This window comes from Eptatretus burgeri, chromosome 3 (genome assembly GCF_056783735.1).
Source record: "Eptatretus burgeri isolate ZD-2024b chromosome 3, Ebu_testis_v1, whole genome shotgun sequence".
NCBI lineage: Eukaryota > Metazoa > Chordata > Myxini > Myxiniformes > Myxinidae > Eptatretus > Eptatretus burgeri.
In genome coordinates, this window is record NC_140963.1 from 60,825,143 (window position 1) to 60,893,084 (window position 67,942).

General features: G+C 44.2%; 1 protein-coding gene and 1 pseudogene across 5 annotated transcripts; one reads left to right on the forward strand and one right to left on the reverse strand.

Moving 5' to 3' along the window:
• Positions 1-28,421: 28,421 nt before the first annotated feature.
• Positions 28,422-60,003, forward strand: LOC147030020 (GLIPR1-like protein 1). Of its 5 annotated transcripts, none has more exons than XM_085873681.1 (7): positions 28,422-28,844; positions 39,528-39,688; positions 39,779-40,018; positions 47,450-47,559; positions 48,942-49,024; positions 56,389-56,415; positions 59,255-60,003. In XM_085873681.1, the coding sequence occupies exons 1-7, from the start codon at positions 28,424-28,426 to the stop codon at positions 59,362-59,364; spliced, it is 1,152 nt and encodes a 383-aa protein (XP_085729807.1). In that variant the 5' UTR covers positions 28,422-28,423; the 3' UTR covers positions 59,365-60,003. The 5 variants fall into 5 exon arrangements, with proteins under 5 accessions (XP_085729807.1, XP_085729808.1, XP_085729809.1 ...); XM_085873682.1 differs by having other exon boundaries at positions 59,588-60,003; XM_085873683.1 differs by lacking the exon at positions 28,422-28,844 and adding an exon at positions 28,857-29,045.
• LOC147030021 (signal recognition particle RNA) lies at positions 38,308-38,448 on the reverse strand (annotated as a pseudogene).
• Positions 60,004-67,942: the final 7,939 nt, after the last annotated feature.

Consider the following 67,942-nt stretch of genomic DNA (forward strand, 5'->3'; position numbering starts at 1 on the left):
AAGTTCGCCATGCTCCGTCCCTCGGAGTGTGTCCTGGCCGGTTCAAGCGGTACACACAGTGTATGTATATGTACGATACATCAAAAGGTGAAACTCATGCTGTTTGGTTCCAAAATGCCACAGATAGCCGAACTTCCTTGCTATCATCATGTGATGGCACGCATAGTTTGTAACCCAGCACAACTGGCATGGTATTTCAGAACTTGTGAAAGTTGCCCATCAATTGAAGACTTCAAAACCGAGATACTGAGTGCTTATGAACTGGAGGATATTGATGAAATTCAGTTTAAACGGTGTACATCACCGACAGATCTGAACTGAGCTCCATGGTCCTGCCTTTGGAAGAATTCATTAATCAATTCTGTGAACGCACGGTGAAATTAGTGAGACACGACTTCATTGCCAAGACCCAATCTCAGTTTCTGAAAAATAAGAAAGACGAAATCGGTGAAGGAGACTTCTCAGAGAACTATTCGTTTGTCGTACAGAATGCGGCCCAAGGATTCCATTGGAACTGCTCTCAAGCGACAATTCACCCCTGGGTTTACTATTTCAAATCGGACGATGGCAAATTAAACCACGATTCGTTCACGATTATATCAGAATGCAATACTCACGAAGTTGTCTCAGTCCATCTCTTCCAAAGAATGCTCATTGAACACTTGAAATCTAGCTTTGGAAATGTAAAGAAACTTTACTATTTCTCAGACGGTTGCGCTGGCCAATATAAGAATTGCAAAGCCTTCATAAACCTATGTCATCAAAAATCAGAGTATGGTATTGATGCAAAATGGCATTTTTTTGCCACAAGTCATGGCAAGGGCCCTTCGGATGGCGTGGGAGGTACAGTCAAACGAGAAGCAACACGTGAGAGCCTGCGTGGACCTTACGACAGTCAAATTATTTCTCCAAAAGATCTTTTCGCCTTTGCTGATAATTAATGGTTTGAATGAAATGAAGTTCGGTTACGGGATCCAAGAGGCGTATGACGAGGAAGAACGAAATCTGGAAGAAAGGTTAAAAACTGCCAAAACCATAGCTGGAACTCAAAAACTTCATGCTTTCATCCCTATTTCTGAAACTACTCTTCAAGTACGTGAATTCAGCCTTAGCGAGGATCACCATATCGAGTCAGCTATTTCAAAATCTACACCAACTTTTAACGAGAAACTCAGGTTATGTCACAGTACACTATGATGGAAAATGGTGGCTTGCCTGCATCATGGAAGCCTTTCAGGACACTCATGAAGTGAAAGTGAATTTTCTTCATCCAAACGGACCCAAAAATAGTTTCTTTTTTCCTGACATTGAAGATCACTACATTTTAGACATTTCTGATATACTTCTTTCCGTAAAACCAAAAACTGCTACAGGTAGAACCTAGACAATCAGTAAAAAAGAAACACAGCTGTCAAATAAAACATTGGTTGGCAAAAAATATTGACTATAATATGCTGGGAAAATGCTTACTCATACTAGTATCGCTTCCAGTTCCTGCATGTGCATGTGGAAAACGTATGTACAATATACTGATATAGTGTATTGGAAATCTTGTGTTCAAATATTGTGCTATGTATTGTGGCGTATTGTGTGTCCAGCACCCGAGTCCCCGAACAATAAAACCATCATCACACTTGAACCCATTGAGATCCCATTTTCATTTATGCTGAGGTGTTGGAGTATATGAAGGGGTATTCTCACACGAAAAAAATCGGGACCATCGGTTTGGCTGGAGAGCGGGGGCCCATGGTCAAAGAGCGCCCCAAACTATAACTTGTTGAATTACTTTTTTGGAGTGATTTTACTTTACGCGATTCGAAAGATCTCGCTTTTACGAGCATTTTGATACCAAGCTCAGCCAAATCGGACCACTACAACCTGTGATATGGCCTCTGGAAGATTGTGGGTCAACCGGGGGCGCCCAAATTTGGGGGGCCCCTAAAATGGGCCCCGATGGGCCAACGGGTCTAAAAGTTGGTATTTTGAGTTTTTTCACCCAAGCGAATAAATGACCAACATATGGGGAGAAAATGAGGTATTAGTGTCAGGAGGGTGTGTACACTTGACATGGAATGCCCCTATTGCTCACCATGGAAGTGAGCTTCTTGGACATTTAACAAGTTTGCTCTTGAAGTGGGGTTTCCCCTAACTAACACGATTTTGCATCATGTCATATTTCAACTTTGTCCAGTTTCTTGTCTCAGAAAGCTGTAAAACTGTACCGATACAAAAAATAAGGTATCAGAAGAAGAAGTGTCATCTCTGGTTCATTTTCTATCCCCAGACTGCCTGGTATTCACAATATAATAGGATTGATAAGGTTATTTGTGACTTATACCCCAATTTTGTGAATGACACTCTTGAAAAATGTGTATTAGCTACTTTTCTATTTGCCTAGAATGCATATATTCAACATAAATAGTGATTATGATGTCATAATGAACTCAAATCTTTCAGCTGTAAACATTTGACACCATCCATATGTTTGTATGACATCCAGGGAGCAAGATGCAGAACTTTTTACTGATGGGAGGCATCCACTGCGAGACCAAACATGACCAGATTCACTTTGTGGATTAAAACCCTCAGACCTTTTCATTCATAAAAGTCATGAAATCAAGAATATATAAAAGTAAGCCTGAGGGAAGATATGGCCAGTATGTACCTGTATGCAAATTCAAAGTTTATGACAATAACTATATATTTTATATATATATATATATATATATATATATATATATATATATATATATATGTCATGGCCAAAAATATTGGCACCTTTGCACTTTTTTCAAATAATGCACCATTTCTTCCAAAAAATTGTTGAAATTAAAAAATATTTTGGTGTCCACAAATGTATTTCTTTGTTTTGCAGTGAAACAAAAGAAAAAAAAGCTGAAAAAATTACTAAATCTTTGCTTATTCCACAGAGAAATCTGAAAAAGGCCCGGACAATATTACTGGCACCTTTTAGATGCTGTTCGAAAGAATTAGATTTCAAGCAGGTGAGTCTCCTTCACTTTGGAATTGAACTCACTTGTGGTGAGTTGCAGTTCCCCCTAACATAAAAAAAAAATCACTCATTCAACCAGTTTGAATGGAGGAAAGGAATCATTCTGCTGTTTTGTTTTACTATGTGTACAGCAATGAGCATGGAGAAAAGAAAGAAAACCAGAGAATTGTCTGAGGAGGTCAGACACAAGATTGGAGCCAAGCATGGACAATGTCAATGCGACAAGTCCATCTCCAGAGACCTTGATGTTCATGTGTTTCAACGTCTGCCATTTTATCAGGAAGTGTAAGGCCCATGGCACTGTAGCCAACCTCTCTGGACATGGCTGCAAGAGGAAACTTGATCAAAGATTGCAGTGAAGGTTCGTTCGAATGGTGGAGAAAGCACCTCGATAAACTTCAAACGTATTCAAGCTGACATTCAGACACAAGGTGAGACAGTTTCAACTCACACCATCCGTCGCCAACTCAATAAAAGTGGGTTTTGTGGTAGGAGACCCAGGAGGAGCCCACTGCTGAGAGAGAAACATATGAAAGCCCGATTGGAGTTTTCCAAAACACACCTGAACAAGCCAAAATCCTTCTGGGAGAACATCCTATGGACAGATGAGACCAAATTAGAGCTTTTTGGTAAAGCACATCATCTCTATGTTTATGGAAAACAAAATGAAGCCTTCAAAGAAAAGAACACCTTCCCTACAGTTCAACATGGAGGAGGTTCAGTGATGTTTTGGGGGTTGCTGTGCTGCCTCTGGCACTGGGTGCCTTGAATGTGTGCATGGCATCATGAAATCAGGAGATTACCAAGGCATTTTGAAGCGCAATGTTCAACCCAGTGTCAGTAAGCTGGGTCTCCATCGAAGGTCATCGGTCTTGCAGCAAGACAATGACCCAAAACACACTTCAAAAAGCACCCAGGAATGGTTCAACACAAAACGCTGGACTGTTCTGAAGTGGTCAGCAATGAGTCCAGATCTAAATCGCATTGAACACCTGTGTAGCGATCTTAAAACAGCAGTTGGGAGAAGGCACCCTTCAAATCTGGGAGAACTGGAGCAGTTTGCACAAGAAGAGTGGGCCAAACTACCAGTCGAGAGGTGTAGGAAGCTCATTCATGGCTGTAGGAAGTGCTTGACTGCAGTTATTTTGTCCAAAAGCTGTGCTACCAAATCTTAAATCTCGGGTGTCAATAATTTTGTCAATGCCATTTCTTTTTATTTTCTGATTTAAAAGGATATATTAAGTTCTGCATAAAAAAACAATGGTTCTGTAATATTAACAGTGAAATAAATAATTGTGGAGACCAAATACTTTCATCAATTTCAACTTATTTTTAGAGAAAATTGTAAGTTATTTGAAAAAAAGTGCAAGGGTGCCAATATTTTTGGCCACAATACCAACCACACAGCATTGTTATCAAAAGGTTGTTAGAGTAGCAACGTATTCTGGTGCCGCATTACAAAGTGCGAATGTACTCACAACTCCCACTTATCATCCGATTCATCCGAAGCATGCAGTGCCTGTCCATGTGCCATTTCTTCATCCTCCTCCCCTTCCATGCATGTCGATTTGGTATCTTTCCCAGAACCTGGCATATACTCTCAGGTATCTGGTCACCATCAAACCATTTGATCTGGCGGTGGCCATCCATGAGAATCCAACCACGTCTTTCAGGTAGCATGACGACGCATGTGTTTGGTAGTGATGCATGCTTCCGTAGAGATACCACATAGTTAGTTCTCAGTATCTTGGGTTTTTTCAGAAAATCTCTACATGGGGACATGCCACTGGGATTCACACCTTAAATTTTCTCTGGTGGTTCATCATTCCTTTCAGGAGTGTAGTGCTGCTGGAAGCATGCATGTTGTATATCATCAACATTGCTATATGCCTGGTGTTGGCTTGATGGTTAGGGTGATTGGCTTGATGGTTAGGGTGGTGGGCTTGGGATTCTAGGATGCTGAGTTCAAATCCCACGTGGTTGTTGAATCAATACCAGGTGGGGTTGACTCTGCCTGTCATCCTTCTGAGGTTGGCAAAATGACTGCCAGCTTGCTGGTAGCCTGTGTTGGGATGGTGACCCATCCAGGATTGTGCCCAATAGCCAAGGAGACTGCTTTGGCAGCACCAATGCTCTGCATGAAGTATGGTCCCGATGGATGGATGGATGGATCAACATTGCTGATGTGACCCTTTTCATCGAGTGCACAGCCAAACCTTTCCAGACCAGTGATGAGATTCTGTGAGATAACAGTGCTCTCCCCCAAAAGAGAGAACACTTCAGCATGGGCATCATTCTTTTCCAGTATCTGAAGTAGACTGCACTTCCCATTATTCATGAATGCTGGTGTGACATCAGATCCAGTGAATGCATGAAGTCCATTGAGTGCATCAATCGCAAACATACAGTGCCTTCAAAACGTATTCACACCCCTTGACTTTTGTCACATTTTGTTGTGTTACAGCCTGAATTTAAAATGGATAAAATTTAAATTTTGTATCACCGATCGACATAAAATACCCCATAATGACAAATCGAAAAGATGTTTTCAGAAATCTTCATAAAATTAATAAAAATGAAAAGCTTAAATGCCTTGCGTCAATCAGTATTCAACCCCCTGAGTCAATACTTTGTGGAAGTGCCTTTGGCAGCAATTAAAGGTTTAAATCTTCTTGGGTATGTCTGTATCAGCTTTGCACATCTGGATTTGGGGATTTTCTCCCATTCTTCCTTGCAGATTTTCTCAACATCTGTTAAGTTGGGTGAGGAGCGTTAGTGAACTGCAATCTTCAAGTCTTTCCACGGATTCTCAATGGTATTCAAGTCTAGGCTTTGGCTGGGCCACTCAAGGACTTTCACGCTCTTGTTCTGAAGCCATCCCAGTGCTGCTTTGGCTATATGCTTGGGGTTTTTTTGGCCTGTTGGAACATAAATCTTCACCGCAGTCCAAGGTCTTTTGCACTCTGAAGCAGGTTCTCCTCAAGGATTTATCTGTATTTGGCTCCATTCATTGTTCCCTCTATCCTTGCAAGTCTCCCAGTCCCTGCTGCTGAAAAGCATCGCCATAGCATGCTGCTGCCACCACCGTGTCTCATGTTAGGGATGGTATTAGATGGGTGACGAGGTGTGCTCGGTTTCTGCCAGACGTAGCACTTTGCATTCAAGCCAAATAATTGAATTTTCATCTCATCAGACCACAGAATCTTTTGCCTCATGCTCTCAAAGTCTTTCACGTGCCGTTCTGCAAACTCCAAGCATACTGTCATGTGCCTTTTTCTCACGAGTGGCTTCCATCTGGCCACTCTCCCATAAAGCCTTGATTTGTGAAGTGCTGCAGAAATTGTTGTCCTTCTGGCAGGTTCTCCCATCTCAGCCAAGGATCTCTGTAGTTCTGTAAGAGTGATCATTGGGTTATTGGTCACCACCCTGACCAAGGTCATTCTTGCCCAGTTGCTCAGTTTGGTCAGATGGCCAGCTCCAGGAAGAGTCTGGTGGTTCAATATTATTTCCATTTCCTCACGATGGAGCTCACTGTGCTCTTGGAAACTTTCAACACTGGAAATTATTTTATACCCTTCTCCAGATCTATGCCTCCTCACAGTTCTATGTTTGAGTATTATGCACAGTTCCTTGGACTTCATGATAGAGTTTCTGCTCTGACGTGCACCGTCAACTGTGGGACCTGATATAGAAAGGTGCGTTTCTTTCTAAATCATGGCCAATCAATTGAAATGGCCACAGGTGTAATTCAATCAAGTTGTAGAGGCATCTCAAGGATGATCAAAGGAAATTGGATGCACCTGAGCTCAATTTGGAGTGTCATTGCAAAGGGGTTGAATACTTATTGACACAAGACATTTCAGCTTCTAATTTAAATTTTTTTTTTTTTTTTTAATTCCTCATGATTTAATTTTTTTTACTAATTGTGTTTCAAAAATTCATTTAGTAATTACGTTTTAGTAATTGAGTTTCTCAAATCAGAATTATCATATTTGAAGGTGTTTGAATGAAAATAGACACGAGTGAGACGAGCAACACCTTGCCATCAAAGCAGCTGCGTACGGATTGCCTCATCCATTGAGTGACCAGGAAGCAGACTCAAAGCCGGTATCCCCTCCGAGTTTAGCCTCGTGGAACACTTTGCTGAGTGCAGCCGAATCAGAAAATGTCCTCCAATGTTGGACCTGGTGAATGACTTATCTGATCAAGAAATCCCACCAATTTACTTTCATGGAAAACACCACAATATTCTTAATGATGAAGAGACTTATTAATGCCATCAACACAAAACAGGAAAAGCCCGATGAGTCTGAAAATAATTCCAGTTCTAGGAAATCATTTTGGCAAGAATCAACATTGACATCGAGAGTTTATGAGGCAGAATGCATCGTTTGTCAGAAAAAGTCACCAAGTTTCTTCGTGGACAGAAAACAAGAAAATCCCTTGTGCAATGCTGAGAGCTGTGAGCAGATGCCAGCATCGGAAATGCAGCTATGAAGAAAATGGATAGTAGATTGCTTACTATTGTCAGCAGAGACCTCATAGCGGCAGAAGGGCACACTCATAGGTTGTGCTGCAGATCCTACACAAGGGAGGAAAAGGTTGCCAGCAGTGCCACACGTGATGAAGAACACAATGCTGGAGCTCAGTGTAAGACGGCTCTAAGTCGCTCATACAATGAGGTGTTCCTGTTTATCAGGAAAGATCTTTTCACCCAACCCCTGGGTGATAGCGATGGTCGATCTCACATTTAAACTGGTCACATTGATGAAATCTCTTGTCATTGAACAGGTGAAGGACTCCTTTAAAAAGCACTTCCACCGAAAGCAAGAAAGTGAGTTTGGTGAAGCCCTAGACATCTTCGCCAATGAGTCAGGGGAACTTATTATGCTCTATCCTGACAAGTTGTCAATAACTGAACTTGCCAAGGCCTAACAGATGCTGAAAGCAGAGCTGCAGACCCTGAAATCTCTCACTGCAGAATATGTTATCGTAAAGGCAGCTCTTCAGGTGAGAGCAGACATCAAAAAGCAAGATTTCCCCCAGGCCTGACCACCACTGGTAGTGGAAGCAAAGTAGTGTGGACCCATCGTCCTAGAGTCTGTCTAGATATTTGCTGACAGGTACCAAGGACAATGGCCATGCATCCCAAAGTGTTCAATGGCTTGTAAGCTCATTTGGTCACAACTTCATGTGCTGTCACTCATGGCAAGACAAAGCCACTCAAACACATCATTCTGCCATTTACAGTAAAGTCTCTGGGAATGTAGAGCTCATACAGACACTCAAACAACTTGGCCACAGTGTAGCCTACTCCCAGATGGAAGAGATTGACACAGCCCTGTCTCCAGAAGCTTTCAGTGCCAAAATATTTATTTATTTAGTTACTGCCTCAGTGTCTGTGGCTGCTTGGCTGCATCATTTTCTGGGGGTGCTGCTGTGCCGCTGATGCAATGCCCCCTCTTAGCAGTAAGCTGGTACTCATTTTGCCGACCTCGAAGGATAACAGGCTGAGTCAACCCACCTGGTGTCAGGAATGGCATGACAGGGACTTGAATTCAAGACTCTAGGATCTTAAACTAGCCACCTTAACTGTAAAGCCAACACCAGGCTTCTGTCAAAATATGATGATGCCCTTTCAGCAAACACCCATCCTGGAGATTTCACTTCCCGAGCCTGGGACAACATTAACTGACTTGAGGAGACCAGCAGTGGTGAGCGGACATCCCACAGAGTCAACAGAATCGCTATCCAACCCATGGCAGTTGATGTGCAGGCAGCTAAAACCTTGCCTCCTATTGACAAGACAAAGAAGAGAAGCATCAGCACTTCACCACTGATGCTGCCCACATACAATGTTGGGCAAAGAGAGGGGGTCATCCCAAACTGAAAGCGTAGATGTTGACTCAGCCATTTTCCTACCTGTGAGATTATGGCCGACATATCAGAGGAAGAAGACCAATCAATCATCAACTGGACTGCTTCAATATCCTGACTTGAGGTGACATCACAGTCCTCGATCAGGCCAACATTGGCTATCGACCCACCATCAATGCTCCTGAAACACAAATGTCGACTGTCAACAAAGTGCTGAATCACTTACTCACCAGAATGCAATGCTTAGAGCTGTCTAAAATCAGATGTGTCTTGGACCAGGCACTATGTGCAAAGGCTGCCGAGATAATAAGGAAACATTCTGAGAACTAAATGTCTCATAGGGGTGGGTACATTAAACAGCTGATTACCACCACTAAGCTAACTCTCAGCAATGGTTATCACACCAATATATATATATATGCTATAGATATAGACTAATTAAAAATCATAGTTAGACTTTGCCCCTCACGATGGTACCAAAAAGTGAAATTTCTGGTCCTGACCCCATATGGACTATTAGTGTAACACATGAAGCAACCATCATAACCTGATATAAATCAACAAAAATGTCTGTAATTAATGTCAAAGTACACTGAATTCTCCCAATATGTTTGTCTTGCATGTGATTAATGTACAAGCACATTGTTTCAGATCACTGCATAAAATATAAAATAAAAACAATAAAAATAGAGATAAAAGGCCAACTTTGCAGTGAGAGAGAAATGTAAACTTTTGAAAGTTCTGTCTGTTTTAGATTCAGATTTATTTGACAGATTATAAACGGGTTTTACCAGTATAATCAACCTATGGCAACCTTGGACACACCAAACCTGTTGTACCAGGGAGTTGATAATTGGCTGTTTGCCAATGACAATGTTTTAAAAAATTATTATTTAATTTTCATTCCTCAACATTAAAAAAATTCTACTTTTGGGAACCATAACCATAAATGTCTTTCCCAAAGGTTGATCTTCCATCTTGGCTTGAACATTTTTGTTCAGGGTTACATGTCATTGGGGTTCATGAAATTTGAAGTCAAACCCAATGAATGAAACTTACTTCTCTGACTTAGAGTGACCTATGTTCACGGAGGAACCTGCATTTACAATACACCATGCATGTGACATTAGGAGACATAATTGCACTGACTGTACAGTTATTGTGCAGGAACATGAATGGAGGCTAATCAAATGGCTTCATGATAAGGCCCACAATGAGCACGTCATTGGCCAAAGCAATAGCCTCTAACATTTTATGCACAGTTTCCCAAACATTTTCTCATAAACATCAAAAAACAATGTTAGTTTCGGCAATGTCAACTCAATTCCAACTGTAAATTGGGCACTTGCTGAAGATACCTGGACAACTGAAGTGTTCAGAGAGGTGTGGAAGCAATGGACAATGGCCGCGAATGCCGTGTAAATTTGGGATTTTACACGAATGGAAGAAAAGTTCTTCTTTTTTTTATTTCTTTTTAGTAGTGGGGCTCAGGGAAGAGCAAGAACATCCACATTTATACTTCAATCATCAGTGCACAATGAAAGCCTGGTGTTGGCTTAGTGGTTAGGGTGGCGGCTTGGGATCCCAGGGTCCTGAGTTCAAGCCCCGTTGGCTGCTGAATTAACACCAGGGGGTTGACTCAGCCTGTCATCCTTCCGAGGTCGGTGAATGAGTACCAGTGTACTGGTCCCGGTGTATGCCCCGGTTAGAATAGGTGTACCATATCCCTGTGTGTCATAAGAGGCGACCAGGGTTGGCATCAGGAAGGGCATCCGGCCATAAAACATTGCCTCAAGAAAAAGCCCAACCCCTGCACAGCAGGGAAAAATGGCTGTAAAACGGTCATCATCAGTGCACAATGAATGAGTTCAGCAGAAAAATGAAATATTGTTCATTTTTCAATTATAATTACATAAATAAGTTCACTTGCAGTTCAAACTATTCAGGGTTTAATTTTCCGACAATGAGTCTGCGAGTTAACAATGCTTAATTTGATTTTCAGTTGTATAGTTCTCTGAACGTTTTGTACCAAAGGATATCCTGGAGGTGACTAAAACGTTCAGGCTTGTTTTTATTTAAATTTTTTTAAACTAGCGGATATACCCACCAAGGACGAGTGATTTGGGAAACAATGGAATGGGATGGCCATAGGACAAGCACAGCAATGCTGTGGCAAACAGAATTTAGACAACACCAATCCCAAAGTTCTAATCCCCTTCCCCTTTGGAACCCAACCCATACTTGCTCTAGAAGAGGATTGCCTCATGGTATTTTGTGTCTCGGTGTTAGTGTGGATCCTCTCTTGTCTTGGCTCTAACTAACCTCTCAGACTTGCAGAGGATGAACATGTCATGATGGATTCTGCACCAGCATATGATTAATTTTAGATCCCCTTATCAAAACGAAGAAGAGAGGAAGGGGTCGGTGTAAAAGAAGCGATGAGTAGGTGACAGTTGGTAGTCGTATGGCAGCTTAGCTGCCGGGGTAGCTATCATTCTGTCATTTCTTGAAGCACGACTGTGTCGCTGATGCAGTGTGCTCCTCTACCAGTACACACACTGGAACTGGTACTCATTTCGCCGACCTCGGAAGGATGACAGGCTGAGTCAACCCCCTGGTGTATTAATTCAGCAGCCAACGGGACTTGAACTCAGGACCCTAGGATCCCAAGCCACCACCCTACCAACTGAGCCAACACCAGGCTAACAGATAACAGTTAAAACAGTGGTGGGGGGTTTTTCATCAAGATCAACAATCAGGAAAGTATTTCATTGTTGTTTTTGACATTGAAAAGAGAAGAATTTGAGACATCACTTTGTTGTGACATCACCTGTGGAGAACAACCAATTACTTCGTAAAGATACTTCACAATGAAGGTCTGTAAAAGGTCTTTCATCTTCCCTTTCTTGATAGTTCTTGAGTTAGTGTTGGAAAACTTCGTATTCGAAAATTGCAGAATTACACCAAAAACTCATCACTTATTTGCTGACTAACATTGAACAAGACATTTCAAGGAGCACATGAAAAAGTCAAAAATATCTTTCAAAGTGAATACAGTGAGATTTATATATATATATTTTTTTGAGATTGTAGGGGATAGAAATATGTACTGTTCTTGTTTTCTCCTTACAAAAAATATTACTTTTCGTTTTGCAAACGAATACATATTGATTGTACCATGATTAAACAAGAGCTCAAGTGAGCACAATGTACGCCCGAACAAGAAGGTATATACAGAATTGTGCTACGACATGGAAAACAGCATCTTGGTTGCCATGGCAACCACTTTAGATGACGAACGGATGTCGCGACACACCGTCTCCACAGTCTGTACCGATGTACCAAATATGAAACGTGAAAGTTGAAAACTTTGGGAGTTAGAGTGCGGACAGGAATCGGACGGACTACAGACAGACAGACGGACGACCGGTATCACATAATACGCCCCGATACATATATCGGGCGTATAAAAATGATTACCGTTTGCGGTTTTCCTTTTGGTGAAAAGTTTTTGTTGGGGTGTGTGAATATTGGCATCACCAAAAATGACAAAAAAGACGAGTAAAAGGAAGATTTGCCATGGCAAGGCCAGATTGGCCAGGTGTGAACTGCAGGAGTGATTCCCAGTTGAACTGACAAGTCGCAAAATGATTGCGATCCTCAGGCATGGGCGTCGAACGCTGTTGGGCGGGTTGGGCATGCAAGCGCATAGTGCACAAGCAATATGGAGTGGGGTCCGGGACCAAATTAAGGGCCGTGAGAAATTTGGAATTATACATGCTCTGTTGTGCATATGGCTTCTTGTGCTATACTTTCTGGAGATAATATTTCATAATGGCTATAAAAAAATGGAAAAAAAGGGAATGGATGAGTGGGGGTGAGCAGTGATTCTGGAATTCTGGAAATTCTGGAATTCTGGAAATTCTGGAAACACAATTCTGGAAACCTAGGGTTGGGGGTTGACAGAGCACAGCAAGAGCAGAGGATGCAAGACCAGAAAGGAGGCAGAAGACAGAGAGACCACTGACCTGTCTGCTTTGTGAAAGTGATGGGCACATAGGCTCAGCTTCCTCATAGCAAATTCCAATGATCTTGAAGGTCAAGCTGACCAATGTGTGAGGCAGGGACGCCAGCCCAGAGAGGAGAGTACTCCATCAAGTTACGGATAAAGGCCTTGGAGGTGGATTAAAGTTCAGGGTGCCAAGGAAGGACTTTGCACAACGGAGGATGCCAAGTCAGCAACTGGCTTTGAAGGTCAATTTAGAAGTGTTGTTTGTCAAAGAATGATCATGGATGATAGTGAGCCCTGAGAGGTTGAACGAGTGAACTTCTACCAAGAGGATCATTTTGTATACATGACTGAGCATCCTGGAAGAGCAAGAGCAGAATGGAAGGGAACAAAATGGAAAGGGAGAGACACCAACAGCAGAGTGGAAGTGAGAGTGCGAGTGAGATCAAGGAGATGTGAAGGAGGAAACATGGGGGTGAACAAGCTGCACTCAAGTTGAATGAAACACAGCAAGAAGAGGAAAGGGGAAACGGGGATGATTCAGAAAATAACAAACCAACTGACAACAACAACCAAAAAGAGGTGAGGGAGAGGGGGGGGGAATAACAATAATATGGAAAAAGGGAGTACTTTGGAATGGGTCATTTTGGGTGGAAGAGATCGTGGGTATGGCTCGGAGATGACCCGAGGTAGTGAACAGTGGTCTTGAAACATTGGAGGGAAGAATGGGACTGAACAGAGTGGGGAAGTTGGTTCCACAGGCAAGAGTTAAGAGGACCAAATGAGTAGAGATGAGCATGCAGTGATGCTGGATTTTGGGAGGTGAACAAGAAAAGGATTACTGGCAGACCATGTGTGCTCTGCAGAAACTTGGAAGGGACATATCCAAGAGACGGCAGAGTGTGAAAGACCAAAAATGAGGCGGTAGAATACAAAGAGGTCACCAAACTGTCCGTGATGTGAAAGTAACAGGTCTAGACATTCAGCTTTGTCATGGACGATCCCAATGATTTTGAGGGCATTGCTTTCCATGGTATCAGGAAGGGCAAGACCTAAGGAAGGACTTCACATGACGAAGGATGCCCAGTCGGCGGCTGTATTTGGAGGCAATCTTGGAAATATGTTCTGCCAATAAAGATGATGGATGATGGTGGGGCCCAAAGGTTTGAGTGACTTCACCGATTAAAGTGGTTCATTTAGGAAGAGGCTGAGAGGTTTTGCCAGACGTTCTTTTTGGAGAGATAGGATTAGTGTATGAGATTTGTCAGGATTTAAAGACATATTCCAAGTATTGGACCAGCTTCTGGGTAGCCTTGAATGCCATAGGCAGAGAGTTTGGAAATCAAGGCGGGGTGCCAGACTGTATGAAATGCTCGATACAGTGCCGATAGAAAATCCACACCCCCTTTCAAAATTTTCACCTTTTGTTGCCTTTTAGCCTTGAATTAAGAGGCCAAGAGGGGACAGGGCAAGAGGAGAAGCTGATAGGGCATGGGCCGAGGGTGAAGATGGAAGAGGGTAGGGCGAGGGGGGAGATGGGAGGTGGCAGGGTGAAGGAAAAGCTTTGAGGGAGTGTGGTGAGTGGAAATTCAGAAACGAGGGACATGAAGTGTAAGGATGCAGAGAGGGAGACACAGAGAAGGGGAGGGGTTGGAAGGATGCAGGCATGTAGGAGATGATGTGGGGGAGGGTACTGACATGGAGGGGTTTGACACTGTTAATGGACATGAAAGAGAATTGATGGTCATGTGCAAACAACCTTTGCAAACTCTCAACTTTTCCAAGTTGGTTATATGGAGACAGACATCATGGGAGGGGTGAAATGAATGGTCATTGATGGCACGGAGGAAAATAGTGCTGTAGGTTCAGAGGGACAGTTGATGGACCAAGCATTATGAGCAAGATAAGTTTTGGAAATAAGCCTTTTGAAGACGAAGAATAGTAGATCGTGATGTGGGTGTTTCTGATCGAGAAATAAGGAAAGTGAGGCATTTAAAATTGTTATTAAAAGCAATTCATTCCATCACTATTTAGTTTGTCAGTATTGAGAAATGGAAGGAATAGAGAATGATGAAGGAAGGAAATACAGGCAGAAGCCGTTTGATTTTTTTTGGCGTAACAAAATAAATTGGTTTTTTTTGGGGGGGAGGGTGAGTAGGGGGAATAAAATGAAGTTAAGGAGGTGATAGGACAACACCTGGAAGAAAGAAAGCGGAACGAGGCATGTGGTGCCAGGGTAGAGACAGGATATGCAGCATGCCGACTACAATGTAAGGCCTGGGTGAATTGTCCCGACGATTACAGGGACACAAATTTGACAGTACCCCATGACAAGGTATGGTTAAACACGGAAAATTGGATGAACACACCAACAATAACTCAGTGACGAAAATATAACAGAAATATAAGGGCACTCGGTAGAGCGCGTACCTCCGCCACGCAATGCCTGATCCACGAGAACTTATTGGGCCCATTACATTTTTGAAATGGTGAAGAATCACTTTTAAAATTCTAGTAGTTGGATCCGGATCCTGATCTTCACAAAAATCTAATCAGTTTGTCCTTGTCGCACGCTGAACCTGCCCACAAAATTTCATCCGGATTCGTCCACAACTTTTTGAGATATCCTGCACACAAACAGCGACAGACAGACAGACAGAAGGGGGTGAAAACATAACCTCCTTCACCTTCAGTTGCGGAGGTAATAACACGACGGATCGGTGCATGTAGCAAACCACCAGGTGGTTTAGCCATTGTGATGTCATGCTGCACAGCCACGCGTTTAATCGATTCATATTCCACTCTCTGTACAAGTAACTAATAACTAATTTTCCTTTTCACGAATTATATTTCAATAAATTGCAAGGAAAACTGCTTTGTAATCCTTTGTGAGTACAATATGTACAATGTTGGCGTTAATGACCAAAAAAGTGGGAGTGGGATGGGATAATATATTTGCTGTCCCCTCTCTTTAGAAAGTGGGTGGGACATGTCTCGTGCCCCTGTCTCCCACTGATCGACGCCCATATCCTCAGGCCTCGAGTTGATGCCATGTAGCCTGTCAGGGATGTATGCGTGCAGGACCTAAATTATTCATTCACAGTCTGCCTGATGTTATAGCCTGGATCTCAAAAGTGTAGATATCAAAACAACCACACTTTGGACGTCCTTGGTTAAGTGTGGTTACATGAGCATGGTGATTTGTTCAATATTTTTAAAAGTTATTTTCAATGCCTGTGTTAAGCCTGATGTTGACTTAGTGGTTAGGGTGGCTGGCTTAGGATCTTTGAGTCCGGAGGTTAAGCCCTGTTGGTTGGGGAATTAATACCAGGTGGGGTTGACTCAGCCTGGCATCCTTCTGAGGTTGGTGAAATGAGCACCAGTATACTGGTGGAGGAGCACAGCATCAGTGGCACAGCTGTGCTTCCAAGAAATGATAGCTACCCTGAAAGCCAAGTTGCCATATGCAAGAACAGAATGCCTGTGTGAATGTGGCTGAAGGTGATGTGTGTTTTTTTTTTTTCTTCTTCCTTCTTTCCCTTTTATAGTGCTTGTGTGAAAGCTAATCATTGAATCCATTTAAAAGTTGGCAATTCTGTTCTTCACGAATCAAACATTCACATGTTAGTGAATAAAAAGCTTACGGTACATTCCGCATGATGTGGACAGCATTTCGAGGATAAAGCACAGATAAGCCCCAAGGGTTGCCATACCATTTCAGATCTCTCCTTAATTGCCTCACTGAGTGCAAAGAAAAATGTCGCCTTCACAAAATGGTGCTGCCATTACCCAGAGGACCATGCTGGAAAGTTACATCACCTTTGCCAGGGTCACTGTGTTTTTCTGAAGTTAATTCCAGTGTTGGCTAATGTATCTATCGGCATGTAGCAGCTCCACCATGAGCCTTATAACCTGTAAAAAAGAGATAAAAGCAAAGCTTTCTCACATTTATTTATGGATTCATTTGCAGCTTGTGGCTGCTGGCTGCATCGTTTTCTGGGGGCACAGACGAGCGACTGATGCAATGCCCCTTGCCACCAATAAGCAGATACTCTAAATTTTGTTGACCTCCGAAGAACGACAGGCTGAGTCAACTCACTTGGTGTTAATTATCTTAACACATTAACCATTCAGCCAACCCCAAGTCGTTTTAAAAAATATTATCTGAAAGCGATTTCTCTCTACCAAACATTTGATGTGGATGACTGGCAGGGTAACCCAGAGGTGACAGCTCAGAGGCCCACTAACATCTGAGCCATGTGGTCTGGGTTGAATCTTGACACAACTATCCTCGGTGTTGGCAGGACAATATATCATTGAGTGCGTGCGTGGTCCACCGGATGGATGTTAAACCGGGTGTCTGTCTGCTAGCATTAATTGCTGGAAGTTAAAGATCTCTTGGTGTTCTTTGGAAAGAGTAGGCGAGCTATCGTCAGCATCTTGGGTGAATTCCAAATTTCTGCTTTAACCTACATGGGGCATTGCATTAGCAGCATGGCCGCACTCCTGGCAGTGATGCAAAGCAGCAGCTACATGCCGCACACAAAATAATTGAATTAACGTGGAAATGCAAGACATTTTAATGAGCTGAAGTGAAGCATTACCTTTGCAGACTAGCAAGAATACCTTTACCTATTTTCTGCTTATTAAATGTATCACAGAATTGCAGCTCATTCAATAAAAGTACTCAAAGCATCAACTTAGATTTTTGGGAAGGATCAACTATCAAATTGGTTTCACACTCTGCAGATCTTTTTCAGAATGTAAAAAAAATCAATAAACTTCTGTGTAGTTTACTCCATAAAACATCCATACCTGCGAATATCCTGGCCAATCAACATAAATAACACGTGGAGTAGCTTCCAGGAAAGGTCTCAATGGCACAAAGATGCTCAGGCCCAACGTTCCAGTTGTATGATGGCCTGGATGAAGGACAATATGCCAGTACGCATACTTCAGGTAACAACATTCCTCACCCAAGGTATGGAATGGCGAAGAACTTGAAAATCACATCCCACATCACCAATGAAACACACCGGAAGAGGCTGTTTGGACTCCACACAGTTAGAGGGTCTTTCCATTCATATATTCCTGAATGCAAGCTCAGCTCAGGCAGACGATTTTAAGCACTATACTGTGCTGATGAGCTCTGATAAGGGTGAAACTTATCTCCGGCTATGCTATTTTCTCTGCCTCTGGCTTTTTTAAAACCATTGCCTGTAAGGCTTGGTGTTCACTGCAAGATGCCCCCTTGAGGTCACGGTGACGTCATGTTGGTTGCTGTAGGTGACGCACGGTGACGGTGACGTCATTGCTGTAGGTTGGAGAGCTGATTATAATCATCCTCATTCCCAAATGTAAGACTGTGTCCTAATGGTGTTATAGTAAGGCAATCGACTATGCGCTCGTGTGGCAGATGACCATGATGCTTGTTGGTCACAAATTGTGCAGCAATGGCTGAGATGAGACACGATTTGTCTCTACCTTACTATGACTGCCCCACAATAAGGTAGGATTAATTGGGACCCATTAAAGAGGCAACAGCATAGAGTTTGTACTTTAATTTAATTTTGACATTTTTCCATCCACCCCTAAGATTAAAAAAACACAATTAAATGCTGGGAAACTCATACCTCAATCAAAGTGTACAACTTCAACGTACATGACACATGGAGGCAGCCATATTGCAACGAATATGTTTGTTGTGATGTTTTTCTCCTCCAATTAGGACTTGTGTTTAAGTGTCGAGATAGAAAAATCTAATAACATCACCAATTCTAGAGAGTTCAGAGAACATGAAGCCTTGTGTTGGCTTAACCACGAAGGTAGCTGGCGTAAGATCTCAACGGTTAAGGTGGCTGGCTTAATTAATTATTCATGCTTGTTGTTTGTGTCCTTTGTGAGGTCCCTAAAAACAGCAACTTTCCAGTTTGGAATGATTTTCAATTTGGTTTGACTGACAGATAAACAGACTAAAACGAGAAGATTTCGTACATTTTGCCAAATCAGAGTGTTTTGTGCTTTTCATTCATTCCACTTGTTAGGGTATATCTGTTGTCATGGCGTCGGCCCAAAGTCCTGACATTGCAAGACGTGATCTTTCACATTCACACAAATGCCAAGAGGAAAGCTGGCTTATAATGCTGCTTCATGCAGCACTCCCTGCTGGCACTCCTTCAGACTTGCAGATGGATTTGACACGTACAAGAATCGGAGCAAACTCTGGACGGTCGAAAGACAGACACCTTCAAAATGAGCCCATACCATCATCGTGCTTGTAAAGTGGGTCTTATCGGATGATTGTAAGCACTGGACTTCTTTCTCTGCTGAATTTGTATCGAACAAGCTCGAAAAGCAATGGCAGTCCCACTTGCCTTCTCTGTTATTAGTCACTTCCAATGAGCTTTGAACGCCCCCTGTTGATTGAAGGACTACAGTACAGCGATGACCCAGGGAGAACGAAAGCAGAGCCACAAATCTGGAGAAAATACAGTGGATGAGACATAAATGAGAGGTGATCATCCATGAACAATGCAAATATAAACATAGACAGTGAGTGTGGACATAGACAGCAGAGAAAGAAGGTCGAGAAGGTAACTGCAAACAAAGACTCGAGCAGCAGCAACAGCAACTCGGTCGAATATGTTGGGGTTTGCTCGTTGGTGTTCCCCTGCAAACCCCGAGCTCATGATGCAAGGGACCCAAGTTCAAATCCCATCTACAACAAGTCTTTGTCTACGAATGTCCATGTATTTCATGTGAAAGTACAATCACTAGTCCACTACTACGACGACTTAAACAGGCTAAAATATTCCAACCTTCTTGTGGGGTAAGACAGGGAAAGTTTTTGTCCCAAAGCTTTCATGAACTGGCTGGTCAGGTTTGGCGTTCGATTGAAGGTGGCAGGAAGTTGTAAATAATGTAACTCGCCTAGTCTACGTGAAAGACACCATGGAATCATTTACTTTACGAACCAAAGGAAGCGGCATGAGGGCATAAAGAGGTGGCCAACAAAAAGGCATGAGACATGTTTGCATTGGTGGGGCATGTGCTCAGGTGGGTCTTTGATGTGGATGCAGTTAGCAGGAGAAGCCTTGTATTGGCTTCATGGTTAAGGTGGCTGGCTTAAGATCTTAGGGTCTTGAGTTTGAGCCCCTGTTGGGCCATTGAAGAAACACCAGGTGGGTTGACTCTTTCCTGTCATCTTTCCGAGGTAGGCAAAATGAGTACCAGTTTACTGGTAACAGGGGCACTGCATCAGCGACACAGCTGTGCTTCCAGAAAATGATTCAGCCAGCAGCCATATGCTGCTGACAAACAAACAACCAACAACTCTAATAGGAATGCATCCAAATCAAATTAAAGCAAACACACAAACACTTCTTGACTTAAAGTATACAGTCTACTGTATATAGGCGGATCCAGGATTTTTTTGAAATGGGGGGGGGGCGGGTGGAGGGGTCCAGAAATTAAGAGAATGGGTATATGGGATATTTTCACAAAAGCGGGTCAGGTAACGGTAAAGACTGTCCAAGAATTTTTATCAAGCATATATTGCCCAGTCAGTGCAGAGGCCTTATGGTGATCCTGCGTTGCTGACATCATCTGAACATTTTTCTAGGCCTTATAAGGGGTTCAAGCACTATTTCGAGAATATCAAAGAAAGTTGATTTTTGAGTTTGTTCTTTACCGTTCGTTACCTGACCCGCTTTTGTGAAAATGTCCCATATACTCTCTCAGATGCTATAAGCATGAAGCCACCAAGTGTGTGGTCCAGGACCCACTTCAGGACTCCGGAAGCTTTGGGATTGTAGATGCTCTCGGGTGGACTCTGAGCATCTACTAATCACAATGACTACTTGGTGGGAGGTCAAAACAAATAATTAGCTTCCATTGTAAAATAAATTTAATTTGCCTTTTTGTTGTTAATTTTGACATGATTGAGTTGGAACCTGTAGCTTTGTCAACTTAAACTCTTAAAGGGACACCAGTTACTCAACAATCCTCTTCAACAATTACTCTGAATGATGTTTTTGTATCTTGAGTGCTTACCTGGAAGTGGTATGGCACAAAATCAAGAGTGATATGTAAATATGGGACTCACCCAATCAGTGAACCTTTTAACCCTGATTTACCCCAATGGCTCATCCTCCCTTCTGGACTTGGTCATGACGAATTTTCCTACAAATGTGATCCATGAGTCTCCTGTTCCTCTTCTGCCCTTATAGGTTCATCTGAACATGTGCTTATGAGAGTGAACATCTCTCTGGCGAGTCAGAGCGCCGTATAGTCTGGCAGTTCACCAAAGCTGACGGGCAGTGACTGCAAGCTGCCCTCTCATGTCAAGACTGGTCCTTCAGTTCCACCTCTCCGATATTAACATTGCCTGAGAATCATACCACACAAGCTTGCTTTCCATTAAGTACATATTTATACCATCTCGTCTGCAGTTATCACATCTATCCTCTCGCCCATGGTACGCAGAATATTGTGGTGATGCAGATGCCTTCAACGATCGAGCCTTCTCTTCCTGGAAGGCAATCCAACCAAAGTTAACCTCAGATCATTCCACAAAGCACGGAACAAGTGTGTCCACCAAGGAGAGCCAGAAAAAAAAACATCTGGCCAACCTCAAGATTTAACGTTCAAATTCGTCTCCCTCCTCTAATACCTGGGGTACCTTGTTCAGTCTGTCTCTGAAGTATGCTCCCTTTCCATCCTTTCCCTCACTTCAAAAATGCCACCACAGCCGACTCCACTCATGAGAAGGCTCAATGCCTCAATTCTGTGTTTGCTTCCAAATCTCGTGTCCCCAACCCATCACTCTCAGTACCCATCCTTCCCTGTCATACCCAACTCCTCCTAGACTCCATATTTTGCACCTGAGAAGGTAGAGAAGGTTCTTTCAATCCGTCCACTCTGATTCTACAAATGGACCAGAAGGCATCAGCTCATTTGTCCATAAAACCTGCTCTTCTGCTCTTGCACATCCTCTCTCTGCCGTTTTCACCCTATCATTTGCCCTCGGACATCTTCCATCTGCTTGGAAATCCGCCAACATCACTGCACTAAACATAAAAGGACGAAAGGACGAAAGTCAAAATCATCAGGTCCTTGGTGCTTCCAATATTACTCTACGGATGTGAGACTTGGACTCTGACCAGGCATCTGAGATGGAGACTTAATTCCTTTGGTACCAGGTCTCTTCGGAGGATTCTTGGCTATCGCTGGTCGGACTTTGTGTTCAATGAGCAGTTGCTGAGAGAGACTCAAATGAGATTTGTTACCTGCACAGGCTGTGAGCATCAGCTGCGGCTGTATGGACATGTGATCCGTTTTCCTGACACTGATCCTGCTCACCAGATTCTCTCAGTGAGGGAGCCTTGTGAGTGGAGGAGGCCAATGGGCTGACCACATGCCTCCTGGTTGCACCAGGTTGATCAGCAGTTCAAGGAGATGGGCGGGTTCAGGCATCTACCTGGGGGATGGCCAGACGGAGGCCTCTGGAATACCGGCGGAAAGTGGACGCAGCAACGTGCTGCTCCAGCGCATGCTCCAATACCTAACCTGACCACCCTCTACCGTAACATCCCTCATCCTTCAAACAGGCAGGCCGCAGCCTCTTCCCTCTCTTCAGACGTGGATAAAATCACAATCTGGTTCACACTTGGAACATGTCCTTCAATGCTGACAAATCTCATACTCCCACTATGTCTCTCCGAAAGGAACATTTGACACCCTCACCCCTCTCCCCCATCTACATTCTTAACAATCCTCGAAAGCCCTGTTCTTCATTGCGCGGTCCGGAAGCCACTGGTGACGCCTGGTGGCCTAAGGTACGGCCCCTAATGCATGGTGGATAATACACAAATGGGAAAACACCTTATCATAATCTGCCATAAATGCTATGAAATTAACCCAATGATTTCATATCAGTGTTCCAATGTGAAGCATAAAAGTAACATCACTACATCAGTGGATGGCAGTATGCAAACAATTTTGCTTTCAGCTCAGTAACAACGAGGAAAAAAAAATTAAAAGAGTAGGTGGAGGCAGGGCCTAATAGCAGCCATTTTGGAGTCCTGCAGGTGGTGTGGCGGCTCTCACACTGATGTCTTATCGGCAAAAGTGGCCGCCTTATAAAAAAAATAGTGAACACTGCTCAAGAGAATCCTCGAGAAAATTTAGTCATTCAAACTCCTTGTTCTCACTTGTCAGCCACGATATTTCTTGGGCAAACCACATTTCAAAGTTGGCCTCCAAAGCCGCCTACTGGGCATCCTCCGTTATAGGAAGTCCTTCTCTGGCCAATCTAGACTTTTGACAACCTTCATTCACAGCATAATGCAGGGAACTGCTCTCCCCTTTGGGCCTTGCCTTCCATCTTGCCATTCTTGATATCATGGAACGCAAGGCCCTCAAAATCGCTGCAATCTCCCATGACTTTGCTGAGCGTCGAAGCCTGTTGCTTTCACATCGCAGACAGGTCAGTGGTCTTTTTGTATTACACCGCCTCATTTTTGGTCTTGCACCCTCTGCCCTCTTTTGAATTTGTCCCTCCAAATCCAGGCTCACTGCTCACCTCCACTCATTTGTTCCTCTTTTCTCTCACCTGTGGAACCAACTTCCCCAGTTTCTTCAGTCCCATCCTTCCCTCCAAGGTTTCAACACACCTGTTCATCCGCTGTCCATGCTCGTTATATCTCTTTCAATGTCGTGTTTATTGGTTCACGAGCGCCAGCCAGAGTGACCACTATATTCGTTATGTTTGTGTGTCTGTCTGTCTGTCTGTCTGACTGTCTGTCCAGAGCATAACTCCGTGGACTTTGATCCGATTTTGATGAAACTTGGTTATGTGTTCGATATTAATGTCTAGTTGTGTTTTCCTGGATAAGGGTGTGCTGCACCCATTGTGGGCGGAGCCACGCCCAAAAAATAGCCATTTTTAGGGGGTAGTCGGATTAAAAATCTATCTTCTCCGAGGGAATTGACTGAATGGAATGGGTTCTTCGGTATTTGAATTGCAAAATGAATTATATAAAACTTGTTGTTGTCCGATTTTTCATTTTCGTCCCAAGGTCAAGGTCACAAGGTCAAAAACTTAGAAAATTGCAAATTTTGACATAAAAATAATATGACCGCCCAAACTTTGAGAGCTCGGATGACAATATTTTTTATGTATAATCTTGAGGTCATTCCCCACCTAAAGTCTTGAAACCGTTTTGCTCTATCTCGAACACCTTGCCCGTGGCGCCCCCTTCAAGTTTGTTTTTACGCCGATTTCATCAAAGTATGGATAATCCGAGGAGTGCGAAATGCCATATCGCCTATATGACGTTATATTGTTCCTGGGATGTTCCAGAAGAAGTTTTGCATCAAAGGTCATCATCCTTGACCTTTGACCTTTAAAGGCCACAAAGGTCAAATTTTCAAAGTTGTGGGAATCGAACCGGGTTTTCGACCTTCTTCGACGAACTAACTCCAATAAGCTATAGCACGTATCCTGTTTCCTTATTTTAATGTCCACAACATTGTTTTGTGACCTTTAAAGGTTATGCAAAGGTCAAATTTTGAAAGTTGTTGAACGAAACCGGGTTTTCGATATTTTGCAGCTAATAAATGTCACCTGTACCACATCATGTTGATCATTCTATCTATAATTCCAGCAATCTCTGTGTGTGTGTGTCTGTCTGTCTGTCTGTCTGTCTGTCTGTGTGTGTCTGCGACCGCCGTTTCTCAACGACCACTGGTCCAATCCAATTTAAACTTTCCAGGAATATTGCTGGGGACCTGTGGATGTGCCTTTTCAAGGTTTGATATTAATTGGACAAGCGGTTCCCAAGTTACGGCCACTTATTTGCCAACCAATGACAGGACACGGTGCTATGACATCACGATTGACGGCACAATTCTTCTTCTTTTTTTCTTTTTGCACGATTGACGTCACAATTCTTCTTCTTCGTTTGATATGATGTCACAATTGACACTGGGGACCTGAGTATGTGCCTTTTCAAGGTTTGATATCGTTCTTAGACTACTCGCACGTACGGGCACGCACCTACGGGACAAGTGGTTCCCAAGTTATGGCCATTTATTGACTAAACCAATGACAGGTCACGGTCCTATAACGTCACAAATCATCTTTTTTTTGCACGTACGGGCACGCACGTACGGGCCCGCACCTACGGGCACCCACGTATGGGCCCGCACCTACGGTTTGCCTCAAAAATTATCACATTGTCTCATCCTTGACCTCTGAAACAATCTACATCGTCAAATACCGCTCATGAACCCTCGTCGTCTTCAGACTTGTCACACTTTATGCCTATAATCCTCAAAGGTCACAAGACTCGTCTTGGTTTCAAAATCGTGTAATTCACGTAAAAACTGAAAAGGTAAAATACAGCCATTCAGTACATGTTGTTACTTATGGTGGCATAACGAACTTGCTATATATGCTTTACACAAAACCTACTATGATAAGTTTTGAATCCAAACAAAACAATAATTTGCCTCAAGTTACTTCAAGAGATTCAACAATAAATTGAGATTTAGCTTACCTTCATCCCAGGGTCGGGTATCAAAGAGAAAACATCGAAAATGGAGCCGATCAGTTCTTTCATTCGCCGAGGGCAACACAGTATGTCGGGAAGAAAGCAGAAGTGCAAGAATGTGAATATGGCGCCCAAACGCTACAGGAAGTTACAACACAACTTGTATAAACAACAGCTACAGTTACCCCCCCTTCCTCCCCCCAAAAAAGACTCCATTCACAAACACTCCCTTTTCGAGATATTTCGTATGCAAAAGGATTAAGTGGAGCTCGACGAAACCATGACAATCACGGGAAATGGCGGGCCAGGAACTACTTTATTCCACACTGCATATCAATACGCAAGGCTGTAAAAACACCACACGAGGTTATTATTATTATGATTTCCCCCCTCTCCCTCACCTCTTTTGGTTTGTTAGCTGTTGGATGGTCTGTTTCTTTTCTGGTTCATCCCTATGTTTCCCTTTCTCTTCTTGCTTTGCTTCATTACCGGTGGATGGAGGTTGTTTTCACCCCTGTCTGTTTGTCTGTCTGTGAGCACTTAATCTCAAAATCTTGTGGACGGATTCGGATGAAATTTGGTGGACGAGTTGGTTCAGTGACAAGAACAAGTCGATTAGATTGTGGTTCAGTTCCGGATCCAGATCGGCCTATCAGTGGGATACAAAACGTAACTTGTTCACCTGTTGGACTCAGACGTGTACACTCTACCTTGTGCCATTCCAGTTCAACTTATTCAACCCCTGTGGCCATATCCTGCTCCTTTTAATCTGACTCACTTCTCTTCTGCTGCTAATGTTTTCCCCTTGCCGTTTTGTTCCCTTCCATTCATCTCGAGCTCTTCTATAAGCCTCGATCATATAGCCTATATATACTATATATACTATATATATATATATATATATATATATATATATATATATATATATATATATATATATATATATATAAAATAGGACTGGGCAGACCCACAGGACCCCTCGAAATCTGCCAACGTAGTGTTGTGGTTGAGGAAATTCGCAAACCAGCATTCAGGTCCCATAGGTGAGATATCTCTGTAAGTATATGTGTAGTTAGCCCAAACCCGTTGTTTAGAGGGAATAAATGTGATTCATTCGGGCTGCGACCCTTCAAGATAGCCGTTTTTCTGTTCTATCTTTATTTTGAGCCAACCACGTCTCAACAGCCATCACACAACAACCACCAACCGCAACGCCGCTTCACAACAACAACAACGCCAACAGCCACGACCTTTACCGTCACATCTCGCTCTCGCAACCATCGCATCACCGCCATTCCCGCGCCGCTTGTGGGCACCGATCCTGGACTCGTACAGGGCGCGCACCGAGCAGCGGGTGCAAAAAGCGGCCTTTCCGAGAAATCGGATCAAGAATGATTCACGCCCACTTCTGTTCCGTCCTATCAGCAAGCTTGGGGCGATTTGGCCCCGCCTCCAGGCGCGTCGGAGTATAATCGATATATGCAGATTCGAGGATCAGGAATGATTCACGCCCACTTTTCCTCTGTCCAATGGGCGAGCGTGGCTCCGCCCCCGAGCCGATCCTGATCCAAAAATCTGCATATGGTTTCTCCTGTCGCACTATAAAGCGCCGAGCGCGGGGCGAATCGAGGGGAGAGTTGGAGAGTTGTGGCGGCGGTGGCGGCGAAATCAGTCGAGAGAGTGTCTGTCGGGGTCCGGAGAGTCTGGAGAAGCCAAGGAGCTTTGTGGAGGTCTGCACTCGTGTCAGAGTCGGGGAGCTGCAGAGAGGGGAGGCCGGGAACGCGGTCGAGGTCGCAGTGGAGTCGCTCGTCGCAGGACCAAAGCCAGCCAGATATCCTCTTTTTCCCCCCGAGCATCAACAACCCCCCCTGTTCCCCCCCCCGCGCTGAGATAGTGTGAGAAGGGGGCCCCGTTCCCACCCCATTCCAGGCAGTGCCAGCGAGGCCCGCGGAGTTGGGGCGCCGCCGCCATTTTGCGGCTCATCACCAGACGGGTAGGCTCGACGCGGTCTCGGCCCCAGGCCCGTCTGCCCCCTTATCGTTGAGGGTGGCCCCTTTTTTCTTTTGCTTTGGAGTATATGTGTTGTCGGCGCCGTCTGTGAAGTAAAACTGTGTAAGTGTTGCCGTGTGCTCGCGTAGTCGGTAGTAGATCTGCATTGTGTTTCTTTTGTTGCAATTGCTTTTGGTGTGTAATTGTTGTTTCTTCTTTTATTACATTTGCTTTTGGTGCATAATTGTGGTAATTGTATATGTGTGCTTTCCGTTTGCCGTGGAATAAATGTGCTTTATGTTGAACTGTTTCTCCCGTTTCGCTTCGTCTTTTCTCTAATTGAATCTCCATCTTACTTCACGTAAAGGGTTGGTCGTGGGCTAAATACGCCCGATAATTAATCGGAACCGTCGAGGTTGACGATAACACCGCTCGGTTATCCCGATAGTACGGAACGGGTCGCTTCAAGTGGCCCGTGTCCGAAGTCGACCTGCGGCGAGGTGCGATGGCCCGGTCTACCCTCCGTGTGGGTACTTAGGTAGGTCGAATTTGGCGAACAACCCTATCCCACGCGGGCGGCCGATTGGCACGATCGTGGTGAGGCCGAAAGGCCCACCCGTGACTAGTTCCCGGCGTTAGTCCGAGAGGGTCACGACGGGATTGTCCGTCCGGTGGGCGACGTGCCGCGATTCGAGTTACGTGGCCGCTCGCACGCTAGCGGGCGCGAATCCGCAACACTGTTGTCAGGAGTGGGACACAAACCCATCCCCCTCCTCGCGGCACTGGTGTCGGAGAGCGGGAAAACGGGCTCTCCTATCTCCAGCTAAATTCACGGGAATCGGTCCAGGGGTGAGAGGAGCGACCCCCGATTCCCTCCAAATTACGAGCGATTTAAATTAACCCTTTACGAGAAATAAGATGGCGTCTCAAGGCGAGCGGGAGCCGGGGGTATTAGAAATGGATTTGGAATGTGTAGAATCCATGGTCCAGGATGAAAACCCCGTGCAGGAAATGTTGGTTGTGCAGGAACACGAACTCCCCCAACTGAACCCAGAGCCCGAAATAGGTGCGGCGGCGGCCGCGGTGTATGACACCTCCCCTCCCCCTCTCCACCAAAACCCCCCGATCCTTGCCGAATCGGCTCACCCAAGCGCACCCGACATGGCCCAGCTATGCGCCATGCTGGCGGCAATGACAGCGAGGATGGATACAAACACAAATGAAATGAAAAACGAAATAAATGGCATGAACAAGCAAATGCACGAAATGAAAACGAAAATGGATACAAACACAAATGAAATGAAACACGAAATAAAAGGCATGAACAAGCAAATGAACGGAATGAAAACTAATATGGAAACAAATGCGCAAGGAATGAAGGAAGAAATGAAAGAGCTTCGGGGTGAGACGCAGAACATGGGCCGAAGCCTGCAGGCGGGCATGAAGGCCGTTACCAGGGAGTTTAAAATGGCGACTCCACGTGTGGGAGCGAACGAGCTGGGAGGGGGTGCCGTAACCAGGGAGTTTAAAATGGCGACTCCACGTGTGGGAGCGAACGAGCTGGGAGGGGGTGAAACGGCTGTCGGGCCCGCGGTGGAGGCGGGTAAGGAAAAAATAATTCGGGGGACGTGTTGGGCGAGAAGAGTGACGGTGACCGAGAGGGAAAAACTAATTGGGGTGACGGAGACGTGCACGAGGGAGATAACAAGGGAAGAGACGGAAATAATAGTTGAGACAAGGGAGGTAAAGGGTGAAGAGGTGACTGAGTTGGCAGAGACACGGGAGATGGGAACGATAGAGGGAAGACTACACGATGAAGACGGGGATAGAGACGCACACACACACACACACGGAGGTAGTGGAGGACAATGGGGGTGAGCTCGCGGACTGGGTAGAGACCCGGTGCGAGCAGTTGGATGGCCTTCTCCAGGAACGAGGGGAGGGAGTATGCCCCCTTGAGGCGAGTCACGACCAGGTGGGTTCGGTCGTGCTTTGCGAGTTCGGGGGGAGGAGTGCTGTGGACAGGTGCACGGAGAGCTTGGGGGGTATAGAGGCCCCGGAGACCCTTGTGGGGACACGAATCCCCAGTGTGGTTGTCCCGGTGTGTGTGGTGTCGAGGTGTGCGTTCACGAGTGTGGCGAAATGCGTGCTGCAACGCACGCATAGCGCGGGTGCAAGGGCGTGTGTGAGAGCGACCGGGTGGGTGACAAAGACCCCGTGTGTGGAAGCGACCCCGTGTGTGAGTGGTGTGGTGGTAAGTGTGCAAAAGGGCGTGCTTCCCAGCACGCCGTGTGTGGATGAGGCACCGCGAGCGAGTGCCCCCGCGTGTGTGAGTAGTATGGTTTGTGTGAGGGAAATGGCACGAGTGAGTGAAAGGCCGCGAGTGAGTGGAGCCACGTGTGCAAGGGTAATGGCATGCGTGAGTGAGCGGCCGAGTGTGAGAGAGACAGCGTGTGCAAGGTCGCTGTGTGTAAGGGAGATGTCGGTCGGCATGTGTGAACATGCAGCCGCATCTCCTGGTGTGAGTTTAATGGTGAGGTGTGTTAGCATCTTAACACGCGGGAGTGCGTGTGTTGAATGGCGACGGAGACTACGACGGCGACATGTGAGGGACAAAAGCCGAGTTGCGGCTGTAGCTGTTTCGGGGACCGCGCCGGGTTCACCCAGCAGCGAGCGCGAGGTCCGTGCTGTGCAACGCACGAGGCCCCCACGTGCTCGCTTACGAGAGTGAAGTCCCGGTCCGGAAACGAGCGTGGTGAATGTTGCCGATCCCGCGACGGACAAAGTTTAGGCAGGATTTCGGATTTGGACCGGACGGGTTCTCCACGCGATCGTGTGTGTTAAGCTCCAACGGGCAAAGCACATGTGTTCGCGTGGGGAACCCCTCGAGACGTGGGGCTTGTGTTTTTTTATGCACACGGTGACGTCATGGCTGCACGTGGGGTTGGAATCCGGCAGGAGGGGTATCCCTGCCGGATGGTACCGTCCAAGGAGGGACGAGGTACACGTGCAGCTGCATGACGTCACGGTCAGGTGCAAAGTGCGCGAGCTGCGAGTTGCCACGCTGGTGCTGCGCAAAATTTGAAAAAAAAAAAAAGCAAGCCTCGCTTTCGGGTGAACAGGATTTTCCGGGCAAGGGGTGGATGATCTCCTTGATCAGGGCACAGGATGGAAACTAGTTAGAGGGAAGGGTTAGCTTAGCTAGACCGGCTCCATGGGGCAGGGGTAAGTCCTCATGGGGCCCGTGGAATGGATTAGTTAGAGTGATTTAGATGAGCTTTAGGTGGGGAAATAAAAGTTATTTTAAAGATTTGGAGACAGTGACAGCCTTTGGATGTGTAGAGTTGACGTAGTTTAGCTACGTAGTGTTAAAAGGAACGTGCTGTAGTTTAAGGGACGACGTGGGAGCACGAGTTAGTTAGGGGATGTAATTAGAAGGATGGCAGAGTTCAGTGGTGAGTGTGTTGAAGAGTTGTTGGTGAGTGAAGTGGAAGCATGTGCTTGGTGAGTGAGTGAGGCCAGCGGGTCTGTGTGTATGGAGCGAATGGGGACTGCATGGTGCGATGAGTGATTGGGGGGAGGAGTGACTCCCGCCCAAGGGACCCCGGGGTCAGTGTAGAGTGAGTTAGCTGGGTTAGTCAAATTAACAAAAATGGAGGTTGTTTTGTTGTTGGTGGGAGTGTAGGCTCGAAACCCGTTTGGAGGGGTGCAGGAGCCCTGTTGACGGGCTGGGAGCGTGGCTGCGAAAGGTGAGTATCGTTGAGTGGGTACCCCGGGCACCAGGCTAGTCGGCCGTAGTAGGCCAAGGGCCCATGGGGGGGCGGGAATGCGTAGTGGGCACGGGTGCGTCTGCTTGGTGCGGGGGCCCGGGGCGCCATTAGCCGCGTGGGCAGTGTTGTGGGCACGGGTGACCCTCGGAAAGGGGCCCGGGAAGCCAGCCTGCCACGTGTGCATTTCAGGGGAGGTGCCATGGGGGGCACTCCCCGGTGTTAGGGAGCTGGTGGGCTCGGAGGCAGTGTAGTGCCCGGGGGTGCCATAGCTGGAGATTCGGCAGAGGGTCGTGCCTGCCAAGGCGAGCCACGCGTCCCAGCCATGAGACCGTGTGAGGGCACGGAGAGAAAATTGGGGGGCGAGGCCCGAAATTGTGAGGACACCAACACAGGCGACGGGAATCTGGGTTGTTAGAACCAATAGTTTAAGCGAGAGGCGCTTGTTGGAAGCCCCGGGGTAGTTTAACAGTTAATGGATAGGGTAGATTAGGAAGTGTACCCCTCCGCACCATCCATCCCCTCGCTCTCATTGTGGGCCGCTGGACCCACTTTGGTTATAGATCGCTGAAGTCTGGGGAGGGCATCCTGAGGCTTGAATTGGGCCTCGACACAGGACGCTAGCTCTCCCTTGTTCCCCTCCGGGAAGGGAACGTAGGGGTTGGGAGTAGGCTAGGTGACAGGATAGGTTAGCCGAACAAGGACAGTACAGGGGGTTAGGGGACGATTTATAGTGGGGAAGTAAAAATAAAAAAATAAGTTGGGGCTAAATTGGGGTTTGACAAATTAAGGGAGTGGGTATAGACAGTGACAGGCAAAGGCGATAGGTTGGGAGGGAGACCGTAGAGTAGGTCCGAGCCCGCCTTCCGAGTGGCCAGCACCACCGCACTCCCTCCACCAACCTCCACTGAACGGCGAAGGCTGGCCAGCTTCATCGGCAGCTGTTGTTTTGCTGCAAGGCCTGTGCCGGCTGGATCGGCTGCAGCTGCTGTGCTGCAAGGCCTGTACCGGCCGGATCGTCTGCAGCTGTTTTCTGCAAGGCCTGTGCCGGCCAGTTCATCTGCCGGCTGTGTTTGCCTGCAGCGGCCTTGTTCTGCAGGCTGTGGTTGCCTGCTCACCTTTGCCATGCCATGCCCACTGCCCCTGTTCACCAGGCCCGTTCAATTTTTGCTTTGCCCCCCCTGTTCATTTCCATGTGCGCCAGGATCCGCAAGGCAACAGTTTGCAAGCTGCAAGAACTGCCCTGTTGGCAGCTACAACACGGGCCTGCAGTGGCGGCCCGTGCACCGTGTTTGCGTGCATCCATTCATCCATTCATCCATCCATCCATCCGTTGAGCTCATTGCGTGTGCCACTTGAGCTGGCACGGAGACTGCGTTTGTGCAGCCCATGCACCGTTGTGGTTCACTGGGTTTGTTTTCAAAAGGGGAGGCCTCGGACTGCATGTGAGCAGCCGGCCACGTTCCCTATCACCTGCATTGTTTGAGTCAGAGACTGCATGCGAGCAGCCTGGCTCCCTGCTAACTGCTTTCTTTTTGCAGAGTCTATTGATCCTGGGCCATGGTTTAGTGTAAAATTTGTAAGTTAAGGTAAGATGTACTGTACATATGAGTGCGCCCCCGGCATGTCTGTCTTAGCGCCGGCAATTTTATTTAAGTCGTCCGTGTGAGTGGGTTTGTTTAGGTAGTTACTCAGCCCTCAGGTTATTTATTTTGGGGACACGAATACCATGAATGTCGCACTCAGGGATCCGTAGGTAAAATGTACTTGGGGAGAACTACACATGATGGCACACGAAAATTTGACGACTCGGGACGAGTCTGTAAAAAGGGGAGGGGGTAGTGTTGTGGTTGAGGAAATTCGCAAACCACCATTCAGGTCCCATAGGTGAGATATCTCTGTAAGTATATGTGTAGTTAGCCCAAACCCGTTGTTTAGAGGGAATAAATGTGATTCATTCGGGCTGCGACCCTTCAAGATAGCCGTTTTTCTGTTCTATCTTTATTTTGAGCCAACCACGTCTCAACAGCCATCACACAACAACCACCAACCGCAATGCCGCTTCATAACAACAACAACAACAACGCCAACAGCCACGACCTTTACCGTCACATCTCGCTCTCGCAACCATCGCATCACCGCCATTCCCGCGCCGCTTGTGGGCACCGATCCTGGACTCGTACAGGGCGCGCACCGAGCAGCGGGTGCAAAAAGCGGCCTTTCCGAGAAATCGGATCAAGAATGATTCACGCCCACTTCTGTTCCGTCCTATCAGCGAGCGTGGGGCGATTTGGCCCCGCCTCCAGGCGCGTCGGAGTATAATCGATATATGCAGATTCGAGGATCAGGAATGATTCACGCCCACTTTTCCTCTGTCCAATGGGCGAGCGTGGCTCTGCCCCCGAGCCGATCCTGATCCAAAAATCTGCATATGGTTTCTCCTGTCGCACTATAAAGCGCCGAGCGAGGGGCGAATCGAGGGGAGAGTTGGAGAGTTGTGGCGGCGGCAGCGAAATCAGTCGAGAGAGTGTCTGTCGGGGTCCAGAGAGTCTGGAGAAGCCAAGGAGCTTTGTGGAGGTCTGCGCTCGTGTCAGAGTCGGGGAGCTGCGGAGAGGGGAGGCCGGGAATGTGGTCGAGGTCGCAGTGGAGTCGCTCGTCGCGGGACCCAAGCCAGCCAGATATCCTCTTTTTCCCCCCGAGCATCAACAACCCCCCCTGTTTCCCCCCGCGCTGAGATAGTGTGAGAAGGGGGCCCCGTTCCCACCCCATTCCAGGCAGTGCCAGCGAGGCCCGCGGAGTCGGGGCGCCGCCGCCATTTTGCGGCTCATCACCAGACGGGTAGGCTCGACGCGGTCTCGGCCCCAGGCCCGTCTGCCCCCTTATCGTTGAGGGTGGCCCCTTTTTTCTTTTGCTTTGGAGTATATGTGTTGTCGGCGCCGTCTGTGAAGTAAAACTGTGTAAGTGTTGCCGTGTGCTCGCGTAGTCGGTAGTAGATCTGCATTGTGTTTCTTTTGTTGCAATTGCTTTTGGTGCGTAATTGTTGTTTCATCTTTTATTACATTTGCTTTTGGTGCATAATTGTGGTAATTGTATATGTGTGCTTTCCGTTTGCCGCGGAATAAATGTGCTTTATGTTGAACTGTTTCTCCCGTTTCACTTCGTCTTTTCTTTAATTGAATCTCCATCTTACTTCACGTAAAGGGTTGGTCGTGGGCTAAATACGCCTGATAATTAATCGGAACCGTCGAGGTTGACGATAACACCGCTCGGTTATCCCGATAGTATGGAACGGGTCGCTTAAAGTGGCCCGTGTCCGAAGTCGACCTGCGGCGAGGTGCGATCGCCCGGTCTACCCTCCGTGTGGGTACTTAGGTAGGTCGAATTTGGCGAACAACCCTATCCCACGCGGGGGGCCGATTGGCACGATCGTGGTGAGGCCGAAAAGCTCACCCGTGACTAGTTCCCGGTGTTAGTCCGAGAGGGTCACGACGGGATTGTCCGTCCGGTGGGCGACGTGCCGCGATTCGAGTTACGTGGCCGCTCGCACGCCGGCGGGCGCGAATCTGCAACAGTAGTATGATTTCAGGTCCACCTGGATCTGGAACTCTCCACACAGCATTTAATTTCCGCCTCATGCTGGATTTTTTTTTTCTGAGGAAGAAGAAGAATTTCTGATGACGTCATGGCACGAACGTCATCAGGAGAAGAAGTGACCTCACGGGTGTAAAAACGTCAGGCTCTCTGGTAACGATTTTATTATCGGTTTTATTGCTATTATTGTGTTTATTTATTGAACAGTATTATGTGCTTGTTTTGTAGTAAACACATCCTGGGACAGGCAATTTTGCTTTAATTGTTCGCAGCTTACAATGAGCGTCAATAAGTGAAGTTCACATGAAGTGGATTGTGGAAGCGCGTTTTTGTAAGTAATTTTGTTTTTAGGTTTCTCTCATGAACAAGCTGAACATGTAATTAAAATGAAGAATTTTTTTTGGAGAACATGTCAAAACGCTGCCGTTTCTGTGGCATTTACGTGTAAAGCGATAAAGTCTAAATATGGTTGATATTTCTGAGGTATTTACACCGTTACACGTGAGGATAAATATCGTCGATGTTTCTGAGGTATTTACACCATGACACGTGAGGATATATATGGTCGGTGTTTCTGAGGTATTTACACCATGACACGTGAGGATATATATGGTCGGTGTTTCTGAGGTATTTACACCGTTACACGTGAGGATAAATATGGTCGATGTTTCTGAGGTATTTACACCGTTACACGTGAGGATAAATATGGTCGATGTTTCTGAGGTATTTACACCGTTACACGTGAGGATAAATATGGTCGATGTTTCTGAGGTATTTACACCGTTACACGTGAGGATAAATATGGTCGATGTTTCTGAGGTATTTACACCGTCACACGTAAGAATAAATATGGTCGGTGTCTCTGAGGTATTTACACCGTCACACGTGAGGATAGATATGGTCGATGTTTCTGAAGTATTTACACCGTTACACGTGAGGATAAATATGGTCGGTGTTTCTGAGGTATTTACACCGTCACACATGAGGATAAATATGGTCGGTGTTTCTGAGGTATTTACACCGTCACACGTGAGGATAGATATGGTCGATGTTTCTGAAGTATTTACACCGTTACACGTGAGGATAAATATGGTAGATGTTTCTGAAGTATTTACACCGTTACACGTGAGGATAAATATGGTCGATGTTTCTGAAGTATTTACACCGTTACACATGAGGATAAATATGGTCGATGTTTCTGAAGTATTTACACCGTTACACGTGAGGATAAATATGGTAGATGTTTCTGAGGTATTTACACCGTCACACATGAGGATAAATATGGTCGGTGTTTCTGAGGTATTTACACCATGACACGTGAGGATAAATATGGTTGATGTTCCTGAGGTATTTACACCGTTACACATGAGGATAAATATGGTCGGTGTTTCTGAGGTATTTATACCGTCACACGTGAGGATAAATATGGTCGATGTTTCTGAGGTATTTGCACCATGACACGTGAGGATAAATATGGTTGATATTCCTGAGGTATTTACACCGTTACACATGAGGATAAATATGGTCGGTGTTTCTGAGGTATTTACACCGTCACACGTGAGGATAAATATGGTCGATGTTTCTGAGGTATTTACACCGTTACACGTGAGGATAAATATGGTCGATGTTTCTGAGGTATTTACACCATGACACGTGAGGATAGATATGGTCGTTGTTTCTGAGGTATTTACACTGTTACACGTGAGTATATATATATATATGGTCGATGTTTCTGAGGTATTTACACCGACCATTACACGTGAGGATAATAAATATGGTCGATGTTTCTGAGGTATTTACACCATCACACGTGAGGATAAATATGGTCGATGTTTCTGAAGTATTTACACCGTTACACGTGAGGATAAATATGGTCGGTGTTTCTGAAGTATTTACCCCGTGACACGTGAGGATAAATATGGTCGGTGTTTCTGAGGTATTTACCCCGTGACACGTGAGGATAAATATGGTCGGTGTTTCTGAGGTATTTACCCACAAAAACGAAATACGATCGATGTTTGAGGTATTTAGACATTAAGGCTAAATATGGTCGGTGTTTTTCAGGTATTTACATATAAAGGCTAAATATAGTGGATGTTTGAGACATCTACCCGCAAATGGCAAATATTATGCAACCGTGTCTGGTTAAAAAGGAGGCAAGGTGATTAACCCTGTGTAGCAAATTTTATTTGTTTGCCAATGTATCCAATTCACTGGATTAGTATTTCCAAATAATTTTTTTGTTTGTTTGTTATCATTGTTGAGGCTCGAATGAGAGCGAACACACAACACACAGCAAAGGGGGTGGGGGGGGGTGCAGGAGACAAGAGGGACGGGAGAGGGAAGGACGAAACAGTGGGGAACAGAGACATCAGGAGATCTGTGGATGGGAGAGGGATGGGGCGGGGGAACATGGGGTACACAAGATGGACATTACTAGGGACTTTCAGGAAGGAAAGCAGGGAAGTTGAAGGAGGTGGGTGTGGGATGGATTAACGGGGGGAAGAAAATATTGCGGTTTTGGATGGGGGAAGATAAGAGGTGGTGGTGAACAGCTGTTTTGAAGGCCTGGGGGGGGGGGGGGAAGAATGGGATTGAAGACAGTGTGGGAGTTTATTTCAAAGGCAGGAAAAAAGAGGAATGAAAGAGTGAAGGTGAGCAGTGATTCGTGATTCCTGTTTTACCAGAAGGGGGTTGCTGGTGGATCTTGAGCGCCCAGCGGAAATATGGGGTGGGGGGGATGGGACATATTGCAGACATAGCGGGGGGGCAAGACCAGAGAGGAGATAGTCGAAGACAGAAAGACCACAGACCTGCCTGTGGTGAAAGAGTGAGAAGCCCAAATACTCGGCCTCATCACCGGAGATGCCAATGATCCGAAATGCCTCGGTTTCCACAGCGTGAAGCCGAGAAAGGTGAGCAACAGGAGCACCAGCCCAGGGGGGAGAGCAGTACTCCATCAGGCTGTGAACAAAAGTTTGTATGTGGTCAGGAGCTCAGGTGGGCCGAGGAAGGACTTTGCACGAAGGAGGATTCCCAGTCTGCGACTGGCTTTGGAGGCCAGGTTGGAAATGTGACTTTCCCAGGAAATATTGTTGCGGAAATGGGCCCTTAGTGGGTTATTAAATATAGGATTAGCCCAGATCCCCCCTTAAATCCATGTTTAGCCAGGTTGTTTGGTAATCGAACGTTACATGTGTGTCGGGAGATGTAGCAGGCTGTCCAATGTTCATACAGTGGTGGTGTACTGAGAGGCGTCTTCTTCTTCCTTCCCCCCTCCTAACCAGCCCCCACCCGGCACCCTGACAGAATCACTCAGCAAGATGTGCCAGCAACTTTGCTGATTTCCAGGCAGATGGCAGATGTTGTTGTTGTTCGTCTTTCGGCTGCTCCCGTTAGGGGTCGCCACAGCGGATCATCCGTTATGATCCACATACTGATTTGGCACAGGTTTTACGCCGGATGCCCTTCCTGACGCAACCCTGGTCGCCTCTTACGACACAGGGATATGGATTGGGTTTCGCCATGATTCCGGGCTGCCCTACATCCTCTCATAGCGCGGTTCAGCGCAGAGTTCCCGTCCTGAAGCGATCCTCCAACCCAAGCCTCCAAGTAGCCGGATTACAGGCGCACGCCACTACGCCCGGTATCCAAGCAGATGGCAGATGACCTTGAGCAAATGAGAGGGTGATGTAAAATTTCCGTTTGAGTTAGATTGATTTATAAGCCAAAGTTGTTCATTGTTGCTGAGAATAGAGTGAGAGCTTGCTGTAAATTAGAAGCTGAATTGCTTACACATGCAGTCATCAGCATAGGGCGGTACACCACTTCTCCAACAAATTTCTTGAAAATCTTTGTCAGCTGAGAGGCTACGCAGATTGAACTAGAACTGCACTCGGTGGAGCCATACTTCCACTAGGCTGAACAGTCTACGTTTTGTATCCCATTGATAGGCCGGATCTACATGCTTGCCTTAACCAAAATTGAATACGCTTGTTCTTGTCACCTCATATACCAAGTTTTCCCACGTTCTTTCCACAACTTTTTTCAGATATCCTGCATTGTATCTTTTTTGCTCCATCTCTCAGTGCTAAAGAATCACTTCAAAATTCTCGTGTCTGGATCCCAATCTTCACCAACATCTAATGAATTAGTTCTGGTCACATACCCAACCTGTCCACCAAATTTCGTCCAAATCCATCCATAACTTTTTGAGATATACTGCTCACAGACAAACAGACTCTTTGTACTTTATACTTCATCTCATACTCTTTGCGAATGGGAAAGAAGTTGTGTCATCTTACCCATTTTCAATGCATTGCCTTCTACCCTCTGTTACCTCATTCTTCTTTGAGCCTACAATGAATCCAAAAATAAATCTTGTGCTGATGGGATCTTGGTATTCATGTCAAAGTACATTTATGTCACTTAATGTCCTTGTTCTGCATGTGATGTATGTGCAAACCTTTCCTTCAGCATTTGTCACTGATATAAAAGAAAGGGGGGGAAGTCATAGCTCAGAAAAGGGAGCTGAGAGAGATGAGTCAGTGGGGAGGGCAAAGAGAGGCTATGTTTGAAAGGAGATTGCAATGGGGAAGGAAGAGAAGGAACCAAAGGGGACGTCAAAAATCCCACTATTTTGCCGACGTCGTGCAGTCGGTGTATTTGTGGAATAGAAAGTGTTGTTTGCTTCACAATAGTGTTGCACTGTTTCTCATATTCTACAGGCCTGGATAACATGGATTTCTTGCTGAAGTGCCTCTGTGTTGCTCTTACCTTTGCTTCTGCTGCAAAAGCCCTGACCTCACAAGAAATTGAATCAATAATCAATTCGCACAATGAACTGCGATCCAGTGTGTCTCCAAATGCAACTGACATGATGTACATGGTAAGCAGGATAGGTGGAAATATAAACACAAGACTTGCTCAAACCACAACACATGTACGGAAACTCAAATGTCATCCTTTTTACCCTCAGAGTTGGGACTGTGAACTCGAAAAAATTGCAAAGGCCTGGTCAAAAAAATGCACCACTCTCCACAATGATGATCGAAGTGTCCATCTTGTGTTTAAGTATGTTGGGGAGAATATCTTCGCAGGAGGCAAGAGTACTTACAACTTCCCAACTGCCGTGACTGTGTGGTTCAATGAACAAGACCATTACAATTATACCAATAACTCCTGCAATCCTGGGAAGGTGTGCGGCCATTACACCCAGGTGAGAATCTTGTTATATCGACACACACCAAGATTATTTTTAAGTAAGTAAAGTAATTTGCCATAAATGTGTGGATTTGCCATCAACTCAATGACTTCAGCAATTCTGATCCTTTCAAAAAAAAAAACATTTATTTATTTAATTCATTACATTAGAATAATAAATTCATTCTTTATTATTCTGATATTAATTTTTCACTTTCTATCTTTACTTCACACTTATTCTGTTTGAAGTGTGTCTCCAGTACGTTCAACCATACTTTCATCAGTAAGTCTTAATGGGGCTTAATGCAGCACCTGTTGCTCTCTCATCACATTTAGAATGTTGGCTTCTTGAACTTTGCCACTTCCAACCTGATCTTGCTGCCCAGGCCCTATCATGCCTCCACCCTTCCCTTAATTTCCTCCATTGGCTCTATACACTCATTCACAAACTTTCTTCATTGTAAACCAGGATAGTGTTGTCCAAACAGGATAGTGGAGAGGTTTTTTTTACTTACCTTTGACCAGTTTAGCTTGGGCTCAGTTCTTGACCTGACTATAAATTGTCAAAATGTTGCTTTCACAGGCAGGGTATTGCATCATAAATTGCACTCTGTCTCATTAATCATTAATCATTAATCTGGGAACCTGTCTGATAGCATTAGTTGGTGGACATTAAAGATCCCACCATGTATTTTGACAAAGAGTAAAGGCCCGGTCACACCTTGACGTTTTAGCCAACGTATGCCGATTTTTGAATTTTTTTTCTAAAACGCTGGCACACGTTGAATACGTTATGGGTAAGTTTTGATAACATTGAGAGCACGCTGAAAAACACTGCCATACGTCGTTGTACGTTGGCTTTAAACGTTGTACTTTTTGGTTGTCCTCAAATTTTTTCATGCTTGAAATTTCATGACGTATGCCGGCGTATGACTCACACGTTCCGCTACGCTGGCCACAAGTTGTATGCACGGTCTGCGATCGTTGACAGACGTCAACACATGCTAATTGTAAGTTAATCATAAGTTGAGACACGCCGAGGTAATGTTTAGCATACCCGAAACTTATTTCTAACCTATGATTAACGTGTTGTTGGCACGTTACGCGATCGTTGCCACACATCGACAGACGCTACTTTTAAGTTACTCATAGGCTGAAAGACGTCAGTATAATGGATCGTCCTTGCGTCAGCGTCCACGGCCACGGCCAGGACACTTATTTGCAGCATTCTTCAAACTTTTCTTCGGCATGACGAGGATGTTCACACTTTGATGTCTAGCTTGGCTATGATTCCAATTGTCCATCGGCAGCGTCTATTTAAAATAGTCGAGTTTGAGCGTTTTAACACGTTCAGAAGAAACGCTTCAAATTTCCAAACCCCAGCGTCAAAAAACAAAGGCGAGTGACAGCAATTTAAATCGTTCATTGTAAACAATGAAAATAGTTGAGTGGTACCGTTTAAAAGTCGTTGAGTGTAAAAAAATCCAATTGTTGAGCGCAAGCGTCTACTTTCAATAGTGGAGATGCAGCCATTTAAATCGTTGAGTTTATCATTTAAATCGTTAAATCGTTAAACGCAAGGACGATCCATCATAACCCACACCCTCCCCCTCACACTCACCTACTACTGCCAACATGAACAAACTACTACTAATACTAATACTAATACTGATACTGATACTGTTACTGCTGACATGGACATCGACTCAAAAAGGACTCGAAAACACTGTTGGGTTCCCCTTTTAAGAGCAGCATTTTTATATACCAATTCCCAAAACCGCTGGGAACACGTCTTTATATGGCAGTTGTAAGCTAGAAACACGTTAATGTATTTTTTTTTTGTCGACCGGAAGACGTCATTGGAATACGTCTACATACGTCGATGTGTGTTGGGACTACGTAAATAATTGGTTCAAAGCACGTCAAACATAAGTTAGAAATAAGTTTCGCATAAAAAAGACATTACCGCGACTTGTTTCGACTTATGAGTAGCTTATAAGTAGCCTTTGTGGACGTGTGTAAGCGTCCACATATCGTGTGTAAAACTTATCCCCATCGCATGCGGAACGTGTGTCATACGCCGAGTACGTTGTAAAATTTTGAACATGTTTAAAATTTCTTGACGTACTCTACTTACTACGACGTATGATAGCGTACTTTAGCGTTGTACTCACGTATACCAAACTTACTCATACCGTATTTGACGCGCCCCAACGTTTTAGACACATTTTTCTTAGGTCGGCATACGCTGGCAAGATCGCCAAGGTGTGACCGCGATGTTGACACTTCCATTTCTACGGCAGTTATGATTCGAATCGTTGTGCGTCAGCCTTTTAATAGGCTACGTCACGACATCGTCGGCGATGCGTGCAACGCGCTATGCCTAAGTTAGACGATCGTTGGGCATCGGTTGTGTAGGCCGACAACAGGTTCAGCATTCGTTGGTATAAGTTATCTATAACACAACGAAACGTTCTGTGTCCGTTACCAATGCGTTATACATAAGACCAAGTCGCTATGAATACGTCCGAATCTTTAAAAAAAAACATCAAAAGTTCAACGTAAGCCAGCGTTTTACATACATTTTAATACGTTGCTATCGCTGGCTAAAACGTCAAGGTGTGACCGGGCCTTAAGCGAGTTATTGCTGGAACTCGGAACAAATTCCTCCCAAAACCTACAAGGAGCAATTCATCTAATCAGCGGTGTGGATGTGCACCCACCAGAAATAGCACCACCTGCGGGCTAAACTCATGATCGACTCCCTGACCAATATGCATCCGATGTTCCCTTGTCACCTTTAGTCAAAAAGAAAAGGACTTTGGATGCTGAAATTTTCAAAACGCATTTCTATGTATCCCACATATGCCTCTTCCTTCTCTTTCATTTACTTGTATCATTACCAAACCTTTCCTTTCTCTGTCCATTTCTACCCAACATTCATCTCTTCTATCTTCCTCTTCATCCATTTTTTCAAAATTTATTTTCTAAATTTTGGCATCTCATCTCATACACACATAATAAATAGATGGCCTCCATCGCAGTAGTTTGCTTGGAAAACAATCAGTTCTCTCAGGCTAACTGGCATGGAGTGCAAGCTGCCATCTCACCTCAGGACTTCTCTGCTATCTCTGCCGCTCCTTGAGGCTCCTTGATATTCACGTGGCTTGGGAATTCTTCGACACCAGCTTTCTTTCCCCGATGTTAAAAAAAATATATATATATTATATATATATATGTGGGTGTGTATATTGTTGTGGATTTTAGAATTGGATCCGAGTAATGCACACAACATCCAGGTCCTCAGACCGTTATTTCCATAAATGCATGCTCAGAATAGACCCATCCCCTTGTCTGGTGGGATTCCAACTATTTGATGCATTGGAGAAGGATTGAGAATAGATTCCCTTTCTTTCCTATCGGATAACCTTTTCCTCTTTACGACACATTAATGATGTATGATTTGATGTCAGTTTTCATTTCTGCATGAGTGATATTCACCATTCGTGCACGTGATAGAGAGCCATTAGCCCAACGGAGACTCATTCTATTCCTTTTCCATCAAGACAGATTGGCTTGGAAATGGACGATTTATTTACACATTTTATTTTGGTAATCATTTTCACTTTGAATTTACAGGACATTTGATTAAACACGCTATAAGCTTTTTCTGGACAGTTTATTCTGACGGTCAAACACGGCTGAGGATCATTTACCTCTAGGACCACCTTTTTCCATTGACATTCTGACACTCACCTCTCTTTCATCGATGTTTGACATCGTCGTTTTTCCATCCACGTTTGACACCCCGTTCAGCAGCTCTATGGATGCTGGTTGGCTCTTGCTCTTGTCAGGATGAACAGAGAGGTGATAATTACCCATTGGCGTTTTGTGAGCACTTCACGTTTTTGCTTGGTTGTTCCGGCAAATGGCTGCATTCTGGCGTTCATCCAGCACCTCGAACATGGCGTCATAAGCCAGGCCTATGTTGGTTGGGGGTTGTGTCTTGTTTGATGGTGAGGAGAGAATGATCGTGAGAATTGATGGTTGGAGGTCATGTGCAGCGATGTGTCAATAGGCAAGCTGGATTTGGCTGAAGTCTGCTTGAGGCTCCGCGCACACTGGTCACCTATAAAAAGGATGGGAGGACCGCCTTCTTGACAGTTGGTTACAGTTCCTGACAGCTCCTGATCATTGGTTACAGCTCCTGACGGTTGGTGACAGTTGGACTGTACCTGCTGGTTCTGTTCGGTACCTGGCTGAGCATACCTGATTCTTGGCATTCCTGGTTCTCGGGGGTGACGATGTGATGTCGATTGGTGTTTGAGCCTGTTTGCGGGTGGGTGCACGGCGTGGCAGGGACTTTGCTCCGCTGGCAGCGGACCAAGGCACGCTCACACATTTTGGGACATTTTATTGGACGCATGATGACTTCTGCATGGTAAGCTGAGACCAGATTTATTTCCCCCCTGAATGATCTGCTGGGTACCCTTGTCTCTTGTTTAATTGTAAAGTAAGGCATCGTGATAAGCATCTGCTCTTTGTCCATTTTTTCGATAAATGCTTGTTGAATTCTTGAAATTATTTTGTTGATCGATTTGAATTCATCCATTTACACCACAAGGAAATAAAAAGTTCTTCAGTTTATTTCTTTTTCTGAATAATAAATTCCTTGTTGACGTTTCAACCTGTCCATGCTTGTCCTTTCCTTCCATTGATCCAGCATTGTCCGAACCTCGAGAGACTGGGAGGTAATTCCCAAAATTATTAACCTGTCATCATTGGCGTGCACCAGCGGTAAACGCTCTACCACCTTACTTAATCTCTAATCAAGATAAGATTGGTGCATCGCTGAGGGTGCGTTCCCCTGTCAGGAGGCCACCTGACCTCTAGTTATATGGCAAATTAGACAGTGGACACTGGAACTCGTGGTTAACTGATTGGCGTCCGTGGTTGTGAAGCAACCCACCACACCACAAAGTTAATTGTGAGTGGTGGCCCCAGGTCCGGTTATTCCGAGAAGAAGCGTGAGGATTAACCCCCTCATAATACACTCGGTACCTGTGGCCGTTTATATATATATATATATATATATATATATATATATATATATATATATATATATATATATATATATATATATATATATATATATATATATAAACAGATTCCATGGTAGATTCTCCACCCTTTAATTGATTTAATTAATTTAATCCACCCTCCCACACCTCTGTCACTATCTCGGTGTGTGTGTGTGTGTGTCTCATGCACCCCTCCCTCCCACAGTGAATAGCAACGATTGGTGAGGTGTCGCTCTCACCCCCACCTCCCCCTAACTCCTCTCTCTCTACATCCTCTCTGCCTCCCCTTCCCCCTCTCACCCGATACCTGCCCTCTCTCTCTCTCTCTCTCTCTCTCTCTCTCTCTCTCTCTCTCTCTCTCTCTCTCTCTCTCTCTCTCTCTCTCTCTCTCTCTCTCTCTCTCTTTCCATCCCTGTTTTCTTTCTCCCCTCCCCCCCTTTCCCTCATTTTATTGACCCATCAGCGAAGCGACGGGTCAATAAAGTGGACCCTTCGCTTGTATATATAAATATATATATGCGACCTCATATATATATATATATATATATATATATATATATATATATATATATATATAAATATATATATGCGACCTCATATATATATATATATATATATATATATATATATATATATATATATATATATCACATATACACACACACATACACACACACATACACATACCATTTCATCTCCAGTGGTCATACCCATCCCCTCGCCCATACACCAAATCCTATAGTGAGGCAGGTGCCTTGAAACGACTTGCCTTTTTATTTATGGAAGGCAATCTGACTAAAGACAATGTCAGATGATTCCACGAAGCCGGCAACAAACGTGTCTACCCTCCGGATAGCCAGAAAACACCATCTGACCAACCTCAAGATTGAACTTTCAGACTTGTCTCACTCATCTAAAATCTGGTGCATGTTGTTACCATTAATATGTTTTCACCCCTGTCTGTTTGTCTCTCTGTCTGTCGATGAGCAGGCTATCTCGAAAAGTTATGGATGGATTCGGACGAAACTTGGTGGGCAGGTTGAGTGTGTGAGAAGGACGAAGTGGTTAGATTTTGGTGAAGATCTGGATCCGGATGCTAGAATTTTTAATTTTTATACGTGATTCTTCACCATTGAGCAGTGTGGCCAAAAATGATACATTGCGCGATATTTCAAAACGTTGTGGACGGGTTTATGACAACACTTGGTGGATGAGTTGGTTAGGTGACAAGAACAAGCCGATTAGATTTTGGATAAGGTCCGGATACAGATCCGGCCTATCAGTGGGATACAAAATGTAAACTGTTCTGCCTGATGAAGGCATGCACATTGCAGTGGTGTTCTCGTTAGGCCTGTCTCTGCTTATGCTTCCCCTCCATCCCTTCCCTCACTTCAAATGGCACCACAGCTGACTTGACTCGTCAGAATGGCAAGTGCCTCAATTCTGTGTTTGTTTCCAAATCTTGTGTTCCAAACTTCTTGCTCTCTGTACTCACCTAACCCAGTCCACCCAACTGCTTCTTGTCTCGGACATTATCATCTTTTTGTTTTTTTCATCTGAGAAGGTGGAGAAGTTTCTGGCATCCCACGACTCTGATTCTGCAACTGGATTGGATGGCATCAGCACACGCGTCTTAAGAACCTGCTCTGCTGCTCTGACATATCCTCTTTCTGGTTTGTTCACCCTATCATTTGCTGTCCATCATCTTCCATCTGCTTGGAAGTCAGCCAACATCACAGTATTACATCAACAAGGTGTAAAATCGAATCCCCTTAACTACAGACCTATCAGCTTACTTACAAATATCAGCAAGGTCATGGAATCCATCACCGCAGATGACATCAAATCCTTTATTTTCTCCAATGGCCTGATGTCAGAACATCAGTTCAGATTCATACCCAATCACTCTACCCTCACTCCACCCTGCTTCTGCCCTGCCAACAATGTATGGAGGCCCTTAATCTCAGACATGAGATACAGGCCGTCTTTCTGGACATATCTCAAGTATTCGATACAGTCTGGCACCATACCTTACTCTCCAAATTATCTGATGATTGCATCCAAGGACAGCTCCCCACATGGCTTTCTGACTTCTTCTACTCTCATAACCAATTATTCCTAATCTTCATCAGTGATCTTTCTGACTGGAAAATCCTCCATGTCCCCTCATCCAAGTCTCCCTCTATTTTGTCCCTCTTCATTACTGTTTGTGTGTCCCCCCCCCCCACCCTCCTTCTTTCTACTTACTGTTCTATCTTCTCCACAATCGTCGACTGTATACACAACAAATTGATGTGTAAATTATTCGTGTATTTGTATTTGATCTCGTCTGATTTTTTTTTCTTCTTCCTTCCATACTTATACAGGTTGTATGGGCAAAAACCTACAGAGTAGGCTGTGCCATAAATTATTGTCCAAATGGCATCAAGAACTTTGTCGCTTCTGGAACTATCATAGTCTGCAACTATGGGCCAGGGTAAGGTTGTTTTGTGATTATATGGGCTGATTGAAAACTCAGTGTTATAAGGAGTGGGACATAATTTAGGATTTCAGTTTTATTTATGAATTTCATGATACGGTCAGCCACGATTGTATGTATTAACTTTTGGGGAGCTATGTTGCTAATGCACGTTACCCTTTTGGGTGATGCCAAATGGCAATGCCCTGTGGAGGTTTCTCACTTCTAACTCTCTTCAGCACATGCTTTTACACAATGATGAGCATCAGGATAGCTTAGTTGGTGGCATGCTTGCTTCTTATCTGTCTGCTCATGGATCTGTTCTGGGGTGGAATGATTATAACTAATTGTCTTTGTGCAATGCCACAACGGAGTGCTGGGTCTCGGAGCATGCCATTGACAGTACATGTAAAATATATAATTATGTTTTGAAAAGAGTTTCTCATTATGTGCTGATAGTTTTGTCCAAATCTCTGCCACAAATGAAAAAGGGATCTGGATGTTTTGCCAGATTATTTAAATGGGACGCTTTTAATAGTAATGGTGGGATTAGTACATTTTAAAAGAGTGAAACAAATAAATTAAGTGGTAGAAATTGATTGTGAGGCTGGCAGGATGACCGAGCCCGAGAAGTTTGAATCCCAGCTCAGTTATAAATTATCATTGCGGTGTTTCACAGGCAGGGTGGGCCTGGTGTTGGCTTAACGGGTAAGGTGCTTGGATTAAGATCCTAGGGTCTTGAGTTCAAGCACCTGTCAGGCTGTTGAATTAACACCAGGTAGGGTTTACTCAGCCTGTCATCCTTCTGAGGTTGGCAAAATGAGTACCACTGTGCTAGTAACAGGGGCATTGCATCAGCAGCACAGCGGTGCACTTAGAAAATGATGCAGCCAAGCAGCCACAGTCTGCATACTAATAAATAAATAACAGGAAGGGTGATTCATAAATGTGTGTGCCATCCCTCCAATGGACATTAAGCTTGGTGTCCCATCTGCCGTCATTAGTTGGTGGACAAAAAAATCCCATGGTGTCCTTTGTGAAAGGTAGGTGAGCATATTGCTGGCACCCTGGCCAAATACCTAATTCCTACTCGAACCTACATGGGGTACTACATCAATGGCATTGCCATGTCCCTCCAAGATGTCCCTGCAGATATCTGATGCTAACCCACTGATATGTGCTGCATACAAACTACAATGACCATATAGTCCTTCCTATGTGTGATTGGCTGCTCTGTATAGTGTATAAAGTACTTGTTACAATATCCTACTATGAAATGGCAGGAAAAGGTTAGGCTGTGAAACGTCAAGACTGAAAACTAAAGTACTTACATGTGTGCATACATGAACATGTGCATCTGTGTTTGTGTCTGCACCTTTTCCCCTTGCATACACCACCAGTGGAAACGTTGAAGGAAGCCATCCATACAAAAAAGGCCAATCATGCAGTGAATGTTCCTCCACCTGTGATGGTAACCTCTGTCGTAAGTAACGCACAGTCAAGAAAGCACAAACATTCCGCCGCAATAATCACTCGATGTTTGTTTCAAACTCCTTACTTCAAACTAACACATAACCATGCATTTTGATTACTAATCGCAAAAAAAATCTTTCCACTTGACCGAAACTCTAATCTCTAGCCAGGTTACCATTAGCATTTACTAATTTTTCCCCTGCAAGGGCTGGCAGGACAGCTTGCCTCTGAGCTGTCTAGGTTTAAATCTTTAGCCAGCTTTGAACTGTCATCGTGGTGTTTCACAGGTAGTATAATGCATCGATGTGCATGCCGTCCTCCGGATGGACGTTAAACAGGGTGTCCCATCTTCCAGCATTTTGGTGGATGGTAAAGATCCCACGGTATATTTTGTGAAGAGTAGGTGAGTTATCACTGGCACCTTGAACAAATTACAAATTCCTGTTAAAATCACCTTCTGTCTCATGTCAGGCCTGTTAGCCAGTTTGTGAGTCTTTAGTTTAAAATTTTCCACTGCTGCCCCCACAAATTGGGAATAACTGGGGCCATTAAATTCGGAGTAGTAAATAATTTTTGTGTGATGAAACTAGAAAAGTAATGACCTCCTTTGGAGGGACATCAAGCTGGGCTTCCGATGACCTCGAATTTGCTGGATGATGTTGGAGATGCAATGGTGTATTTCGCAAGAGGATACCATTGTGTGCTGGTATTCTGATCAAATTCAAAATGCCGAGCCCTTATGTGCCCCCAAGACTGCAATGACACACATGCAGCAATGGGACTTGACTTTTGAGTTGGAACACTCGGTTCTCAAAGGCGAAGGGCCATTTCCAATACTTCTCTCAGTCTACAAATATAAATAACCACCATAGCACAAACCAATCTGCATTGCATAAATGATCACTGAAATCGGATCGTTATCACTGTCACTGTGATTTTAATCAGTTTCACTTGCAGACAGCTCGAAATAAAATTGTTGCTTCGTGTCACCTGAACAATTTAAGCCTTCAATTTCATCCCCACTGTTTTCATTATTACATACCATTCTCCAACATATCCCGCTTTGATGCAGCCCCGCTTTGATCGGACACCTGACCCTGACCCATAACGTTTAAAAAAAAAAAAAAATTTCAATTGAATTTAGAATGGGATTAAAATAAATTCAATTCAAACAAGAAAAAGAGCAATCAGATTGCAGACCCTTGCCAGGATTGCTTTTGTGTGGTGTATTTTGTGTGGCATTTGTGTACTGATGTGTTATGTAATTCAGAAGAGACATAATTAGAACTGCCACTTTATAACTGCTGGCAGTGATGACTGGTTCAGCCATTTCTGAGAAGAAATATTTTGAAGGTTAAAAAAAAAAGGCTGCTGGATCACGTGACCGATGACATCATCAAAAAACATTGAAGAATGACGTGAAGTGAAAAATTCAATAATGATCAAGTTTTCCCTTTAAATATGCATTTCTATTCAATAAAATAGACATTATCAAAGTTTTTCGACTTGCACTCCTGAGGATAAAACCGCAAGCGCATAAAGAAGAAACATCAAACTCTCATTTTAAAGTTACAATGTAATGTCCTCAACGTTGATTGGTTGAGAGAGAGAAAGAAAGGATGGTATTACCTGAGTGGTGGAACCATAGAGCATCATGAATAATAAGTAGGCGGAAATGAACCATAATGAACTAGAAGGGCACTCGGTAGGGCGCATACCTCCGCCCCGTAATGCCTGAGCCACGAGAACATATCTGACCCAATACATTTTTAAAATATCGTGCTATATATTGTTTTTGAGTCCGATCTCTCAATGGTGAAGAACCACTTTAAAAATTCTCGTAGTCGGATCCGGATTCGGATCTTCACCAAAATCAAATCAATTTGTTGTGGTCACACACCTAACCTCTCCACCAAGTTTCATTCCATTCCGTCCATGACTTTTTGAGATATCGTGCTACATATCGGTTTCGCCCAATCTCTCAATGGTGAACAATCACTTAAAAAATTATCAGATCCAGATCTTCACCAAAATCGAATCAGTTCATCCTTGTCACACTCCGAACCTGTCCACAAATTTTTCATCCAGATCCGTAAACAATTTTTTGACATATCCTGTACGCAGACAGACAAACAGACAGAAAGGGGTGAAAACATAACCTCCTTCACCTTTGGTGGCAGAGGTAAGAATGATTAGGCAGAGATGAATCACCAAAGTACCTGCGGAAATGTAATGCTAATTAGCTGAGGGCGTGTTGGGGGGTGGGGGGAGTGGGGGAGTGGTTTTCATGATGACTCCACATTGACTGTGGTACAGTTGTCACACAGTCAAGCCATCATCAAAATAGATATAAAGTTCGGACAAATTATTTCTGTCTACAAAGATTGGGATTGGTTAGCCTGATAAATGTGGCCTCCATTGCATGAAGGTGAGCTAAACTGCATCCTCTACTCAGGATTCTAAACCAGCCAATACGATATTGCTCTACACACCGAGGATTATTCAGTAAATGGTAACCAATTGCAGAGGCACAGGGAATAGTTGTCATATTATGTACATTCTTCCAAGCCCGAGTTGGTTGTCTCCGTTCGGTTGACTGACCCTGTCTGCTCCCCAAAGGGACGTGTTGTTCAATACGATCCTTCAATCTCAAAGATGTGCATCCCACATACCAAGCATCACACTGGCACTGAAATTCGTAAAATAATCTTATATGAGAGGCAGGCAGAACATCTTTTTGGACTGATGGAGGCAATGGGCGGATGGTGAAAATTCTCGTGGTTGAACAGCATAATAAGAATGGGACACTGTCTGTTTGATCTGGTTTTCAAACCATTGAGACACTTTGCCTTTCCAAGGTAGACATAGGTAGACATCAGTATACAGTATACATCTTTCCAAGGTAGACATCAGTATACAGGACATTTACCAGGTCTGATTATAGGATTCTTTGGTGGGTTCAGGAGCTTGCATCTATATATTAATACTGAAGGACCAATTTTGTGCTCCTCCTAGCGGTCGCGTCACGTTTTTCTCGGGACTGTGACCTGGAGTGAAATAAACTTCGTACCTGTAAGAGTGCATCGCACATAGTGGCAATAGTCAACTTTCAACTCTGAAGCAGAATAAACACTTTTCGTTTTACATTCGTTTTACATTCGTTTACATGGCGACGTGTGACGTCACCTCTGAGAGGCGTCAGGACGTCATGACATCATCGGTCAGTCGCTGACGCCATTACGTCTGTCGTCGACAGACCGTTACCGCTGAGAGGTGTAATTCCACTCCTCAAAAATAGCATCTGCAATGTAAAACCCTCTTCTGCACATGCTGACTACCTCAGAATGTGAATTTGACACAAAAAAATGCAACAAGAAACATTGTATCTTCTATATATCTATCTTCTATCTTCTATATATTAATACTGAAGGACCAATTTTGTGCTCCTCCTAGCGGTCGCGTCACGTTTTTTTCGGTACTGTGACCTGGACTGAAAGAAACTTCGTACCTGTCAGAGTGCATTGCACATCATGGCAATAGTCAACTTTCAACTATGAAGCAGAATAAACACTTTTCGTTGAGACGGGGGCGAGGAGTGAAGAGGCGGGGGCGGGGGATGAAGAGACGGGGGCAGGGAGTGAAGAGGCGGGGGGCAAGGTAAGCAAATTTTTGGGCGGGGGGAAGCAAATTGAAAGCGGGGGCTGAGGTGAATTAGGCGGGGTTGAGTGTGAGGGGGTGGACAGGGGGCGGAGGCCCAGGGGCAAGTGGGGCGGGGAATCAAGAGACGGGGGACGGGGAGTGAAGAGGCGGTGGCGGGGCTGGGTAATTAAATTTTTGGGCGGGGGTAAGCAAATTGAAGGTGGGGGGTGGGAGGCGGGGGGGAATGGGGCAGGGGCGGGGGATGAGTAGGCGGAGGCAAGCACGCCCTGTCCAGTCAATTTCCCTTGAGTGTGGGTGAGCTGGTGAGGGTGGTTGAATGAAAGGAATCCGTCTGTGACGGGTTTTCGGCGAGATATATATATATATATATATATATATATATATATATATATATATATATATATATATATATATATATATATATTGTTAAGAATTTGGGAATTCGATTGCACACAACATTCAGGTTCCTTTAGTCAGTTATGTCGATAAGTGCTTGTTCCCTAGATAGTTCACCTCCCATTGTTTAATGGGCAGAAATCGATTAAGTGTGCTGCGATTCAATTTAATAGTTAGGGAGTGATCATAACACAATGGAGATGTCCCTCCCCCCTCTTTTGCGAAGAGGAAGAAGAGCCCTCCCGTTCCATGATTCATGACGTCAACAACTCCCTCCCACCCGTGATTGAGCAGAGGATGGATCACGAGGGCATGAGTCATGCCAGGAGCGGGGGAGGGGGCGGATAGGAATAAAAAAGGGATACTCTGCTTTGTTCGGGCTGGCTTTCAGTAGAGCTTCGGCTTCTGCTTTGGCTTGGCTTGGGTTCGGGAGGAGGCTTTTTGAAGGCTTTTTGAAGGCTTTCTGCTTTGGCTTGGCTTTTAGTAAGCTTTCTGCTTTGGAGGCTTTTTTAGAGAGCTTTTTGCTTCGGCTGGCTTTTCAGTAGAGCTTCGGCTTCTGCTTGAGGCTTTTAGTAAGCTTTTTGCTACAGCTTGGCTTTTAGCAGGCCTTTGGGTTCTGCTCAGCTCGGAGTTCTTGGTTCGTGTTGAGGGAGGCTTTGTTCATCGGAAGAGAGTTGAGCTGGTTGCTCGGCTCGAGCTGCTGGTGGTGGCTTCTTGCTCTTGGTTCGTGTTGTGAGAGGCTTTGTTCATTGGTAGAGAGTTGAGCTGGTTGCTCTGCTGGCTCTTCTTGGTTCGTGGAGCTCTTTGTTCTCCGCTTGGTTCCCGGCTTGGTGCGACTCATCGGCCTCATCTTGGAGGTGGTTCTTTGAGATAGTGACGCATCAACGGGAAGGATCGGCTCCTCATCTGACCAGCACGTGTTCAGAAGCGCGAGAGGATTCGCTGGAGCTCGGGAAGGATCACTGCTCACGGCGATTGGATCCAGCTCACTCTCACTGGAGCCCGGGTCCGAACACCTTGAAGACCACACGAGGTGGAGAGGTTCGAGATAGGTTCTGGGTTTCAGCTCATCTGTCCTCCGAGCTGGAGTCAGTTATTAAAGGCATCAGCCACCATTTCTTGGGTGTGTGTGTGTGTGTGCGTACGTGTGTCCGTGGGCTTGTCCAATAAGTCGGAAACTATTAAGTGCTTTGTGTGCTGTAAATGATTGTATTGCATTTCGTATAGTCAGTATAGTTCTGCTCTTACGTGCTTCCCGAGTTCCCCATTATTATTAATAAATACCCCAATTGTTAAATGTTTTCAGCTCTTCACGTTGATTCTTTCATTGACTGAGCATTTCGTGTGTTGGGAGTTAGCCGTTGGTTTGCCGTAAAAGGGGGACATTCGGACCTACGGTTCTCGGCGATTAAGCCGCTCGGAATCGCGCACGGGACATAACAGGCTCGCTGAAGCGGCTTGTTCCGTACGAGTTCCATCGAGGGTGGAATACCCCAGTAGTTGGATCACGTGGGTATTTAGGTAAATTGAAGATTGGCAATCGACCCTACCCCACGTGGTCTGCCCATCGGCGTATTTCGGTTCTTGCACAAGGACCCGTCGGCCTCGGAGTTATCCGGGCGGCGATGTATATTCCGGGCGATCGGTCGGGCCGACTCGACTTGCGGCTCCGTCAGAGCGGTCGGTTCGCGGCCGACCACCAGCATTGTAACAATATATATATATATATATATATATATATATATATATATATATATATATATATATATATATATATATATGTATGTATGTATACACATATACATATGTTGATGATCTGTTCAGGATACCCATTATCAATAAGAATTGTCTTGATGGTCTCAATCTGAAGAGCAGATCTTTCATCTTTCTTGCTCTATTGACCAAGATAACAATCAATACAATCTGGTATCTAGAGTAACTGTAAGAGTCCCACCTCGTATTACTGTCTGGTAAAAGTAGACTTACGGTAGACTGGTTTCATAAGCGTTAGCCGATTTCTCAACTTAGACGTCCAAGAAGGGAAGTACGCCAGAGCGTTCCATCTTTCAGATGAACTCTCGGGATGGATGGAGAGAGAGTTCAGGTATGCCAAGAAGACTTTACATGCTGAGGTTGACTTGAAGATGGCAAAGATGTCATCCGCATACCGATAATAGATGGAAAGGGGTTGAACTCCAGGATGTGTATCTGCAAAGGCACCTTTTTCACTAACCTCCAAAGCTGCTTGCCAAGACGGGGCCTAGAGGGGATCCCATCACTACACCACCGATCTGAGTATACATTGAATCATTGAAACAGAACTCGACAGAACGGGTCGTCATATTCATTAACTCAACGAAGACTGACTTAGAGATCAGTGGAGGTGTCAACTCAGTTTGATACAGAAGTTTCGCGCAGATTTTGATCACTTCTTTCAGTGGGACATTTGTGAATAGACTGCCTATATCATATGAGCACATTGTGAAATTCTCGTTGAAGACTTGAGGTGTGTGACAGACCGTATGGCATCAGTGAAGGTGAAGGAATCCGCAATTACATGCTCTGAGACCAGATGTTCTGAGGCTGGTTTAAGGTTTAAACATCTGGTGGTTCTGAGACTAGTTTAAAATCCTGAGAAGAGGACGCAGTTTTGCTCACCTTCGTGCAATGGAGGCCAAATTAATCAGGTCAACCAATTCCATTCTTTGCATACAGAAAAAATTGGTCTGAACTTTATTTCTATTTTGACTATGATGGCTTGACTTTGTAATAACTGTACCTACGTTGAGTCATCATGAAAACCACCCCCCCAACTCCCCTTTAGCTAATTAGCATTACGTTTCCATTGGTACTTTGGTGATTCATCTCCACCTAATCATTATTCATGATGTTTCATTTCCACCTCCTGATTATTCATGATGCTCTCTGGTTCCACCAATCAGGTAATCCCATCCATTCTTGCTCTCAACTAATCAACATTGATGACATTACATTGTAACTTTATAAATGAGATTTTATCATCTGCTTGCGATTTTATCCTGAGGAGTGAAAGTCGAAAAGCTTTGATAATGTCTTTTTTTGTTGAAATGCATATTTAAATTTTGCTGTACTAATTGAATGTTAGTTCCCTTTAAGCACAATCCATGGTAAGAAGGTCACTGGTACAGAATCTGATAAACCATTAGTGGCATCACTATTGGAATCCAATGTGTCCTGGTGAAGACAAAGCTTGTGCATGTGTGTACTATTCATTGTGTGATTGTTTTGAACTTCAAAACTCAACTGACCGGTTTCTAAAGATTTATTGTTGTATTTCAGGTGACAAGTCACTCGAGATAACCCAAGGTAAAACATGTAAAATCTTAAACTACTCATCTTTTACTTTTGCTTGTAAAGTATTAATAGTTTGACATTTAATCTTCTGAGAGTCTTTGGAAGCTTCATCCAGGCAAGCACTTATCCAGGTTGATTCTGATAATTCATTCATTCAGTTGGAAGGCTCTTCTTTTCGGTTACATAGCATGGCATGAGTATAGATCAGGGCCCAACTGCATACTTCATGCTGAAAAATAAAAGAAGATTTTGACAAATTCTTTACCCCTCCATCCCTCTCCCCCTCTTTCATTCATTACCCCACATTCACCCTATGCCCTCCATTTTGCCTCCTAAGAGCAATGCATCATTTGAAGAGCAACGACAATGGAGTAGTTTTGCAAAAGGTAGACATCCATCAAAGTAACTTAAAACAGAGACATCATGGACATCTATTTGGTCCACATTATCTGACCCAAAAGTCATGGGGCACACAATTGTGGAACAATGCATAACAAGTCTTGTTTATTCAGTGATGAATCATCTTGCGGGTCATCCTAGAGCCCTAACCACAGCCATAAATTTAACATCGTTACCAGTCTTTGATAGGACGGTGGTGGGATTCCACGGTCTTCTTTCCATAGTATGCATTTAGTTATTTCCGATTTTTCCTTTTTTCGCCATTGTTGAGCCATCCTGTTAGTTGGCATTCCAACATCTCAAGCTTGCCAGCCAACTTGAACAACAAGTAACTGGACTCGTTGCTCCTCAGAATCTTTTCACATTTCGAGGCCCTCCGATACCCATTTGTTACACCACACTACACATCGCCTTGCATTTGAAACTGATGAAAGGCTTGTTTGCAGCTGCTTTTGTGCCATTTCAAAGACTTCTCAAACGTTATTGTCACATCATAGAAATGTCACATGACAAACGAGTCATGTCTGCTTCATCTAACAATCAGTTCCAGGGTTCTGTTTCCTCTCGAGATGATTTCCAATTTCAGTGTGACTGAGTATTACCTATGTGATACAGGTCGTCATATTCATTAACTCAACGAAGACTGACTCAGAGATCAGTGGAGGTGTCAACTCAGTTTGATACAGAAGTTGCGCGCAGATTTTGATCACTTTTTATATTTTTTTATATATTTTTTTGTATATCTTATTGAGGCTCGTATGAGAGCTAACACACAACGCACAGTAAGGGGGCATGAGACAAGAGGGGCGGGAGTGGGAGGGACAAAACAGTGGGGAACAGACACATTAGGAGATCTGTGGAAGGGAGAGGGATGGGACGGGGAACATGTGGAAGAGAAGATGGACATTACAGGGACTCTCAGGAAGGAAAGCAGGGGAATTGAAGGAAGTGGGCTTGGGTGGATTATCGGGGGAAGAAAAGATCGAGGATTTGGATGGGGGATGATAAGAGGTGGTGGTGAACAGCTCTTTTGAAAGTCTGGAGGGAAGAATGGGCAAGAATAGAGTGAGGGAGTTTATTCCAAAGGTGGGAAAAAAGAGGAATGAAAGAGTGAAGGTGAGCAGTGATTCGTGATTTTGGTAGTATTACCAGACGGGGGTTGTTGGCGGACCTTGAGCGCCCTGCGGAAATGTGGTGGGGACAAATCGCAGAGAGAGCAGGGGGGCAAGGCTGGAGAGGAGACGGTAGAAGACAGAAAGACCACCGACCAACCTGCGGTGATTGAGTGAGAGGCCCAAAGACTCAGCTTCATTGCAGGAGATGCCGATGATCCGAAATGCCCTGGTTTCGACAGCGTGAAGCCGAGAAAGGTGGGAGGCAGGAGCACCAGCCCAGAGGGGAGAGCAGTACTCCATCAGGCTATGGACAAAACAAGATACCATTCTGCTTCTTTCCAACAAGATACCAATTCCAACAAGATACCAATCTGGTTCCAAAAACAAGATACCAAAAAGATCCAACTTCTTTCCAACAAGATACAAATCTGCTTCATCACTGGTATTTCACACACATCACTGGTATTTCACCTTCGTAGGTCCCTATTTCACCTCCTGAAACCCTGAAACCCATCCACTACAGTTAATGATGACATTCACGATGGTTAGTTTTCAGATGACGAGAACTATTGAAACAGCCATGATGAAGATTCCTAATCTCTCTGAGTGAATTATCATTCCTTGTTGTTACTCCATTACCTCCATCCTTTGGAATGTTATAGATAGATTAATAAAATTTGTCGTGATGGTTTATCATGAAAAATTTGTTTTTAATATTAATTTAATCATCGACAGTATTTACGTGTTAACGTTGTCATGCTTACATACTGTTTGTCGATGTTTTCAATTTGTGAATCGTCAGACATTTCAGCGTATCACTGCAAATAATGACAAATAAATAAGACTTGAAACTTGATAAGCCACCCTGGGAGGACTCCATTCAATGTTCTGAAACCCGCATATGTGGATACCAATCAACGACACACGCACACACACAGACGGAGTTGGATACTTTAAGACTTGGTAGGACCCTATTTCACCTCCTGAAACCCTGAAACCCATCCACATTTGTAGACAGCAGGCAACAATAGCAACTTGTGCGCAAGCGCGCGCGCACGCACACACACAAACACACACACACACACACACACTTATTACTATAGATGAATGATAGACATCGTGACTGATGCAAATCACACACCTGTGGACTTTTCTCACACCTGGAAAGGGGTGTCCCATAACAATTGGTTGGATATGTTAACTACCTCGATACCTGTTGTTGTGAAAGAATACAATACGAGTCCGTGTTTCATGCCAAGTGTTATTTCTTGCTTTAAATGAAACATTGTAAATAAAAGGCAGGGCACTTCCAATCTATATTGGATGTTTTGTTGCAGATATGAAGGAACTTGCACATTGTGCGAGTGAAATCACAATGGGTGATTTCCTTCTGATCACAACCATGGCGATGGTCCTCTGCATTCTGACGATCTTTCAATGTTATTAGCACTAAGGCACTTTCACACCTTCACTTCTCTCCGTTTCATTGGGGTTTTTGAAAAAAATATATTAATATTATTTACGATGTTGCTTTGTTATTGATTGAAGATTGCCACTCGGTGTGATGTTGTAATAGGTCAGTTATTTCGGATGTCAGACTTTATTCTCATTCAATTCATAGTTGGTGTTTAATGGGTTTCTAGAATTGCTGTTTTTCTTGTCATGTCCAGGACACAATGCTGCCTGCATGACGTTGTTCTTTCAATGACTTCATAATGCTGTCCCATACATGATGCATTCAGCTAAAACGGGCATGAACATGACATGGTGAAGCAATGACATAAACGTTATGGCATTCAAAGCAGAGTTTATTCTGAAACTGCAGCGACCAATAAGTCATACAGTGGTTTTCCTGTTCGGACATAGCACAGCATTGTGGATCAAATGCTTGTCAAGAGGACACTTAAAACTTAGAGATAACTCAACATGGCTGACTCGGGGAAACTCAGTGTTAGTTGTAAACATTTCCGTGTTCTTTAATGGATACATTTGTCTGTTGTTATTTATCGTAATAATGCTATTTTTGAACAGCTTTAAATCTTGCACTTTTGTTGATTCGTTGTTAAAGTTTTTTTTTGACACCTGCCTCCAAGTTTCGTTGAAATATGAATGTTCTCCATTTTCTGTCCCTATCTTGAGAGGTTGGCATCCCCCATTCCTGTCCTGGGACCTATCCTGTTCCTGGTTTGCATTAATGACCTCTCAGCCTTTTTGAAAAACCCCACAGGTATATCACATAGCAGATGACTTGACTGCACTTTGCCAGAAAATGTCTCACACCAATGACAAGGCAGGCTGCAGCATCATCATCCCAGCCACCCAGCTCCACTATTGTCCAACAGCGATGACTGCTTTTGTCAAATGCTGAGTTGTTGGATACGTGCTGTTTTTATTGGGATTATCAATCTAGTTCACATTTCTTCATTATTTACTGAACTAATATTGCAAATCCAAAACGATTAAAAAATAAAACAATAATTGTGCATGTACTATATTGCAAGCCCCATGAAAACAATTATAACAGCACTCAGTAGAGCACATACCTCTGCGAGGCTGAACACTTTACATTTTGTATCCCACTGATAGGCTGGAGTTGCATCCAGACCTTAACCAAATTCTCATCAGCTGAAGCCTGGTGTTGGTTTCACGGTTAAGGTGGTTCGAGAAAGATCTTTGGATCCTGAGTTCAAGACCATTTTCCTGTTGAATTAACATCAGGTGGGGTTTACTTGGCTTGTCATTCTTCTGAAATTGGTGAAATGAGTACCAGTGTACTGATAATCGAGGGCACTGCATCAGTGTCACAGCTATGCCCCCAGGAAATGATGCAACCAGCAGCTACAGGCTGCACATGATAGCTAGCTATTGATTCACCTTGTTATTGTCATAGCTCCAACTCAGCCACCAAGTTTTGTCATCCATCCACAATTTTTTTAAATATCATTTTTGGCTCTCCCTCTCAATGGTGAAGAATCGCTTATAATTTGTTTGTTTTTTTTAACTCTCGTATCCAGATCTTCACCAACATTTCATCAATAGGCCATTTTTCCACTCCTGTTTTAATAGCTTAGAAAATGACTTTTGTGGCAATCACTTGAGAATGACGTAAACTTTGCGGTTTCCGAAAGATTTTGACATGCTAAATCCGAAAATCGATATTTACATTGTGGCAAAATGGAACATGACCTACTCTTTAGGCCTTAAAGGTCACCAAGAAAATATTCAATACAGTTGGCATCAGGCCCTGGGTGTGCTCTGGCTTTCAAAAGGAATTAGCCACTGTGGCTAATCCAGGTTTAGAATGAGTAGCCACAGGAGAAAGGAAATAGCCACATATTTTATTCAAAAGTTTTTTTTTAGTAATATGAAATAATAAGTTATTTTAAGGTGGATGTGTGAGTTTGATGGGTGAGGTTGGTTGGATGAGTGAGTTGGATTGTTCAGATTGGTTGGATGAGTGAGTTTGACGTGTGAGATTGGTTGAATGAACGACCATCAGGGGAGGTGGTGATTGTGAGGGATGGTGGTGGTGATGGTGTGTGTGTGTGTGTGTGTGTGTGTGGGGGGGGGGGGGTATGGTCGTTGTGCCTTTAGTAGGTGGTAGTGGGGGATGGGGTGGTTGTGGACCAGGATTGGACCAACCTCATGCCAGTCAAACTCACTCATCCAACCAATCTCACCCAACAACTTCACTCACCAACCAATCTCACACATCAAACACACTCATCCAACCAATGTCACACATCAAACTCACTCATCCAAACAGACTCTCTCATCCAAACAAACTCGTCCTACTACAAGTACTACTACTGATTGTGTCAAAACTCACCTGGAAATCACTGACCCAATGAAGCATGTAGCGCCAAGTAGCGCCGAAACATGCCGAATCATTCCGGAAAAAAAAAATTTTTCAAAAAAATTAAGATAACATTTTGAGACGAGAATCATGGGAATCATGCATAATTTCGGTCGATTTTTTTTTTACTAGACACTAGTTTAAAACTACTAAAGTTAGTATATATAAGCTTGCACGAAATCATGCGTGATTCCCGTAATCAAAACATACAAAATGGCGGCCGTCTCAACGAAGGTTGAATTCTGTGCTAAAATCACCCAAAATTCATCTAAAACTGGTAAAAAAAAAAAACACTAAAACATGGATTAGCCACAGTGGCTAATCGGTGGTTTAAAATAGCCACAGGTAAGGGGGATTCTCCCTGTAGCGACGTGGCGAGTGGCAGCGCACACCCAGAGGCCCATCAAGCTGACACCATTGTTGCCAACATGCTTGTTTGTCTGTACACTATTCTTTTAAATACTAAGTGGTAAGCAAGGAAGCAGCACATACCATCAACTCGTCTTTGGTATGACTATCAGGGTTTGAACCAACGACCTTGCAAACTTATTAGAGCAGACACTCTAACCATTATGTCAGGAAGCCAAATACCATATTTTCTGGTGTATAAACTGTGGCCGTTTTTTAACTGCACCCCTGTTTTCACCCTCAAAATAAATTAATATATTGATCATTTTATTTTCTGATCTACATCTAAATACGTTTATATATTAACTTTGTATGGAACAAAGTGACTGAGGTATCAAAATGCTTTCTCCCCTGTCTGCTTAATTTTGTCTGTCATATTCTCATTTTCAAGAAGTTGAAGAGAGAGGAGAGGATACGAAGAAGTTTTTATTTTTCTTTCTTATTTTTTAATATTTTAAAGAGGAATTTTTTTTGTTACGAGAAAAAGGAAGAAAAGGGATTTTTTCCAGTATCTATATATTAATACTGAAGGACCAATTTTGTGCTCCTCCTAGCGGTCGCGTCACGTTTTTCTCGTTACTGTGACCTGGACTGAAAGAAACTTCGTACCTGTAAGAGTGCATCGCACATAGTGGCAATAGTCAACTTTCAACTCTGAAGCAGAATAAACACTTTTCGTTTTACATTCGTTTACATGGTGACGTGTGATGTCACCGCTGAGAGGCGTCAGGACGTCATGACATCATCGGTCATTCGCTGACGTCATTACGTCTGTTGTCGACAGACCATTACCGCTGAGAAGTGTAATTCCACTCCTCGAAAATAGCGTCTGCAATGTAAAACCCTCTTCTGCACATGCTGACTGCCTCAGAATGTGAATTTCACACAAAAAATGTAACAAGAAACATTGTATCTTTTATATAGTAATACTGAAGGACCAATTTTGTGCTCCTCCTCGCGGTCGCGTTACGTTTTTCTCGGTACTGTGACCTGGACTGAAAGAAACTTCGTACCTGTAAGAGTGCATAGCACATAGTGGCAAGAGTCAACTTTCAACTCTGAAGCAGAATAAACACTTTTCGTTGAGACGGGGGCGAGGAGTGAAGAGGCGGGTGTGGGGGATGAAGAGACGGGGGCGAGGAGTGAAGAGGCGGGGGTGGGGGATGAAGAGACGGGGCGAGGAGTGAAGAGGCGGGTGTGGGGGATGAAGAGACGGGGCGAGGAGTGAAGAGGCGGGGGCGGGGGATGAAGAGACGGGGGCAGGGAGTGAAGAGGCGCGGGGTAAGGTAAGCAATTTTTTGGGCGGGGGTAAGCAAATTGAAAGCGGGAGATGGGGGGAAATGGAGCGGGGGATGAGTGGGCGGGGGCTGAGGTGAATTAGGTGGGATTGAGTGTGAGGGGGTGGAGAGGGGGCGGAGGCCCAGGGTCAAGTGGTGCGGCGCATCAAGAGTCGGGCGACGGGGAGTGAAGAGGCGGTGGCGGGGCTGGGTAATTAAATTTTGGGGCGGGGGTAAGCAAATTGAAGGCGGGGGGGGGGGATGCGGCAGGGGCGGGGGATGAGTAGGCGGGGGCAAGCACGCCCTGTCCAGTCCATGTCCCTCGAGTGTGGGTGAGCTGGTGAGGGTGGTTGAATGAACGGAATCTGTCTGTGACAGGGTTTCGGCTAGTCATACATGTTTCTTGTGTATTTGTGGCCCTGAAAAGGACCGTTTGGGTTTGATGAATCTTTTCAGCTAAACCCGAAGAAATCTTCGTCAATGCTTTCCTCGTCGAAGACTGCACGTAACTCCTTGTCCAAATCATGGTAGAACAAGTCCACGTCATTGTCACCGTCATTTGCATCCAAATAATGTCATTCTCTGTGCCATCCATGTTGTTGGAGATGCAGCATTTCAGAAATGCTCGCTTGATGATGCATTCTGGTAACTCTTCCCACATCTTGACAATCCAGCCGTAGATCATTGGAAGATCGACCTTTCTCATCCTCCTGATGAACACTGGCAGTCTCCCAGTCAACATAATGCTCAGCCAACATAGTGACATGAGTAATGGTGAATGTTCAACCAAGATGCATGTGACCAATGCTCCTCAGACTCCGGGTTGAAAATCCTGGCAGGAAATACATCACGAAATGTTGATTTTCAATTGATGAAAATACCAAGTCTGGGAAATAGGAAAGTTTGACTGTGGTGATTGCACCGAGATGCAGCTAATGTTCCTCGAAACTTGGGTCGAACACAAAGGCCTGCAAAGTAAGAAAGTTCATTTGGTCGACACGAATAATCCATAGGAAGAAACTTAGGAACCCCTAATGGAAACATGGGAAAACTTAGAGAACCAGGAAGAACAAAGATAACCTAAGGAAGCCAAAATAACTGAGCAGCACTGGTATTTCTTCAAGCTTCACCATCCCATGTAACTCCTCACTGTCGTGAGATTCTTCTTCTTCCTTTTAAATCCATTTCCTGCCCTCATATAAAAAAGTACTTGGGATTGATTGGTTGTTCCTAGTTTTAAACCACACGCCACTATCCAGCATTTCCTAGCATAGCGTCAGCATGTAAGGAACAAGCTTGGTGGATTAATTCTTCCTGCATCGGATGTTCATGCAGACAATGATGCATGTAAAAAGAGAGTCAACACTAAAAGACCCTCATCTATCCACCCCTTCTGCTGTGCACGAACAATGACGCCGGCTGGAAACTTGTCTCTGGGCAGTGTCTTCTTCTTGAACATGGCATACAAGGAAAGCTTGTCATGCAAGCTTATTTGAGGTGAGTACTCTGTTATTGGACTCCAGCTATTGTGAATAATTCTTATTTGATGAGACCAGGTGTTCTTCTTGAAGGCTTCAAGAAAACGATCACTTCTGTGTCCCAGCATACATACAAGAAAGGGGTATTCGGTATTTTAATAAATATGTTCTACAACATAAAAATAGGGTGTTTTCAGTAAAAGATTGGCTGTATACTGATGTTGCTAAACCAAAAACTTTGGATTTAACTAAAATGTTAAATTATGAAAAGGTTTAAAAGTTGAGAAAATACAAGGCTCTTTTAGAAATGCAGAAGAAATTTTATTGGTTTCCTGTTGTAAAAAAATATATATTTTTTGATCCAGGAATATCAAGAAATGCAGATGACTACATGTATGATATTGTATTTGATGAAAGTGGTTCAAGGGTAGTAAGGGATGAGGAAGGAGTTGAAGAAAATGAGGCAAGAGAGGAGGAGAGGGAGAAAAGAGAGGAGGCAAGGGAGAGAGAGAGAGTGGCAAGGAAGAAAAGAGAGAGAGAGGGAGTAAAGAGAGAGAATGAGTACATATAAAATAGGGAAACCAGTGAGATTTGAAAAAGATTGGAGGTATTACAGAAAATAAATCAATCTCAACACACTGTGGAGGAAAACAAATAATTCACAAGTCTATCAAAAATATATGGGTCAAGAATGTTAACATCAATTTCAGGTAGAAGATTTAAACGAGAAAGAGGAGATAAAGAAGCGAAAGAAGGAAAAATTTTATATTATTGACGACGTTGGTGTAATTGACTTTGGTTAAAGTTTTACATTTTTTTCTTCAATCAATGTTGGAGAGAGTGAAGGCATTTCTCAGGATTCTTTATATTTCAAAAATTAAGATTCAAATGGACATGTTGGAAACTAAAAAGGTTTTCACATTCTGTCAGAATTTTTCTCATAAATAAATGAGTTATTGTTTCAAATGTAAAAAGAAAACCAATGCTAAAAATATCTCGTATGTTAAAAGTAAAAATAATGGGGTTATACAAAAAGGCATATGTTCGGTGTGTGGCTCTAAAAAGAGTAAATTCATATCCAAACAAAAACATGGGGGAGATATACAAAAGTTTGAATCAGGAAGTAAATTTACAACAACTGGAATACTCGGGGAATCATAGCTACCAGGATATTCTTTCTGTGGTCCAAGCACAAACTTGGATAAAAGATTAGATGAAGCTAACAATCCTAAACCTTGGTCTAAACCTAAAAACAGAGTTGATGAAGTGTGTATGAAGCATGATATTGATTATGGAAATAGCACGACATTGGAAGAAAAACATGAAGTGGATCTAGGAATGTTGTGTAATTTGTTTTTGATACAAAATCCAACGTTGAGAGAAAAAGTTGATGGGTTATCGTGAAGAAGATGATCAGTGCTAAATTGAGACTTCGGCTTGGAAATTCAAAAAACTTATAGACTCTAATGATGTCATTAAGATTGAAGAGCAATTAGCTGATGAATTATATAAACCAATTATCACAAAGATTAAAAGAAGGAAGGTTTGTTCCAAAGAAGTTGATAATATCTTGTCTGCTGACTTGATTGAAGTCAATAACGATAAGGGGTACAAGTATGCTTTAATCATTATTGATTGAGAAGTAGATATGCGTGAATCGTTCCTTTGAAAAACAAAAGAGGTAATACTCTCATGTTAGCCTTCCAACAGATATTTAATAAAAGCAAGAGAAAACCCAAAAATTGTGGACTGATGAGTGTACAGAGTTCTACAACACAACATTTATGAATTTTCTTAAATATAATGGTATTACATTATACATCACCTTTAATTAAGGAAAAGCGGTTGTTATTGAGCATTTCAATCACACTTTTAAAGAGCGACTGTATTAAAAAAATTCAATCAACTCAGTTCTTTACAATGGATATCTTTAATTCAGGACATTATAGATAATTACAACAATACGATTCATAGCTCATCAAAATCGAAACCATCAGAAATATTTACAAAATTAGAATATGAAAAAGAGATTAATCTGAGAAAGCCTAAGTTCAAAGTTGGGGATTTTGTTAGAATATACAGGTGGAAATCTCATTTTGAAAAAGGTTATACTAAACGAGAGATGAATGAATGTTTTAAAATTGTTGATGTAATAGATACAGTTCCTTACTTACATATTATATGATTTAAAGGGAAAAAAATCTTGGGTTCATTTTATTCACAGGAATTACAAAAGACAAAGATGATATATTAAATTTTTTTTTAAATTGACTCCACCCCCATTTTGACTGCCCACACAAACCACGCCTGTGCAAGCCACATCCACACACCACATCCACATCCACATCCATCATACAATGATTCGTTTATTAGTTCCCCACACACAACACATTTATTTAATTAAAAATTCACACCATCTCCCTTTCTTTGTTTCCACCCACACAAGCCACACCAATACAAGCCACACCCACACAAGCCACACCCATATACCACATCATCCACACCCTTGACCCACCTCCCATTCATCCCACCCCCACTCTTCCCCACCCACACAAGCCACACCCACACAATCCACACCCATATAACCCATCATCCCCTCTCTTTGTGCACCCCCACCTTTGACCTACCACCCCTTCATCCTACCCCACCCTTTCCCATCGACACAGGCCACTCCCTTATACCCCATCTTCTCCTCCCCTTGTGCACCCCCACCCCTGACCCATCACCCCCCCCATCCCACCCCACCCTTCCCCACACACACATCGGGAGGGGTGGGATGATGGGGGAATGGGTCATTGGGGGAGCGCACTTCCTCCACTACCCCCTCCCCCCTAACCCCTTCCCCCACCCCCCTTTCTTCTTTACCCCTCATTTATCCTTTTTTGTAATTAAGAATTAAACAATTGTTAGCAAAGCAGATATAATTAAACAACATTGGAAACATTAAAAAAATTTCTTTGGGTGGGGGTAAATATTCAAATGTGAAACTGAACATTCTTTCCCAGC

Coding starts and splice junctions, on each gene's coding strand:
- LOC147030020 (XM_085873681.1), top strand. CDS start 28,424: ATGGTCCAGGATGAAAACCCCGTGCAGGAAATGTTGGTTGTGCAGGAA. Junction 28,845..39,527: donor AGAAATGAAAGAGCTTCGGG/GTGAGACGCAGA, acceptor CATATTCTACAG/GCCTGGATAACATGGATTTC. Junction 47,560..48,941: donor GTCTGCAACTATGGGCCAGG/GTAAGGTTGTTT, acceptor ATACACCACCAG/TGGAAACGTTGAAGGAAGCC.